Source organism: Sander vitreus, chromosome 2, assembly GCF_031162955.1.
Source record: "Sander vitreus isolate 19-12246 chromosome 2, sanVit1, whole genome shotgun sequence".
Taxonomy (NCBI): Eukaryota; Metazoa; Chordata; class Actinopteri; order Perciformes; family Percidae; genus Sander; species Sander vitreus.
This window is the reverse complement of record NC_135856.1, coordinates 28,521,433-28,593,231: the sequence shown is the minus strand read 5'-3', so window position 1 is coordinate 28,593,231 and position 71,799 is coordinate 28,521,433. Positions and strand designations below refer to the sequence as shown.

General features: G+C 41.4%; 4 protein-coding genes and 1 non-coding gene across 7 annotated transcripts in view; 3 read left to right on the top strand and 2 right to left on the bottom strand.

The window, feature by feature from the left end:
• LOC144526848 (protein Wiz-like) overlaps positions 1–6,535 on the top strand; it is a 7,886-nt gene extending 1,351 nt beyond the window's left edge. Inside the window, exons 3-9 of one of the 2 annotated variants that reach the window (XM_078264553.1) lie at positions 224–724; positions 945–1,679; positions 1,898–2,245; positions 2,980–3,194; positions 3,308–3,488; positions 3,592–3,751; positions 5,784–6,535. In XM_078264553.1, the coding sequence (XP_078120679.1) occupies positions 224–724; positions 945–1,679; positions 1,898–2,245; positions 2,980–3,194; positions 3,308–3,488; positions 3,592–3,751; positions 5,784–5,940 (2,297 nt within the window). In that variant the 3' untranslated portion in view covers positions 5,941–6,535. Of the gene's footprint in view, positions 1–155; positions 725–944; positions 1,680–1,897; positions 2,246–2,979; positions 3,195–3,307; positions 3,489–3,591; positions 3,752–5,783 lie in introns of both variants that reach the window. The other variant, XM_078264545.1, reaches the window with a different exon arrangement.
• A 40,490-nt stretch (positions 6,536–47,025) lies between these two features.
• On the top strand, positions 47,026–49,743 carry LOC144530444 (prostaglandin E2 receptor EP1 subtype-like). Its single transcript, XM_078270029.1, has 2 exons — positions 47,026–47,886; positions 49,474–49,743. Exons 1-2 carry the CDS (start codon positions 47,026–47,028, stop codon positions 49,741–49,743), a joined length of 1,131 nt encoding a protein of 376 aa, XP_078126155.1.
• A 3,802-nt stretch (positions 49,744–53,545) lies between these two features.
• Positions 53,546–54,995, bottom strand: LOC144528856 (uncharacterized). The gene is made up of 5 exons (XM_078267711.1): positions 54,983–54,995; positions 54,463–54,599; positions 54,129–54,352; positions 53,669–54,038; positions 53,546–53,552 (listed from the first exon to the last, which is right to left on the bottom strand). The coding sequence occupies exons 2-5, from the start codon at positions 54,510–54,512 to the stop codon at positions 53,546–53,548; spliced, it is 651 nt and encodes a 216-aa protein (XP_078123837.1). The 5' UTR covers positions 54,513–54,599; positions 54,983–54,995.
• A 485-nt stretch (positions 54,996–55,480) lies between these two features.
• LOC144526766 (interleukin enhancer-binding factor 3-like) lies at positions 55,481–71,550 on the top strand. Of its 2 annotated transcripts, none has more exons than XM_078264427.1 (20): positions 55,481–55,588; positions 56,106–56,219; positions 56,725–56,836; positions 57,307–57,500; positions 57,639–57,813; positions 57,947–58,094; positions 61,067–61,158; positions 61,677–61,772; positions 61,916–62,027; positions 62,116–62,213; positions 62,648–62,756; positions 62,851–62,997; positions 65,007–65,197; positions 65,867–65,986; positions 66,196–66,327; positions 69,428–69,598; positions 69,910–70,036; positions 70,130–70,168; positions 70,390–70,731; positions 70,910–71,550. In XM_078264427.1, exons 2-20 carry the CDS (start codon positions 56,116–56,118, stop codon positions 71,083–71,085), a joined length of 2,685 nt encoding a protein of 894 aa, XP_078120553.1. In that variant the 5' UTR covers positions 55,481–55,588; positions 56,106–56,115; the 3' UTR covers positions 71,086–71,550. The 2 variants fall into 2 exon arrangements, with proteins under 2 accessions (XP_078120553.1, XP_078120544.1); XM_078264418.1 differs by having other exon boundaries at positions 57,289–57,500.
• LOC144512034 (U6 spliceosomal RNA) lies at positions 63,974–64,082 on the bottom strand. Its single transcript, XR_013500951.1, has one exon. It is a non-coding gene; the product is annotated as a U6 spliceosomal RNA (small nuclear RNA).
• Positions 71,551–71,799: the final 249 nt, after the last annotated feature.

Below are 71,799 nucleotides of genomic sequence, written 5' to 3'. Positions count from 1 at the left end.
TGTATTGGTGCATTGCTATTAATTTGTGTTCATTGCAACTCACATTGTTATCAAATCTTGACATAAGTAAAGGTTGTCGAGTCTGTCGCTAAGTGGCAATATCTTAATCCGTTCATAACAAAACAAGCTTCAGGTTTGTTCTTTTTCTTGGTTAGAGACACTGACTGAAGATATATCATATTTACTTCTGTGATGACCAACTGCCATCTGGACTTCCCCACAGCAACCCCGCAGCCAGTCATATGTGAGGTCTGTGGTACGTACTTCGAGACACGACGAGGGCTCTCCAGCCACGCACGCCTCCATCTACGTCAGCTCGGTGTGACGTCGTCAGAAAGCAGCGGTGCTCCCATTGAACTCCTCTACCAGCTCGTCCAGGAGAGAGGTGACTCTCTCCCTGATTTCAAAGCAGATACCTCTGCACCTGGGACGGCCACTCTCAAAAAGACATCAAAGCAGGAGTCCAGGATACCTTCAGCACCAGAGGACAGGAGTGACTTCTTAAAAGCAGGGAGTAGAGTCATGACAACTCCGCAAAAGCTGCATCAACAGGAATCTCCAGCCAGACTGAAAGAGTCACCAGTTGCTCTCCTCCACTCGCCCCCCTCTGGTGTTAGGCTGGGTGAGTCTAGAACAAGTGAAGGCAGCAGCTCATCATCAAAGCACAAAACCACAGCCAAGCCAAAGTGGGCGCCGCTAGCGACTGACGCCCCCATCACCTTAGGTACGGCTGAATTCTGAATCAATGTTTTAAAGAAATGTTGGCAGTAGTGAGGGGAGTAGCTGTGTGTGCAAGACGGAGCTAAAACACCCAGGTACCTTATGTGATTATATGACCACTGATAGCAGGTAGTTAGTCATGTAACAGTTGTTTTTAATAAAATTAGCATGACATCATTGTCTCATTGAGACTGAAATCCTCATCATTTTCTTCATTCTTGCAGCTTCAGACACTAACAATGAGGTCCATGTGTGCCAACTTTGTGGCTGCTGGTACGGCACACGCAAAGGCCTGTCCGGTCATGCTCGGGACCATCTGCGCCAGATTGGAATCCCTGACAGCGACATTAAGGGCAGCCCGATTGATTTGCTTTACAAGATTATGGAGGAGGAGGACCTCAAGCCCATCAGCAGCGCGAAACGGGAGCAGCTCACCTCAAACAATCCCCCTAGATCCTCCTCTAAACGACCCTCCAATCAATCCTCTCCACCTGTGTCTCCACCCAGCAAGCAGCCTAAATCGTCAGAGGACTTTACCTGTATTCTGTGCGGGGAGGAGTTTGAGAATCGTAAAGGCCTGGCCATCCATGCACGTGCTCACCTGCGTCAGATCGGAGTGGTTGACCTGCAGGGGAAAATCTCTGCAATTGACACCGTCCAGGAACTGGTCAGCAGTGGCATGCTAGAAGCCACACACTCTCCCAAAACATCTGCAGCGCTATCTCCAGCCCCGTTTGCCTCCACATCGCTCTCCTCAAGCCCTGCAAAATACACCCGGTCTCCTGTTAACAGGGCCCCAAAGGCTAAGAAAGGCTTTCGGCTAGCAGTGGACCCCCTTCATAGGAAGCCCAAGCCTGAGCCTTTGGAGATTGAGGTGTCTGTTGAGCCGAAGGGATCCAGCACTAACAGCAACTCTCCCACACAGAAGTCCGCTGCTGTTTCAAAGCCTGTCAATGCAGGTTAAACAGAGAGTCATTATTCAGAATTAGTTGTTGGCAAATGCTAGTTTTTTTGGTACCATATCATGTTATGACAATTGAATTTTTGATTCATACTCTCAGCAGCTGTGATATACCCCAGATTTTTGTATTAATGTTATGTATTAATTTGTTTGTTTGTATATGTACACCAGATATTGTGTATTAATCCTCTTTATTTCACTTCCACCATTTCCCAGTGTCCTTCACAGATGTACAGTCCCCGCCAACAGTTCTTTGTGATTTCTGTGGCCAGCTGTTTGAGACTCGCAAAGCCCTGTCATGCCACGCCCGTGCCCATCTGCGCCAGCTCGGCCTCAGCTGGTCGATCAAAACATCGCCGATTGATCTCCTCAAAGAGGTCATGATTCATGGTGAAGAAGGCAAGAAAGGGTCATCAGGCAAAGCCACGTGGACCCCTCAAGGCTCCAGAAGGTCCCTGGACAGCCTCCGGTCAGGGGAACCAGCCACCAACCCTTCCACCTCACCTCTTGATTATTCCATGAAAGAGAAATCCCCCCCTGGCAAGAGTGGTGCCGCCCACCCCGGTAAGACATTAACACCACAGGCTAATTACGTCAGTTTAACAACCATGTTGTTTTATGATAGTGAGCCACGTTGTTGTACTCTGTGACATGTTTCTCATTAACTAAGATGAACAAGGACACTGAGTCAATCCTACATAAACTGCCCTGGTGCCATAAATACTCACTAGAACACCAAATGTTTTACACAACTTTTACCTCAACAGGAAAACGGCAGTATTGGCATTGCTCTGCTGATACTCTAACTGATTCTACCTGCATGCACAAACGTTCTGTTAGGTGAGATATAGTCTCACATTGCCGGACCTACTGTATCTCTATAGCGATGTGGAGTAAGGTCTGGCTACACCACAGATACATTCTAAGATAGAAGAGAAAACAGTATCTGGGTTGTTTGCATTTCTTTTAAACCAATCACAACGCCTTGGACAGCGCTAAATTCCGGACGCAGCGACGGTAGCTCTGCAAAACAGTCACAGGGAGAAACTTGTTCTGGTGGAACATTTGCACCCCGCAAAAGAAAACGCCACATACAATATTTAATAAAGTTAACTAATTACACAATACAGTAACGTGAGCTATTTAAATTAGCTGGATATACGTGGTTAAATGTGATTTGCTCTTACCAGTGCACAAAACTATTCCTGGAACTCACTTGAACTGGTAATGCATGTCTAATCTGTCATTGGTAATGTAGATTCTGATCCTTGTTCCAAAATCTCTCATCTTTGTGTCAGACGCGTCCTGTGAGCTTTGTGGGTTTGAGTTTGAAAACCGCAAGGCGCTGGCCAGTCACGCGCGGGCCCACCTCCGACAGCTGGGAATTATTGAATGGAAGGCAGATGGAGCTAGTTCGCCAATTGAACTCCTCAGTGATTTGATGCGGAGGGACCCAGCCAAGGTAGCAGCAATAACCAGACGCTATCGTATGGGAGACCTTTACATCAAGAAGGTGGGCTGTGCTCTAAAATATGCTTAAAATACTTCTTATTCAGATTTGGATACACGCAAACAATGTATTAAGCAATGCCAATTTTAATTTACTGTATATTCATTTTCTTTCAGTCCCAGAGAGGTGCTGCGTCGCCCTCTCGGTCCACAGACTCTGACTCTGTCTCCGGCAGCAGCCTGAAGCCTTCAGTGGGCAGAGAGAACTTAGGTGTAACTGCTGGCTCATCCAGACACTCTCACAGCCACGTACGGACTATTGCAGCCCACGGCCCCCCCAGTGTGCGCTTCCCAAGGGGTGAGAGATGAAACTAGCTGGAAACAGATTTACTGTAATTGATGAAAACACATTTAGATTGGTTTCTGTTCCGTCACTCTATTTCCTTTCTGTGTGGTTTCAGGGGTCCATCCACCAAAACATGTTGTGCCTTCAGGGGAAGAAAATCAGGACACCAATCCCCAGCAGCCATCACGGTCTGGCAGCATCCCCGCTATGCTGCCAAAGCCTCCGCTAACACCGCTGGTCAAACTGGTGGGCAAAGTCTACTCCCTTCAGTGCAGGTCAGTCTATGAAGTACAAAATATAAATAATCACATTCCCCTTGGATTCAGTGAAGAATAGTGTTTAGAGTAATAGACCAATTTTCAGCAGCTTGCATTGTCAAGTATTAAAAATAAATCTTTATTTTTTTCAACATTTTTGCCATTATTAGGTAGAACTCAGTAGAGAAGTGACAGAAAATGAGGGGGGGGGGGGAGGAGACGGGGATGACGTTAGAGTTCTGCAAGTCCGTCGGGACCTGACAAGACCTGACGGGCTGAGTCCATTTGAGCCGGGTTCTAGCCTTTTTTTTTATTTTTTATTTATAGACTGGGCTTGGGTCAAACTCGGGCTCATATAACTTCTCTCCTTTCATTGTGCCCATATGTGCTGCAGAGCACACAGTGAGGAAACATGACAGAGAGCTAAAAGCAAAAAGGATAAGTCTGTCTCCCCATTAAAAAACGCTGTGCGCAATTCATTGATTATTCAAATCTCCAGACATGCTTATTATAAATGTATCTCTTAGTATTGTGTTTGTATGTATCAGAGAGAGAGAGCACGCTTTAAGCCCCTGACACACCAACCAGACGGCTGACCCCCGACAGAAAAGCCAGTTGGACTGATCAGTCTCCCCGAGTTGGTCAAAAAAGTGCCTCAGAACACACCAAAGTGACGAGACGTAATACGTCTCCATAACAGCAGGCGGCGCTAATATGTATTGTCGCCCAAAAATGAAAACCGGCAGCTGATTGGACGAACGCGTCACTGGGTCTGGTTTCTCCGGAAATTCAAAGACAGACTGTCATGGCGGCTTGTTCATAATATGATCTCATATTGTACTAAAATAGTTAACATACTAACATACCCACTGCATCAATTTGACGCAAAAGCATACATTGGCCTTATAGGACAATTCCGGCGCAAAATGAACCTAGGGGTTAATAACATATGTGTACCGAGTCGACCGTTCTCTGGGATCTGTTTTCATGCTAATCGAATGCGTCTCTAGCTTGACACAAGCTAGCGCAAACCGGTGATTAGCTTCTAACGCTAGCGTTCGGGGCACAGGGTAAATCGCTATTTCTACACCACTAACAAGGCTCAAAATAGCACCACACTTCAACGGAAGCATAATTCGGGTCCCTACACATAAACCGTAGCATTGAGAACTTTGTAAGTGTACAGACAGTTTATTAAAAAGATAGTTTATAAAGACAGTAGCGTTCATGTATACATGCGCGCACCATCTTGGAAAACAGTCATGACCAGTCGAACCACGAACCAGCCGTGTAACCAATAACGTAGCTCAAACACGGCGTTCGTGGTTCGACTGGTGAGCTATTTTGAGCCTTGTTAGTGGTGTAGAAATAGCGATTTACCCTCTGCCCCAAAGGCTAGCGTTACAAGCTAATCACCGGTTTACGGTAGCTTGTTTCAAACTAGAGACACATTTGATTAGAATGAAAACAGATCCCACGGAACGGTCGACTCGGTACACATATGTTATTAACCCCTAGGTTCATTTTGCGCCGGAATTGTCCTTTAAGTGATTGGTATCGGTCTCTGGCTAAAAAAATGCTTTGTTGACCTGGGGCTGGGTTAGTGCTTGGAATTTTTTTTATAAACAAGCTCTATTTTCAATGCTTGTTTATGCACTCTGACACCTTATTTACTTTCAAGGTACATGTCTTTATCTTGAAAAATTATAATTTGTACCTCAAAAACAGTTTTCTAGATTAATTATGTATGAAGAACAGTTAAATGTATTCATGTTAACATTAGTTTATTGAAAGATTAAAACGGTTTTCTCTTTCACTGTCACACACACACACACACACACACAATTACACAGAGCCACTGTTGATGAGGTGATGACGTTCACATACATTACGTTTCTTTGTTGAGCTTCACATAGGCTTACATTTAAAAATATATTTGGGGATACACTAGCAACATTACAACTCTGTTGTTAAATTACATTGTCAAGAAATTGGTGTACCTCATTTAATGCAGTTAAGATCATATCCCCCTCTCTGTGCTGCTGTTCAGGTTCTGTGAAGAAGTTTTTCATGGACCTCAGTCTGTTCAAGAGCGGTGGATCATACACCTGCAGAAACACATCCTGTCGCTGGGCTACAAAGGCAAAGCATCTCCTCCTGCTGCACCAGTGGCAGCTCCAGCACTTGTCCATCCAGTAGCTGTCTAGTCCACAAAGTCTTTCTGTAAAGCACACTAAACATCATTTTATTTCAAACTTCATCATTTTCAAATGTCACAACAAAGTCGAGAAGAAGCCTTTATGTCTATTTTGAGGCAACAGATCAGTCAGAAATGTGCAAATTAGATGTTCCTTTTTTGTCCTAAAGAGGGCAAGCTTGAGCCATATGAGGGAGCAGCAGCAGCAGAAGGTAATCCACTCAGGTAAAATCCACCCGAAACAATAGATCACAATTCTGATCACTGGACGTTTTTAGAAAATATCCAAAGATAGTTCAGTCCTCATTTTGATGGTCAGTGTGTTCTTCCTGCTCATAAATCCTACCATTTGTATAGATGTTGTAAATGTGTTGGAATGCCATTCAATATTTGTCATCAGCACGTTTCATGTCCCATACAGATAGAACGATCCTGGTCAATGATTTTCTTTTTGTTTTTTGTCCTACTGAGTAGACTGGTGTGGTCGCCATTTCACTGTGATATAGTATATCTCCTTTATATGCTTTTGAATTGTATGTATTTTAAAGATTTTTTTCTATAAATCTGGATGGATTAAACTGTTTTTCAAACACTGATAGAAGAAAGTTACATAATTTTTACCCAACTCGTGACAACTTTATTGGAAAAAAAAGGTAATCAGTACTTTAATGTCCTGAAAATCAAAGCCTCAGCCGTCTTGACCATAGAGACACTGTGTTTCCGTTATTGCCATTTTCTTCAGGTATATCTGCAAGTTATAGTAGTTTTTGTATTAATTATTTTCTATTGTCAATGTCTGTGAAAGGATTGTAACTTAACTTTAAAACTGATACCTCCCTGACTTTCTCGGTTGCCTATAACAGCATGTGGACTGATTTCTATGTAGAGGACCCAGGACAGGTTTTTCAAAGGCAGTGCCCGCTACCCCCCCTCTCCCCCCCAATACTTCCGGTGCCTTTGCTCGGGGTGTTATCTACTGGACTAAATGGCAACGCAGATTTTGGTGCCACTTAAATGTCTGCGCTGCCCCTCTGGTGCTCCGAAACGGACGTAACAGACAAAGAAGCATTTCTGCATGTCATGCTAGTTAACATTACACCTGGCAGCAGGTAAGGCTAGCCTACCGTTAGTTACTAGCTGGCTTAAACACAGCTTAAATGCTTAAAGCTAAACTGTCTAAAGTGTGGCTGTATTTTACTGCAAAGGATTCCAACAGCAGGACGTGCAGCTGTCTGCAGCTAAAGACACAGTGGAGCCTAGCTGTACTTTTTGAGACACCATGGCCACTGCCGGAGTCGGAGAATCAACAAAGACTGGGCTTAATGATGCATTCAATTGCACCTTGTAAAATCATGGTGCATTCATGTGCACCTCCAGAAACTTAACCTATTGTTGTAAATTACCTTTTTGCCATCTAGTGTTGTTTACCAGCAATTGACTTGTGAAATAAGTTATAATATTTCAAATAAATTATTTAAATGAATGTTTAATTTAAATCAATGGACAAATAATGACAACAAACAACAAACACCCTGCACTTCACTAGCAGCCACAGTGCTCTGTGTAAGACTCCGATAATACAGATAGTTTCTCCATATAGCGGTTTCCAAAACAAGCCAATATAAAACAATGTAGTTCAAGTTGCTTGTTTAGACATAAAACTCTGCCTGTGTCAGATAGATGCTACATAACTGACCACTTGTGAAAAAACTCTTGTCCATAATTCCATTTTCACTTTTCTTCTCATGTAAAAACACTATCATTGTTGTGTCTCAGACTTGGTTAACATTTCAAACTTCACACCAGAATCTAATTCCCCCTCATGGAAGAACGTGTGAACAGCACTGTTTTGAATAACTGTCAATTTCTCCACAGTCTTCAATGCAGATTTCTGCTTTTCTGATGGTGCCTGTAGTCCCTAAAAATCCTTTGTTTACACATTCCTTGAAACATGAAGGCTTAATATTCCTTCTCTGCCACGTTGCATTATAACCGCATCTCCCCTTTGTATAAACAACCTCATGCTCACAGTCCGATAAGAGTTCAGCTTTCAAACGGCATCATTGTCTTGAAAATGTGGAAGTCATGAAAATAAAAAGAAGTACATTCAGCATCAGATTTATCACCGTGACCTCACCACACAAGTATGTGTTTCTGTACTCCTCAGTCCTGAAAGGGTTTCCATTTCATAGACATATTGTTGATAAATACAGTATATAGCCATAACTGTGTTGACAAAGGGTCATTAATCTTACTACCTGTCTGGCTTCTGCACTAGGTCCTCCATCCTTTATTGCTCTTGGGTGGAGCTTGAATCCCTCAGCTCACAAAGAACGGCTTAAATTGGTAAACTCTGCACACAACCATAAAGAATAATCTGCCCCGTGTCTGCTTAGATTCTCTCAAAACGTGTGTGTGTATGTAGTTTTTTTTACATCCTGAATAGCTGTAAAATACATTTCAAAAAGCATTATTTAAATTGATGTATTACTATACATTTCATTTTTCATTCATTTTTCATTTTAATATTTATCTCGAACAATCAACAATGTTGCAAGAAAACAAAACAAAACAAAAATGAAAACCACAAAATAAAACACAAGCAATCAGAATTTACCAAAAACTCCAAAAAAATAATAAAGGATAAGTCCGAGAAGGAGCAGGCGGAAGCAAATAGCTTATTTGGTCCTGCCCCTACTTCACAATATATTATTACAAAACAAATAGATATGCAAATACAGCATACAATCTTTCAGGTCTTACAATAACTTACAACAATATACAACAATACCTTTACATTACAATTCCATTCCTGTGTTTCGGTCTATTCTTTTCTGTATTGTTCAAGTAATGATTTTTTTAACCTATTTTTGAACGGAATGATATTATGGCTCTGTTTGATGTCATTGTTCAGTCCATTCCATAAGGTCACCCCACAATCTGAAACACACATGCTGTTAACAGCAGTTCGCATAAGAGTTTGTTTGAACTTACAATGTCCTCTTAGATGATATCCCCCGTCTCTTTCATTAAACATGCGCGTATGTTACATGGTAAATTATTTTCTTTAACTTTAAACATAAATTGTGCAGTTTTAAATGTAACAATGTCTATACATTTCAGCAAATGTGAATTAAAAAACAGATGATTAGTGTGCTCATAATACCCGGCGTGATTTATTATCCTGATTGCTCTTTTTTGCAATGTGCATATATTTTGTAAGTTGCTTTTGTAGGTATTTCCCCAAACTTCCACACAATATAACATATATGGTAAAATAAGCGTGCAGTACAGAGTATGTAATGTATTTTGGTATGTATCTAGTTTTGCTCAATATACCAATACTCCTGGTTGTCTTTGTGCACAGATATTTAATGTGGGGCTTCCAGCACAGTTTGTGGTCAAGTACAACACCCAGAAATGTACTTTCATAGACTCTTTCAATTGTTTCATTATCAATTACTATTTTAACATCTGTATTTATAGTACGATTTCCAAATATCATGAATTTAGTTTTGTTCAAGTTTAAAGATAACTTATTTGAATCAAACCAAAGTTTCAGATACATAAATACTGCAGGTGAGATCAGATTTAAATCTATATGACAGCTGAAGTGTCTCATACAACTTGTTCAGATATGAAAAAAATGTGTTTTATTCTAAAGAGGGACAGCTTTGTCCATGTGTGGTGCAAAGTATATTGAACAGCTGCTGAATGGACCCTCTGTTCTGCTGTGAAGTAGAGAAAACACCTCACAGAAATGCTGAGAAGATGATCTGTAATAACTCTCTATGCAGCATAACACAATTTCTGTCTCCACCATAGACCGTACATGGTCTCCACTCTCCTCTGTCTCTGCTATATATTCATGTCACAGTGATGATCTCTGGAGTCTCATTCTTTGTAATTTACTACCAAGGGGAGCAGGCAGCGTTTCTGTCTGCCTTCAGTCACTGATGGCTAAATCTGATGTCTACTCCTCTGCTGGTACACCAATCTCAAGGAATTTAGTGAGCGAGTGATGCCACCTAACAGGGTCTGAACAGGTTGTAGCTCACAGCTATCAACGCCCGATGGTTTAATCACAGACTCAGGGGACTCAAAGCAGCTATTTCCAAGCACTCATTGAAGTGAGAGCCCAAATTAGGAGCACATCTGTCTTCCAGGGCTGTGGGATTTGTAAGATCTGGTAAAATAACTGGGTTTCTGACTGTGGTCCATGGGATTTAAAACTGGAAGCTGGACAGTCTAGCACAACCATTCAATCCTTATTAGCTTATTCTTGACAAGACTGCATTCATCATTGTGGACTTTAGGAAGAATAGGAGTTCTAAAGTCTAAGTCACCAGGAAATTGAATAACTTGCAAATGCCATTAACTTTCCAATTAATTGTGATTTATTAACATGACATGTATGAGGTTTTAGGGGACACTTAATGGATTATAATTCCCTACGATGTTTCAATGTGGTTTTCCACATGGTTTAAATGTTTTAAAGCGCCCATATTATGCTCATTTTCAGGTTCATAATTGTATTTTAAGGTTGTACTAGAATAGGTTTACATGGTTTAATTTTCAAAAAACACCATATTTTTGTTGTACTGCACAGCTCTCTCTCACTGCTGCAGAGCCTCTTTTCAACTGGTCTCTGTTTTAGCTACAGAGTGAGACCTCTTTTCTTCTTCTTCTTCTGTACTATCCTTGATTGCACTCGCACATGCGCAGTAGCTCAGATGTAGATCATGTCAGCCAGCTAGCTCCATAGACAGTAAAAGAAAGGCTGTTTCTCCAGCTTCGGTCAGTTACAAGGCAGGATTAGCTGGGAGACTTCTAAATGAGGGCGCACATGTAAGTAGTTCTTTTGTAGATTATGGTGAACTTGTGTGTGTTGTAGCAGTGCTTTGCTATTGAGAACGAGGTAGCATGCTAGCGTTAGTATTAGCTAACAGATTTAAACATGAGTTAAACATGAAGCATAAAACACACATAGAAAACAGACACAGTTAAAGAAAAAAGCTGCAGCTGTAAAAAAAAATCTTTGTGTAGAGGTGTTAAAATGTGTAGGTATTACTTTTTTTGTCTGTATGTGGCAACATCAGCATATCCACATTTTTCATAAGGGTCATATCTAATGTTAGCAAAATAAAATATTACTAACCTAAATATGACTTTTCATCCATCCACACGACGTTCGCTACACTTTCAAACGAGGCCACGCCTATTTAGGAGACAGGAAGTGTGTACCGTTTCCAACTGTTGGCGCAGCTTGTTATTTGGTTATGGAGAATCTTTGCGTGTGTTGACGTTTACGAAGTATTCAAGTTTTGTTCGGTAAGTAGGGTCGTAGAAATGCGGCCCTGAAATACAGTGTTGTAGTTGAGACCACCTAAACTGAGACCAAGTCATCACCAAGGACCAGAGTGTGTGGAGACCGAGACAAGACCAAGACTTTGAGGGATTGAGACAGAGACAAGACCAAGACCAGGACAGGGCGAAACCGAGTCAAGCCCAAGACCAGACCAGTGAGTCCCACACTACATGACACGATCAAATGTGGAAAATGCTAACCATAGGCACTGCTCAAATTGATCTCAAGGGATCCACATTCCCATAAAAAACACCTGCAGAAAACAAATTAAAGGTCCCATGACATGGTGCTCTTTGGATGCTTTTATATAGACCTTAGTGGTCCCCTAATACTGTATCTGAAGTCTCTTGTATATAGACCTTAGTGGTCCCCTAATACTGTATCTGAAGTCTCTTTCCCGAAATTCAGCCTTGGTGCAGAATTACAGCCACTAGAGCCAGTCCCACAATGAGCTTTACTTAGGATGTGCCATTTCTGTGTCTGTAGCTATTGAGGAGGAGAGAGGGGGGGCAAGGTGGAGGGTGGGGGTGTGGCCTTGACCAACTGCCATGCTTCGCTTGTTTTCAAGCCATGATGTCTCTCTCTTTCTCATGGGTGGGCCAAATTCTCTCGGCGGGCAAAGCAGAGAAAGGGGAGGTAACCTTGCTCCTTATGACCTCATAAAGAGGAGACTCCAGATCGGCCCATCTGAGCTTTCATTTTCTCAAATCGGGGACCATAGGCAGGCTGGGGGAATGCATATTAATGTTAAAAAACCTCATAAAGTGAAGTTTTCATGCCATGGGACCTTTAAGATTCTTCTTCATTCACAGGACATTAGGGCGGGGCAGGTGATCACACAAAGACCGGAAGGAAAGTTACCTGCAACAGAAACAAACGGTGAGTTTCCAATATAAAAATGTAAAAAGAAAACCAAAACATGACCTAGGAGCGAGAGCTGGGCGTGCCACGCAATATGTGGAAACACCTGGTATCACTCAGCTATTTTAAGCAAACATATTAAGCATAAATTTCCTCCTAATATCCAGTCATCAAGTGTAACAACGGTGTATTAAATTGTGTTTTTTTTCTTTTAGTTACTTCCTTGAAAGGAAGGTAAAGGTAGAAGTTTGTAACTGTTGATTTGTTATTTGGGCAAAAGCAAAGCAGCGGATCAAAAGGGAATAAGGCTTTCTCTCCCTTCGCGAGTTTGTCTATGACTCATGTCTGAAAGGAGATTCTTCCAGCATCTCCAGTATGATTTATAGCATGTTTTAGGGGCTTGGCAGAAGATGGAGTTTTATCACAGAACTTGTGGCTTTGCAATCATCCCTCAGGGAGGACCGATTCCCCAAGACTGTGCAGTGTTTGCACTTTTGTACTTTTCCCACTTTTCTGTTTAGGGTTGAGTTTGAGTTTTCTTTTTTCTTTTTCTAAATAGCTGGTGTTGGTATACTGCATGTAACGGCATTTGTGAAACAAACAAGCTCCTTGTATTTTTGCACCAGGAGTAAAGCCATCAGTCCCTTGGATCACACAGTATGATACAGCATTTTACTGCACTGTCATTTTTCAGGCAGGGAGGTTATGATTATGTCATCAAAGTGCACCTGGCTGCTCAGGTTGCCAGCTTTGCAGCATTCAGACTCACGCTGGACACACGAGCGCAGAGCCTTTCCCAGGGGGGCCGTGCTGCTGCTGGTGTCATCATGCCGCTGTTTTTGAGACTGCTCAGATGACCTCGCATAACTCCTGCGTTTACAGATTCTGGATCAGTCAAACATAATCTGAAACCTATTTGCCACAAGCAATTTATCACTCCAGTGAATTACAGTGGAACAAACACATGATTTACTGCCAAGGGCCTTTTTGGAAATCCAGCCCAGACCCATATTTGTGTATCACATCTCAGCTGTACAAGATGTTAACAAGCGAAAGTTGTGCAAGGCTGGAAAACAAAACAAGACACCAACTGCTGGAGAAGATGCAGCAGATGTTTGACAGACAGGCTGCAACTCTACCTCTGACCCCCTGAACAGAGCAGAGCATTAAGTGTGTGTTTGGAATTACTGCATCTGCAAACATAACAGAGATGTTGGGCATTACTATGTTTTATACCTCATCGATAAAACTGACAATCTTTTACATTTATTCTAAAAAAAGGAAACAATGTTTTCATTTTGTTTCAGCATGTTTTTTTATCAGATGGAATAATCATATTCCAAAGTCACAAATTAGATACAGAGCTCTTTTTTTTTATTTATTTTTTTTTAACCCTGCTTTTAATCTTCTAGAGATTTTTGTGTGATGATTGTTTCACTACTTTACATAAATATTCCTTCCCCAGACAGATGTGATCATGAAAATATGGCCGCTGTAGAGATTTAGAACATCCTGCCATCACACTATATTCTGATAACTAGCTGTGGCTTGGAGCCCTGTTTTTGCCTGGGTTGATGCAGAACGACACTCACATCTGGTCAGGGTTTGGATGTGTGGCAGTAGCCTATGTTTGTGTGGATGTATATGCGTCTGACAGCAGGTCAGAATCAAGTTTTTATTTTTGTTTTATTTATTTATTTCTTGTTATTATTTAGTGTTTTTTTTATTTATATAATTTTTTTTCCAACACACCCACTATATTTTCTCCTCCCAGGAAACTAAACAAACACTCACATCTGGCATCATGTGAGAACGCCAGCAACGGTCATTCAGACTTGGCCTCGGGTGTCTCCAACGACCATAATGTCTGTTGTTACAACAGCCAGGAGCACTAACAAACAAAGTGGTATCACTCATCTTGACAACAACCCCACCGAGGTTAAATAGCTGGGTTTCCCTACTGTTCAGTCAGAACCGAAGAAGTCTCTCAGATGAGAGACAAAACGTCTTCCAGCAGCTTTAACCAGGTCCAGTTGCCGTTGATTTTTAACCTTCCTTGGAGAACACATCACCCACTTACATACAATCATAACAAGCATTATATGTGACAACAAACATTACATAAATGATATACAGTCTAGCACAAAAGCATTGGGCGATACAACAACAGAACAGCATACACAAGCAGTAAGACAAAGAGGCAAAGCAAAACAGCAGCAGCAAACATATGCAATTGACAACAGTAAGCAACAGACAGATACAGGGCATATTAGTGGGTCGGGAAATAGCAGCATTTCAGTGAAATAAATATCCATAATAGAGTTCTTAAAAGCTGACTTGGAGATAAAATTCTCCAACTTTAGTGTTTTTTTTGCACGTGGTTCCAGTCTTTGGCTGCAGCAGACCGGAATGACGACAGACTATACGGTACTAATACGGTATTTGTTTTGGGAACTTTCAAACAGAATACGGTTATAAAAACAGGTGTTAGAGTACAGCTAAAGGAGATATAAACAGGAAAAAAATGTCTGTGTTTGGAGCTATCGGAGCGTTTCAGTGAACACACACAAATATATGTCTCCACAACACAATAACAAGACATTTGAAATACGACAACATGTATGGGACCCCAGAGAGCAGACACCAGAAAAAAAACATTAAAGAAATTCTCATTTCATTTTCTCTAGAGTTCCATTAATCTATCAATCTGATGTCTTTGGTTTCGCTCCAGAGTTCTATCAATTTAGTTTGTGATGATGTGGTTTGACTTGCTAATTTTATTTAGACAGACAATTAATAATGACACACTTAATGTGTCAGTAATGAATAGCAATTAGGATGTGAAGCTCTAATATGCCACTGAACATAAAACCTGCAGTTGCTGATTTGTTTGTCTTTTTTGGCCATGTGAGAGCAGCAGAAACAAGCTTAAGTCTTAATACATCCATGGTGGAAATTTGTTACCAAACAGTTATCTATTTACACGTCCAGCAGACATGGAGCAACAATAGCATTCATTTAGAGTTATGCCTCTGACTGCAAGGAAGATTTATATATATGTATTCATTTTTTAGCTCTGATTCCAGAGTAAAATATGTGGCTCTACGGTGCCTTAAGCCAGAAGGAGAATGTCCTCTGTGATAAGATTAATATGGGATCAGGAGTAGGGCTGCACAATATATCATTTTTTTTATTGACATGACATATCAACCGGCGCAATATACACATCGCGAAAGGCTGCGACATATCGCGAAAGACACATTTTTAGTTGAAAGAAATTATTAGTAGAAAAATGCACTTTAAAATGTAACTGTCATTTTTTAGTGGTGCCTTTTATAATCAATTCAATTCAATGTTCAGTTTGTTTTTTCTGCAATTTGTTGTATTTAACCAGAATGCTGAAAGCAGCAGAAATGCAGAACTGAGTACGCTTTAATAGCTCTTTATTTATCGCAAGTAATATCGTTATTGCGATATTCAACAATGTTATCGATATCGCATATTTTCCTCATATGGTGCAGCCCTAATCAGGAGATTCTTTCTACAGCCAACAGAGAAGAAAAGACAGCAGCTCATACACAACACAACAATGACATCAAGGTATTAATGAGAAATATGGGAACAGGGACAAAAGAGCTCTTGAATGTCTTGGTCTTACACCTAGGTACAACGTACCTGCGACCAGACGGCAGCCGCCTGTATTCCTAAGACAAGGGGCGACTAGGGTCAGCAAGTTGGCCTTCCTCATGGCTCTGAGCCTGTAGTAGTGTTTTCACAATGCTGTTTAGTCTATGCTTATTTTTCAAAGTGAGAGACCCAAACCAGCAGATAAAAGAGAAAGTTAAAACAGACTCGATAAAACAAGAACACAACATATTCATAAAAGATGTATCAACATCAAAATATCTCAACTTCCGATAAAAGTACTTTCACTGGTGGACCTTAGCACAAAGCGCATCTGTGTTAGCATCAAATGTCAGATTATGGTCTATAATTCTACCCAGATGTTTGTACTGCACAACAGCCTGGCCATGAATAAAAACACAGAACTTGGCGGAGGCTTCTTCTTTCTAAAATCAATAATCATTTCTTTGGTTTTCAAGACATTCATGTTTAGGAATGAGTGCTTACCCCAATCAATAAAGTCATTCACCACTACACCATGTTTAGTGTCCTTATCATTAAGTAGCGACAAAACAACTGAATCATCTGCAAACTTAACAATGTGTCTGTCTACATCTCGTCTCCTGTACTCATTGGTGTATAAGTTAAATAAAAGTGGTGAAAGGACACATCCCTGAGGGGAGCCGAAAGTATTAAAAGTATTTGATAAAACACCATTTTGCCTCACCCTCTGAGATCTGTCTGTTAAAAAGTCAACTAGTCAGCATACTAGATTCTTGTCAATATTGTGTATGTTGGTGAGACGATCAGCTGAAATGTGAGGCTGTATACAGTTTAAAGCAGAGGAAAAGTCAATAAAAACCAAGCGAGCACCCAGTAACAAGTTAAGTAAGGCGTTCCGTGTTTTGGTCTTGGGCACGGGAAACAATTACAGAGGCTTTCCAAAGACGGGGGAACCTGTGGAGCTGAAGAGACTTTGTGAAGATAAAAGAGAAGGTGCCAGCCAGCTGCTCTCTGCACAATGCTTCAGAAGTCTAACCCCAGTGTTGTCTGGTACCAGACTTTTTTTTCGCCTTCACTCCCCTGAAGAGTTTTAAAACCGTGACGCAATTGATATTCACTGAAATGTCCATCTCAGGGGGTGAATTTCTGTGTCAGTTCATTACTAAAATCATGGCTGCTAAATAGATCGATAGAGATAGAGATCGATTGTCCAATTTTCACTTGGAGCAAAAAATTTCTAAATATTTTTTACTGTAACTAGAATCTTGTACGAATTGACTCCGTTGGAATGAAGGAATACTAGTCAGTGTGTATTTCCTGGAGGTAAGAAGAGAAGGGGGAAGGCAGGGCTATACGTTTAATTATCTTGTCACATAATACTCCTAATAACACCACATTATTTATAAAACTATTTGGCATTAACGTGGTAGGACGTTTCCATCACTGGGCCATTTTAATCAATGCATATTTCTGTCAGGGAGTTCAAAAGTGCAGATCAAGCTTTTCTTTTGCTGCCTTTGATTTGTATTGACTGGCAACTTCAGAGAGGAATTTAACAAACAAAAACTAATCACACTGCCCATATTCATTGAAGAGGAAACCATGTAAGCAAATGTAGCTCAGCGTGAATTCTTTCAGGGAGACTTCAATAACTTTATCACTTCTCTCCTAAACTGATCAGCTGTTTTCGTGGGAGTCACTTTTCAGTCAAACCAATCAGAATCGGCCATGTATTTTACAAGCCAATCACAGCATGACATCCATGTTTTAAATCTGTTCTCTCATCTGCGGCTGTCAGTTGTCATTTCAGGAAAGAGTGCGACCCTCCTCCTCCTCCCCTTCCACCTCCAGGCATCTTTACCCACGGCACTCTCGATCTTCTTCCGGTTGACCGCTCCCTTCGACTGCTTCGATCCGGTCTTCGTGCCCCTTCATCGCCACCACCAGTGTCTAGACTCCATCGGGGGATATGTCTGGGTTTTTCTAACCCTTTAAAACATATATATATATTTTATACGATGGAGTCCAATCTCCAAAGACTATGTACAATTCATATTTTGCATATCCATCCATCCATCCATCCATCCATCCATCTTCATCCGCTTATCCGGGGTCGGGTCACGGGGGTTGCAGCTCCAGCAGGGGACCCCAAACTTCCCTTTCCCGGGCCACATTAACCAGCTCCGACTGGGGGATCCCGAGGCGTTCCCAGGCCAGCTTAGAGATATAATCCCTCCACCTAGTCCTGGGTCTCCCCCGAGGCCTCCTCCCAGCTGGACGTGCCTGGAACACCTCCCTAGGGAGGCGCCCAGGGGGCATCCTTACCAGATGCCCGAACCACCTCAACTGGCTCCTTTCGACGCAAAGGAGCAGCGGCTCTACTCCGAGCTCCTCACGGATAACTGAGCTTCTCACCCTATCTCTAAGGGAGACGCCAGCTACCCTCCTGAGGAAACCCATTTCGGCCGCTTGTACCCTGGATCTTGTTCTTTCGGTCATGACCCAGCCTTCGTGACCATAGGTGAGGGTAGGAACAAAAACTGACCGGTAGATTGAGAGCTTTGCCTTCTGGCTCAGCTCTCTTTTTCGTCACAACGGTGCGATAAATTGAATGTAATACCGCACCTGCTGTGCCGATTCTCCGACCAATCTCCCGCTCCATTGTCCCCTCACTCGCGAACAAGACCCCAAGGTACTTGAACTCCTTCACTTGGGGGTAAGGACTCATTCCCTACCTGGAGAAGGCACTCCATCGGTTTCCTGCTGAGAACCATGGCCTCCGATTTAGAGGTGCTGATCCTCATCCCAGCCGCTTCACACTCGGCTGCGAACCGATCCAGTGAGTGCTGAAGGTCACAGGCCGATGATGCCATCAGGACCACATCATCTGCAAAAAGCAGCGATGAGATCCCCAGCCCACCGAACTGCAACCCCTCTCCACCCCGACTACGCCTGATATCCTGTCCATAAATACTACAAACAGGATTGGTGACAAAGCGCAGCCCTGGCGGAGGCCAACTCTCACCTGAAACGAGTCCGACTTACTGCCGAGAACCCGGACACAGCTCTCGCTTTGGTCGTACAGAGATTGGATGGCCCTGAGAAGGGGACCCCCTCACCCCCGTACTCCCGCAGCATCTCCCACAGTATCTCCCGGGGCACCCGGTCATACGCCTTCTCCAGATCCACAAAACACATGTAGACTGGTTGGGCATACTCCCAGGCTCCCTCCAGGATCCTTGCGAGAGTAAAGATCTGGTACGTTGTTCCATGACCAGGACGGAATCCGCATTATTCCTCTTCAACCTGAGATTCGACTATCGACCGAACCCTCCTTTCCAGCACCTTGGAGTAGACTTTACCGGGGAGGCTGAGAAGTGTGATACCCCTGTAATTGGCACACACCCTCTGGTCCCCCTTTTTAAAAAGGGGAACCACCACCCCGGTCTGCCACTCCTTAGGCACGGTCCCAGACTTCCACGCAATGTTGAAGAGGCGTGTCAACCAAGACAACCCCTCCACACCCAGAGCTTTAAGCATTTCTGGACAGATCTCATCAATTCCTGGGGCTTTGCCACTGTGGAGTTGTTTAACTACCTCAGCAACCTCCACCAGGGAAATTGATGCCAATCCCCCCCTCATCCTCCAGCTCTGCCTCTACCATAGAGGGCGTATTAGTCGGATTTAGGAGTTCCTCAAAGTGCTCCTTCCACCGCCCTATTACCTCCTCAGTTGAGGTCAACAGTGTCCCATCCTTACTGTACACAGCTTGGATGGTTCCCGCTTCCCCTCCTGAGGTGGCGAACGGTTTTCCAGAAGTACCTTGGTGCCGACCGAAAGTCCTTCTCCATGTCTTCTTCGAACTTCTCCCACACACGCTGCTTTGCCTCTTTCACGGCAGAGGCTGCAGCCCTTCGGGCCCTTCGGTACCTTGCAACTGCCTCCGGAGTTGTCTGGGATAACATATCCCGGAAAGACTCCTTCTTCAGTCGGACGGCTTCCCTGACCACCGGTGTCCACCACGGTGTTCGTGGGTTACCGCCCCTTGAGGCACCTAAGACCCTAAGACCACAGCTCCTCACCGCAGCTTCAGCAATGGAAACTTTGAACATTGTCCACTCGGGTTCAATGCCCCCCAGCCTCCACAGGGATGCACGAAAAGCTCCGCCGGGAGGTGTGAGTTGAAAGTCTGTCGGACAGGGGCCTCCTTCAGACGTTCCCAATTTACCCGCACTACCCGTTTGGGCTTACCAGGTCTGTCCAGAGTCTTCCCCACCCCTGACCCAACTCACCACCAGATGGTGATCGGTTGACAGCTCCGCCCCTCTCTTCACCCGAGTGTCCAAAACATATGGCCTCAGATCAGATGAAACGATTATAAAATCGATCATTGACCTTTGGCCTAGGGTGCTCTGGTACCAAGTACACTTATGAGCATCCCTATGTTCGAACATGGTGTTCATTATAGACAATCCATGACTAGCACAGAAGTCCAACAACAAACAACCACTCTGGTTTAGATCAGGAGGCCGTTCCTCCCAATCACGCCTCTCCATGTGTCTCCATCATTACCCACGTGCGCGTTGAAGTCCCCCCAGCAGAACTATGGAGTCCCGACTGGAGCCCCATGCAGGACTCCACTCAAGGTCTCCAAGAAGGCCGAATACTCTGAACTCTTGTTTGGTGCATATGCACAAACAACAGTCAGAGTTTTCCCCCCCACAACCCGCAGGCGTAGGGAGGCGACCCTCTCGTCCACCGGGTTAAACTCCAACGTAGCGGCGCTCAGCCGGGGGCTTGTGAGTATCCCCACACCCGCCCGGCGCCTCACACCCTGGGCAACTCCGGAGAAGAAAAGAGTCCAACCCTATCCAGGAGTATGGTTCCAGAACCAAGACTGTGCGTAGAGGTAAGCCCCACCAGATCTAACCGGTAGCGCTCCACCTCCCGCACAAGTTCCGGCTCCTTCCCCCACAGAGAGGTGACATTCCACGTCCCCCAGAGCCAGCCTCTGCTGCCCGGGTCTGGTCCGTCGAGGCCCCTGACCTTCACTGCCACCCATGTGGCAGCGCACCCGACCCCAGCGGTTCCTCCCACAGGTGGTGGGCCCATGGGATGGAGGGATGTCCGTCACGTAGCTTTTTCGGACTGTGCCCGGCCGGGCTCCGTGGCAAACCCGGCCACCAGACGCTCGCTGACGAGCCCTCCATCTGGGCCTGGCTCCAGACGGGGGCCCCGGGCTTCCTCCGGGCAGGGTCACTTCATCCCTTCCTCGATTTTTCATAGGATTTTTGAACCATTCTTTGTCTGGCCCCTCACCTGAGACCACTTTGCCTTGGGAGACCCTACCAGGAGCACAAAGCTCCAGACAACACAGCCCTCAGGTTCATAGGGACACACAAACCTCTCCACCACGATAAGGTGATGGTTCCCGGAGAAGGGATGCATATGTAACTTACAAATAAATCTTGCATATCTGCAACGAAGTCTCTCCTGATTGAATTGCAGTTGTTGGAGGTTATTTCTCAGGAGCCCATGTGTGCAGTGAAGGCTTATTTCACAGAAAGGATGATTCTGAGCTAGCAACAGGATACCAAAACTGAAATTCTATTAGCTGCCATGCCTAAATAGCCTGTGGTTGCTTTTCTGCTTTGAATTTAGAACATGAACTCTTGTACCAGCACATAAAGTTACCAGTGACATTATTTGGCCTACAGCATGTTTCTTCTCTGTCAGAACTGGCCAGGGTTGATGTTGACATTTGTACTGTGCAAAGGTAAGAAAACATTGCGTGGAATTAAACTGGAGGCCCAGAGACAGAGCCAGGGCAGATTATCAGTCCTTCACAGTGCTGACACAGATGGTCAGATACAAAATGACTCACATTCATATTCATATAAAATATAGAGAAAATGGATGTGGCAGAGCACCAAATTGCTTCTTTCAGTAAATACTTTGTAGGTACTTGGCAAAAAACACTCCGTAGATGTCGCTGTCTTAATAACTATGTGTCCGAGTTGACCATACTAACAGGCATGTCGCCAGAAGCTTTGCCTCCCCTGACAAAAGGTCCCATCAGTTGGTCCCATTTTCCTGTCCCTCTGTCCAACTCTGACTCCTGATTTTTTTCATGGTCCAACAGCACCCGTCCACATTAACTACCTAGTGTTAATGGGCGCAGGGAGAATACTACATTTCAGATGAATGAGCGAAGACGTTTTAAATTCAAAGCAAATCATCAAAGTCCTTCAATTTCCACTCACTACCAATAGTTCAATGCAAAGCCGTTCCTCCCCTCCCAACACTGTATAACCTTACATGAACCATTTTTAACTTTATAAGATACTGTAACAGGACACACACAGGCAGACACAGTAGCTCTGCTCATTACAGAGTGCCTCGGCCAAACGAAAAATGCTCCAAACCAGTGTGGCTACCGGAATGTGGGAAACAGTGTGCTGTAAGGTGTAAGCCATGCAAAATGGATATTTCACTTACAGTCCAAAAAACTGGAACTCATTGGGTCAATTTAGTGAGAGCCCTAAAAACCCTTCCCTTTGTCACAAACTGGGTTTGTACATTCGATGAGGGGGACAAAATACATAAATGACTATAAAGCATCGATAAATACACCATGTAAGTAAATAATTCATGTTTTAAATTGTTACATTAACTATGCATGAACAAATATATTTCCCTCATTCACAGATAGGGTCGACATACAGTATGATGTCCTGCTATTTATACCTTGTAGATTAAAATCCACATGACTGTGTTGTTATGCACTGTGAAGTCTCAAGTCTTTCTTTTAGTCCACAGTAACAGTGAACTCTACACACTGACTCACTGACTTGAAGTAATTTCCAGGAAAGTCGTACAGTACAGTACAGCTTGGTGTTGTGACTGTTTGAGCCTCTGTCACTCATCAACACTTTGGTATGGTTCATCAGAGAAAGAGTCTGCAGATACAGCCAGTCAAGAAGGTCCAGGTGAATGAATACTGAGTCAGAGTCAGACCAGGAACACATGTGGGGTGTTTTGAGGTTAAGACCCAGCCTGAAATTTAATTGGTGTCTTAATGTTTAGCTTGGAAAATAAACACCTTATTATGTCTCATAATTATTCAAAACACTCCTAATTTATTTACAAGGCAAATATAGCTAAACTCAAAATAACATTGCACAGTGTTACAGTAATCCCATATTCAGTAAGTCAACAAACCGTATACACCAAAAATACATGCAGCAATATTTATAGTGCATCAGATAACAGTCATCTTATGCAAAACTAAGCATTAGGTGTACTTTCCGGAATAATAACAACCTTGTGTGACATATTTGCAAGTCTCACATCATTTGCTGCACAGAGCTGTGGAGTTCGTACATAACATTCAGTGACTCCTCATTGTGTCACATAAACACACGACTCCTCCATGGTGCTGTGATGCTCTGCAGGGCAGCACAAGCTCCAAATATGGAACCAAAAGTATTGGGGAGCGACCAAAATCTCTAAAAGCTCGCTGTATGATTTTGTTTCTGTGATGTTTACAGTGATGCCTCAATCAGCAGTGAGCACAGGCTAATGTGACTGCCCGTCTCGTCTCGATCCCGCTGAGGGAGCTTGGCTCCTGAACAGCGCTTGACTCATGTTGTTTCGTAACGGATTGTTCACTCTCCTCTTCGATTTGTCTCACCGTGTTCTACCTTCTGCTCTCTGTGGACCTCCTTAACCAATCAAAACATGTGAAAGTGGAAAAACAAGTTTGAACACCCTTATGTGAGATTTATTTGCAAGTAGTAGCTTTAAAAGCTTTATTTCACATACCGACCACTACATCACACACAACAAACCAATTTTGCACCATTGATAACTCACATGTTAGTAGAAACCAACACACAGAGACACGCTAATTCATACCGTAGATAACTCACTGCCACCCTGAGGTTGCAGACAGACACTAATGATCTTTTCATGATGAATGTTATTTATTCCTTTATATCTGCAGTATATTGGGTGAGTGTAATTTATGGCTGGTAAGAAACGGATCAATTTGACCAGTTCAAGGCAGGACTGCCTGCAGTCACACACAAACGAGGTGGCTTACAGGTCAATCAGTGCACTCCTCTGCCTGCATCTGTGTGTAATACATCTTTAGCTGCTACCCTTCAAATCTCTTCAGCTGTTTATAGACGGTCATGGAAGTCAGCCAGCAGGCTCCACCCGCTCCCTTTGTGACTGGATGACACCAGTCCAGTATTTCAGTGTCCTCTCCACCCCACGGTACACAGAGGTCAGTCAACACATTTTTTATCCTTTCCTCAAGCTGCAAAGTATAACCACCCCATTTCTGAACTGCACATAGACAATGATTTTGACAAATCCTAAATTGGCCAGTGAAACTTCCCATAAATTCAAGGATGACTTCAGGATAAGCTGCACCTCCCAAATGGCAAAGACTGAAAACATGGAAGTGTACTGATAAAAACAGACCCACCCAGATTAATTCCAGCAAGAATTTACAGGGAAAAAAAGAGAAAACATGATCTGAAATTGTGATAGTGCAGATCTCATGTGGATTGTTCAGAAAGAGAGTGCAGCCAATATGCTGGACAAAATGCCAAAATGAATGGACTATATCCTAACATGCATCAAACGTCCAGATTTTTAGCTTCACACCCATTGGATCAACCCTCCTTGTAGTTTCTTGATTTCCATCACCCCTTTCATCTCTCTGTTTCTTTTCCCCTCTCCTTCTCTCCACTGGGATCTGCATGTGATTCATTGGTTCATGCATTTCAGAAGCCCGTGGAGAGCCGAGGTCTAGGGTGTGAAAAGACTGAAAATTCCCAGTGAAACAGAAAGAAGAAACATTTTGTACATTCCATTCCTGGTGCACCTGCTGCACACTTTCATGTTAGCTTCACTGACTTGACAGTTCGTCCAGTTTCTGTTGCTTCACCTGTCAAGAAAGGCATATGGAGTTTACAATAAAAAAGTGGCATATTTTAACAATAATACCCATAGTATTTTTTAAAACAATGACTCATTTGTTTAAGACAGATGTAGACAAAAGCTGGCTTCTAATTTCGACCCAGTAACAGTCAATATCAGCCGTAGCTAACTAGCTAATTAAGTTAACGACTTATCATGTCTAGCTGACATAAAACTAACTCATTTTAAAACAAGAATCCTGTAAAATGGATCCTAAACATGCACGTAATGATACACGATATTGTGCTAAAAGACTGAGGTTAAAGCTGCATATGTCTCAGAAAAATTTTAGCATCCACACCAGTTATTGAGCCACATCAAAAACGTGAAAATAGAGAAACAGTATTCCTTTATCATTGCAGTGTAACATTAGAACTTGTTAGTCCTTTAAGTATGATAAGAAAAAATGGCAGGTATTTTGTTCTATTAACCTGTTTGGCTCCTTAACTTACGTAGCGTACTTGTCTGTATTAAACACTGTTTTAACATACTGCTATCTCGGCTTACGTTGGCTGAAGTGTAAACTTCCCCAAAATCTAGGGGAAGGACAGAGCTGCTAATCTAAACTCTTCCAGAACCAGCTTCCACACAGTGGGGAAAAACTACGGAGTGGATGTGGTTGTAGTGAACGTAACCATAACACCACAAACTAATGTAGATTTGATGATGTGCTCGTTGGCCTTGGTAGTAATACTGGGTCACTCCTAATTGGTAGTAAGCTAGTTAGCTGGACATACTATATGTGTATATGATATTAGAGCACATAAACATGTTAAAGCACAAATCTGGCGCAAAATGAACCTAGGGGTTAATAACACATGGGTACCGAGTCGACCGTTCTCTGGGATATGTTTTCATGCTAATCGAATGTGACCAGTTTTAGCGCAAACCGCTAATTAGCTTATAACGTTAGTCATCGGGGCATGCAAAAGTAAAAAGAAATTACTATTTCTATACCACTAACAAGGCCCAAAATAGCACCATGAAATAAATAGCATAATGAGGGTCCCTACATGTAAACCGAAACATTGAGAACTTTGTAAGTGTACAGACAGTTTATTAAAAAGATAGTTTATAAAGACAGTACCGTTCATGTATACATGTGGGCGCCATCTTGGGAAAACGTAGTGCAACCAGTAACCAGTAACATAGCTCAAGCACGGCGTTCATCGTTCGACTGATCGTGACTGTTTTCCCAAGATGGCACCTGCCTGTATACATGAGCAGTACAGTCTTTATACACTATCTTTGTAATAAACTGTCTTACAAAGTTCTCAATGCTTCGGTTCACATGTAGGGACCCTCATTATGCTACCATGGAAGTGTGGTGCTATTTAGAGCATTGTTAGTGGTATAGAAATAGCGATTTCTTTTTACTTTCGCGTGCCCCGACGACTAGCGTTATAAGCTAATTAGGGGTTTGGGCTAAAACTGGTCACATTCGATTAGCATGAAAACAAATCCCAGAGAATGGTCAACTCGGTACCCATGTGTTATTAACCCCTAGGTTAATAACAATAATTTTGCACCGGATTTGTCCTTTAAGGCCATTCTTTACCTTCATCCTCCAAGCTCTTTAAATTCATAGAATTGCTCTTACTACAGCCCCGTGGGCCCTGCTTCAACATGTGGAGAAATACAAAGCTTGACAGGTCTGCCATGCCTAGTAACAGTTTCTAAGTTAGGGTTGGACAATCACTGCTTGGGGACAGGGTGAACAGTGAACTGCATAACGAGGATGGCTTACTGAAGGACACATCAGTTATGGTCTTTAACTTCAAGTTCAGACTCAAAGGTTGTCAACACGGTCACATAAGTTGGGAAACAAGTGAGAATTACAGTATATCAGCAGGGATTTTGCATCTGATAGACTCATTATATAAATCTAATTATATGGGTCTTCAAATAATGGGTTTTCAAGGGTTGTTGCAATAGTGTGTATATCCAATAAAACAGAACAGGGACAGAACTACCTCTATTTCCTGATTTGTTATAACTGTAAAGTCCAAATAGTTGATTCATTCATTGCACAATATTAGCTTTATTTAGATTCCAGATTTTTAATAAAACCAGACAGGCCCAAGAACATACAAAAGTAGCGAACATTAGCTGTACCGGCCATTTCCTGCTCCTACAGTTACTGGTTAGCCATCCAACTTGTTTTTTTTTCACACTGCATCTTTCCAAAGCTTAACACCAGAGCACCAAGATGAACCTGAGTTCAAAGGAAAAAGATTCTGTCTGGCAGGAAAATATTATGTAATGGTGTACAGATGTCGATATTACACAGCTGAGTTCAAAAGTCTGCTAAATGTCACAGTCAAAATTCTTCAGTTCTCGTTCTTGAGAATAACATTTAGGGTTTGTTTGGTATTTCTTCTGACACTGTCTAACAGCAACCATACACATATTGAAGCCATTTGTTGTTAAATTGGATTTAAAAAAAAAAATACTGTAAAAGGGCAACATTGAGTGCAGTTTGGATGAAAGATGTCACCACTATCAACACTATTGTTGCATGGTGACCTCTACTACACTGGCCTCCAATCAGCCTTCAGCCATACTCTATTCAGCAGCATTTAATCAGCCACAGTGAATGACTTTCCATGCCAACACATTGTATATTTAACAGGAACTCAGACAGGACTGGCTCGCCTGTATCGAAAAGGAGTTTAAACCAGTTCTTGACCTACTTCGGACTGACTTGAACATCAAAGAGAATTGCAGACAGCTGGCACACATGAACTATTAAACGTCGCCCCACCAACATTCACCCAAGTGCTTTTACAAAAAACATGAGTATTTAATGTAATTACACTCAATATTTCCAAGTTTGTGTTTGATTGAAATGCTTTGTGCTGCATCTTTTTTCTATGACAATATTTTTGTTGCCAATATTTTCCTTCCAAAAACCATTTGGCCTTAAACCCATTTCAGCGTGGTCAGATTCATTACAAATTCTTATTCAATAGTAGAGCTGATAACAGGGTTTATCATAATCTGGCAGAGTCACTGGCTGTATCTGGTTTGGACTACAACATCTGAGTCAGCTGTACAGATCAGTTCTTTTCCTTTGTTCTTTTACACACTACACTAGATTTTAAACAAAAAGTTTTCCATTTTTTCTGAAGACAATTTAATTGACATATTTCCTTTGTCAAATTTTAATCATTATATTGCACATACATTTAATTTGCTATTTACATTAGCTGGGAGGAAAAAGTCCAGCTAATAACCTAGGATACCATGAGGCGAAGTATAGTAATGTAATTACAAACTTAAAAAAAGAAATTGCAATCTGCCAGTATGATTTAATACCACCATAAGCGACTATCTTAAAATTGTTTCCAAAATCAAAATGTAGAGGATACACATATATACAGAATAACTTGAAATAATGTGTAATGTGTAAGTGGAAGGACAAACAGGATTTTGGAATAAAGATTGTATTTCACATTATGAATGGAAGTAAGGAATGAGTAATGCGACTGTAGTGAAATCCTAAAAGAACATTCATAAGTCTATAGCTAAAAAAATGTCCCAGCTTTTAGTCAAAACAACCAGAACAACCTTTGAAATGCTGCCAAATGATACACAATGCACAGAGTACAATGTAAGGGCCATCTGATCATATTTAAAAGACAAACGGAGGCCAACCTCCGGTGGAGTGACACTCTCACAGTCATCTGATACATCATTTGTCTTCATCAGCCAAGTTCATTGTTCGACTTAAATTACGACCTTTCGGACTGTGTTTGAACTAATAACCATTATAATATGTATTTATCACTGACACCTGCTCATAGTACGAGTGAAATGTGAAAAATCTCAAATGTTGCCCAGATCTTGAACACAAAAGTATTATTTGTTCCAGATGTTTTGAAGTCTGGATCATCACTCTGTGCTTTGAACAACAGCCGGGCCTTTGTGCGCTTAAGAAAAAAAACCTGTCGTCCACTCACATACTGTATTTTCCTGACCTATGGGAAAAGATATGTGAGTAAGATTGATATTTTTCCTAATTGAAAGTACAGCGCAGAATTAAGTTTAGTTGAAGAAAGTCTTTAACCACATAAAATGTGTGTTGTACTACCCTTGTATAGACATTGCAGTGATTGGCTCAAAGTCTCATTGTGGTGAGCAGCATCATGCCAAACATGTGGTTTAGGTTTAGTGTGTGAGAATGCCAGGGCACACTGACATCCTGTAACTTAGTGGTAACACAGACATACATACATACATCCAGCAGCTGTGGAGTAATAAAATGCCCCACTGAAGCACTTCTTCACTGATCTATTTCTTGAGTTACTAAGTTGAGTTTGCTATTTTGAGTTTCCAATGTAATTGTTTTAGATGGATAATGTGGAAATTACAAAATAAAAAGTGCACAAAGACAAATCACTCTTCTGTGCTGACAACATTCTGTGGTCTGGCCAGTTTACAGCTGTTGAGTTTCCGTTTCAAATGTTGTAATAATCTTTTTATTTTGCAATGAATGCCATTTAAAATGTAATGGAGTACAAAATATAGGCTCCTTATTATTATTAAAAACATATTTAAAAGTACAATTATTGACTGGAAATGCTTTAAAAAAAATAGTTTGACAGTTTGGGAGATGAGAAGATTGAAACCACTCTAAAGAGGAGAGTGGTATCAATCTATTGCTTTTAAAAGTCTATAAGTATAGACCGCTAATTAAATCCATTCTTTAAAGCAACATTATGTAACTATTTTACCTTAAAATAACTTTATAACCAGCGGTGGTCAAAGCAGGTGACTAATATGTAATAATTTAAAAATGAATACTGTAGCAAAACTCGCCAGCACCGTGAGTTCTCACTGTACAAGCACAGACAGGACAATCCGCTCACAGACAATGGCACTTTTTATTCTCACATCTGCTCACACACATTGCCAACATAAATACACAGCTTCTTTTCTGCCGCACGTAGTACACAAACTGACAAAGTTCAGCAAACAGTTAAATAGTAAACAAAAAACAGTCTGTGTGTGTCTGTCTCTGGTGTGTGCTAGACATCCCAGGTTCCAGCACACTACTGCATTTGAATGCAGAGTATAACTAGTCAATGAGCACCAGCTGTGTCAATCAACTCACAGCAGTGCTGCAAACCATGCCCACATCCGCAAACGGCCTACCTCCGCTGAGGACTCCGAGTAACTGCAAAGCTGCATTCATAATCATTTAACCAGGGGTTTAAGTGGGCCAGAACGATCCAGAACTGCTCAGGCACCTTCGATTAATAAGTAAATAAATCAAAATAAATACATTAGTGTTTCATTCGCACAACCGTCCATAAACGAGGCAAATGTCTATGCCTAGTTCACGTCTTTAATTACAGTAAGACAGTCGAGTATCTATGCTTATTCCACATGTCTGTAATTACAGTAGGACAGCAGAGTGTCTATGCTTATTCCACATGTCTGTAATTACAGTAGGACAGCAGAGTGTCTATGCTTAGTCCACATCTCTTTAATTACGTCTGCTGCGTCCTGCTATGCCTGCTATGCCCTGCAGTGCCCTGCTACGCCATGAACTACTACAACTACTATTTCTAGTCATAGTTCCATTATCTTTATTGTGACTATTATTGCCATTGTTCATCACACCCCCAACCGGCACCGTCAGACACCACCTACCAAGAGCCTGGGTCTGTCCGAGGTTTCTTCCTAAAAGGGAGTTTTTCCTCACCACTGTCGCACTAAATGCTTGCTCTTTTTACTGGAATTGTTGGGTCTTTGTAAATTATAGAGTGTGGTCTAGACCTACTCTATCTGTTAAGTTTAAGATAACTCTTGTTATCATTTGATACTATGAATAAAATTGAATTGAATTGAATTGAAAAGTCAGGAAGAAAACCTTTTTACTCAAAGTAAAGACTAAAACTAGACTAAGATGTAATAACTTTTCATCATCTAAACTGGACTAAAACGTTTTGAGTTGTCAATGTTGGTATTGGCAGTGGTAGAAGAATTACTCAAAACATTTTTCTGAAGTGAACTGCACAGTACAAGTCCTGCATTCAAATGAGAGAGGCATTATCATTACAATGTACTTAAATTGACTTAATGTCTGTTCAAGGCGGAGCTTTCAACTCTGATATAATGCTGGATAGTCTATTGAATAATAATGCATTCAATTTTATTTTGATGTTTTGTGATTAATTGATCTGAATCTGCAACATAACCAGTAACATCTCTCTGTCAGGTAAATGTAGTAGTACAATGTTTTCCTCTGAAGTAGAAGTACACAGTAAGTCAGTAGTATAGAGTTGGGTTGCTTGGAGGGCCTTCCTGAGTTATTTCGGGGTACAATGGTTCTCAAGGAAGCTGCAAGCAGCAATACCAGAGGCCAAGCAATTGGCCCGTTCTAAACAGGCCCGTTTTGAACGGGCATTGTATTAGTTGTAGTAATTTGGCAGAAGCTGCTTCAGGCCAACTACATAGAACTGGCCGCACTTTGCCAAAGCGAACATTACACACTGCAGCAAATTTACATCATTGTCTCCATCAGACAAAGGAATGCAACAAATGTTCTTTGAGCCACGGCAAGGATCAATTAAATGTGTCCTCGTATGTTTTTTGATGCTTCATAAAGTACACAGGACTATAAAAGAGGATTATGTGAAAACAATGAGATGTATATTGGCATTTAGAGTCAACAGTTTTAATGACCCTCAGATATATTTACAGGTTAAATATTAGTGTTATGTCTCATCATTCCTAATTCTCTACATGACATAATGTTCCTGCTGTAAAACCTTTTATAGAAATGTCTAACCACATTGTTTATCGTCAGTTAAAGTGTCTCTTGTTGGCTCTTAAAACCTAATTTTCAAACAGATCTTCAGTTTTTGACAAACTAAACTGAGAAATAAATCAGTTTGAATAAGGTGTCTCACTGCGAGCATATGTGCATATGAAACTAGAACCTAAATGTTGGAAATCTAACGTAGACACCATTTAAAAGCAGAAGGAAAAACATCCCCAAAACTGCCACTTTTTTCTTTTACTGTATTTATTTTTCCCCAAACAAACAGACAATGGCCCTACATTACAATAAACATAACAAACGTTAATGTACAAATACAACACGGGGCAATAAATAAGTATATAATTAAAAAAAAACAATAGCATTAGAGTTTAATCACATTGTACCACATGTAATGAATCATCAGGTAATGAGACCAAAGAAATCAAAGTGATGACAGCAACAGCAAACAAGAAAAAAAAAATCAATCATAAAATACAGGGAACACGGAGCACTAACCAGTCCAGTAAGTGAGGGTGATGTGGTAAGTTTTGCTACAAACATGACGGAATGTAAGACAGCAATCTGTTTCTGGAAATAGATACTTCGCAGTTCAGCTGTGTTCCCACTTCAAACCATGTTTATCTTTATTACATTTACTTGACAGTGAACTGAGATGCCATCACGTCAGCTCAACAAGAAATCCGGTAATTGAACCTTGCCTTAAACATTTTCTGTTATTTAGACCGTTTCCCAGGTCAATAAAAACTTTGAAGCTCAATATTTTTTCATGATTTCGAGCCCATTTATAAACCTGCCTGTGATTGATTTGTACATGTGTGTAGACAAATATTATTTATCATGATTACAGCTATGTTATACTGCGATATATCAATCTTTCATCAGCTGTTAATGCACAGATGCCTCACAGAAGTTATAATTGATGACAATATATAAATACCTATCTGCTTACAACTGTGTTAGAGTGTGTTATAAACAATGTTCATTGATTATAAACTGCTTATAAATGCTAAATAGGGGTGTTAACGACTTTATGCTATTAAGAATGATATTGTGTTACTTTTTGGGTTGATTTAACTGATGATCTACTTTCACAAATTAAATATATGCCACAATTTAGAGGGATTTTGATTCTAGACATTATTGTTTCAAACCCCTCTGACATACAGTACTACGCGGTATAGGAGGGAAAAAAATCTGTTAGTAGAGAAGGGAGGGCCAGACTGGATGTAAACACATGATTATCAGCTTTGTTAACGAAATCAGTGAGCTGGCATGTTACTTTCTCTGTGTCACCACAGTACAGTATGTACCTTTAAAATCACTATGCTGAGCAAGTTCAGTGTGGTGAACGTGAGTTATCTGTCCGTCTGCCTACGCTTTCTCCAGTAGCGTCACAGCTGTGTGCGGCCTGCCTGCACTAAATCTGTCATACACTACTGTACACTCATCTCTGCATAACCGTTCAGACTGAAGATAAATGCAGGGGAATTATCGGGAGGCAAGCTCGATAAGACCTTTTCCCAATCAGGCAACTTCCTGGGCCATTTATCATGAAACATTTATAAAGATTTTACCTTAAGTGTTTGAGTTCAGTAATGTATGTGACAAAGGACATTTTATTCTATGATGAGAGCCACTTTGACAATACTTGAGTCCAGATGAATCCTATTAATTCCAGCCCTCAAGCTGCAGCGTATACAGCCACTGACGTTTCATCATGGCTATGAGACTGATGATGAAATGGAAATGAAATGGAGGGAGGGAGCTGGACTGAAAAGATGGATGGCTTCAAAAATCTCAACCAAGCCACCGCTCCTATTATTGTTGACACTGTAAATCTCTTTGTGTGCAGCAGAGCATCTGATTTTAAAGGAGTGACATCGACATATATTATAATTGTGGTCTTTGCTCCCTCAGTCTCAAAGGTTAATTGCTACCCGATCAATAACAATTTGCCTGACTCCAAACTGGTCACTTTTATCTAAATGTATGCATAAACAGTAACCTGCCATTAAAATCTAAAAAGGTTTATAAAAGTGGGTGTAGTAAATGGTAAAACGCAATGACAAGGCCTTATTTAATGCCATCCAGCATTTGGTTTCAAGGTTGATGGGAATTAAATGTTTCTCACTTGATTCAGTAGCAAGTCAGAAATAGTCAAAAAGAAGAAGAAAACAGAAACTAATGGGCCGTGGCTTGGCTCACTACCATATGGCTCTGTAGATCGGCTAATTTCATAGTTTCAGGCTAGATTCAGTTTGTTCTTATTAGATAGTGTTTTATGTCCTCTAAACTTCTCTTGCTGGTTATTCTGATAGAATACATTTGAGCCCTCAATACCAGTCTGTGATCAATTAACAACCTTCACTGAGCAAATTGCTTCTGAAAAACAATCTGGCATTTAAAGGAACAGTTCAACATTTTTCCATCCATCGTTATCCTCTTATCCCTTTCTCGAGCCACATTAGCCAGCTCTGACTGGGGGATCCCGATGCCAGGGTAGTCTGGTCCTGGATCTTCCCCGAGGCCTTCTCCCAGCTGGACGTGCCTGGGACAGCTGGCGGAGGCCAACCCTCACCTGAAACGAGTCCGACTTCCTCCTGAGAACCCAGACACAGCTCTCGCTTTGGACGTACAGGGATTGAATGGCCCTGAGACGGGACCCCCTCACCCCATACTCCTGCAGCACTTCCCACAGTATCTCCCTGGGGACCCGGTCATATGCCTTCTTTAGATCCACAAAACACATGTAGACCGGCTGGGCATACTCCCAGGCTCCCTCCAGGATCCTTGCGAGAGTGAAGAGCTGGTCCGTTGTTCCACGACCAGGACGGAATCCGCATTGTTCCTCTTCAACCTGAGATTTGACTATCGTGTCTCTCGTGTCTGTATGTTAACTATAAAGCTACATCCAGCAACCGGTTAGCTTAGCTTAGCATAAAGACTGAAAACAGGGGGGAACAGATGGCCTGGCTCTGTCTGAAGGTATCAAAATCCAACTACCACCAACTCTAAAGCTCACTAATTAACACTTTGATATTTAGTTTGGGTAATGTGCCAAAGTTACTGTTCCCAGCCATTGTAAAAGGAATAACTGCGCTTCGGATTTTGTACAGATTAAACAAACAGGATACTGTATAACGTGTTTATTAGTGAGCTTAAAAGGTGCTGGAAGGCAAATTGTGTTGCCTTTGAACTGAGCCACGCTAGCTATTTCCAGTCATTCATGCTAAGCTAAGCTATCAGTGTGTTAGCTGTAGCTTCATATTTACAGCGCTGATTTGAGAGTGGTATTAATGTTCTCATATAACTCTAAGCAACAAAGTGAATAAGTGAATTTCCAAAAATGTCCAAGTAGTATTTTAACTGTTTTAAGAAATAAAAATGACACAACTCTGAGAAATAAAGCACATAACTAATTCATCCAAATGCAATTACACTCGCAGCATTCTCTTTGTAAATACCATATAAAAGTGCTATGTAAATAATGCAATTGCAAATAGTATTAAATGGAATTAAAATCCCAAATTTGATCAGAATGAACAGATTAACACATTGTTTCTTGAAGGACTTGCTGGTGGTTCCAGCTAAGAGGTTAATGCCTGACTGAATATGTGACGGCATAACTGTTTGTTTGTGTGTGGGGAGTGGATAGGTGGTTGGGTGCTTGTGTCACCATACTGTAATATTATCTCTGCTGACTTGATTAGCATGCTGGGGTTCTTAAATCTCGCTCTGCTGCAAACCCACTTTAATTACCACTGCCCCTATTTTATTCACACTGACAGGACTTCTCATTTATCACCACAAAGAGGCGAGCCCTTCACTTTTATTTCCGTAGATGTTAGTAATGCAACAAAGCGCACAACCCGTGTGGTATGATTGATGGCGCTGTCAGGGATCACCGTGCTCAGATATGTAAAGTCTCCCTGCAAAGTTTCTGAATATTCATCTGCTAAATCGCATTGAAAAAGTGATTCTTTTTTTACTCTTCTTTGATCTAAAAGGTCCTGGAATAGGAATGTGGATCACATTTATGGAGCAGCACAAGAAAATAATGTCAACTCAGGATTTATGTTTTTCCATTGCCCTTCATGTATTTTGTATTTAAATTCTATGTCTGGGCAAATACCCATCCAATTTTAACCATACCAAAAGCCAAACACGTCAGCCAACTCAGCTGGAGACAGCCACAGTCCCCTTATAGATATATTCAAATATTGACTAAACATGGGTTTAGTTTGGCCGAGGCAGTGTAGGGAGAATCTGAACTGATGTCGACCATTAAACACTGATATGGTCACTAGTTTCCCCTATGAAAAAAAAAATGAGGAGAAAAGAAGCCACAGAAATGTTACGGTTTTGCAAAGACAACAGGAAGGAAGTTTCGGGAATTTCACTTCTCAGAACTACATTTGGTTGAGATCCTGTACTGGATGTGTTGCCTGGCACCTGCAGACTTTCAAGCTGCTGAATTACATAACGGTTAATTGTAAAAGGAAATATATTAATGTCTTTTCTTTTCTTTTTAAGGTCACAGGGTTCTTTCTGTTATCTTAGAAAATATTCTGCAAGAACACTTCCCAAAGTTAGAAACCATAGAGCGCAGACTGTTATGTGCATAAACTTATCTTGAGGCTGATGTTTGATTTTTGCGAGGAGACACATTTTTAAAGTCGTGAACTAAAGCATTTAGCACACTTTTACTGATGTAATGCAAATGGAGCAGTTGTTGGAATAAGTGATGTTTGAGGGCATTTTAGAAGATGGTTCATGACAGGAGAAAGGGAATGGAAAAAAAAAATTGCATGAGAAAATGAATGCCTGAAGCAAGCTAAACAGTAGAAACAATGCCTGTACTTGGCATGACAGACTACTCAGTGCTAAAACAGCATGCCTGTGTGTGAATGGACAGCCACAGAGGCTGGCGTCCCAATCACTGCGGTGTTTTCTTCTCCTTCTTACTTTGTACATGTCATGACACCACTTTGTTCTGCTGTCCTAAGTGTTCCTCTCCCTCCAAATCCCCAAACCCCAACAATTAAATCCTGACAAAGATCATAAATTTATACAAAACAGGCAAATCGTGTTGGCTTTGCTAGCCTCCAGATACTGCGACGCGCTGCTCCATTTTCTGAAACCCTTTTATCAGTGTCATCCACTCTGTACAATGCTGATGCCTTGTGTTCAGTCATTGTCTTTGCTGTCTTTGCTGTCCAGTTTTACTTTACTTACCAAACCGTGTATAAAGATAAAGAGCGGAATTCATAATCACAAACGCCACCACACACTAACATATTTCACTGAGCACATAGTGTCAGCTACTCGACCAGTTACTGTCATTGTAAAAACTGTCAAGGACATGCGGTAGACCCAACACGGTGATAGATTTATAACAGAGGGAGAATGTTGTCCTCCAGAACAGATGTCATTCAGTCAGACATTTCCCTCAGTTTGGACGGAGTATGGGCTTATCTGCTAATGTAAGCTACCGACCGTTACCTTGAAATCATCCAGAAAATAGACGGTACCGTAGGGTGATTTAACGTCACCGCTCATTTTACACACAGTTTAACAGCAAAACAAAACGCTGAGTGAACATTACTTGCTAAATTTTTCATGTTGGTTTTGAGCGGTATGCACCCCCACTAACCTGGAAAACGGTTTTAAATCAACAACGTTACTACAGCGTGTCGGAGGAATACACACAGACTCCTGCAGCGGCGAGTCAAAGGCAGAGGGGCCATCACAGCAGCGTGGCTAACATTAGCTTCTTGTCTCATCTGGGGTCTGATAAACAGTAAATTCCGCCACCGTCTGTCTATTGGGTTCTAAGACAGCCGTGCCGTGATTGGATTTCATAAAGGCAACTTGTTAAATTGTTACAATGTAATTTAAAATCTGCTTTAAAAATAAACATATATGTTTTGGATAATGTTTTGGATAATGTTCAGCTTCGGTAGCTTTACCTATATAGCTAAAATATACAATGACTGAGGAAGCCTAGTGACGAGTCCATAGCAACCAGTTTGTGCGTTGAATTAATTACCCAGTGTGCTTTGCTGAATGGTCTCAATGTTTTATTGTTTTATTTCATGTGAATACTAGTTAATTAGAGGAGTAACTTAGTATTTGAAGTAATGCAGGAAGTGTGCATTTATTTTCCATGCTTATTGTGTTTTCACAACAATGTTAGTGAGTAAATCTACTGAAATGGCCACCACACCATAACAGAGGAGTGTGATGTATAAGATCAGAAGGCAGAGGTTAATTCATGTATGTCATGGTTGTAAAAAATAAAGAGCATCTGCACTTATTTGTCAAGTGCTTACTAGTGCAGAAGGTATCCATAAGTTGATGGGGTGGGTTGTACCTCTTTTCACAACCTTTTTGGAGGGTCACTTTTACTAAAGATTCCCAAACTTCTCTGGTGGCACTTTATATAAATAATGAACAGTCCCTTATCCATGTATGTAAGGTATGACTGTAACAGTATCTTAGCATGACTAAATAAACAAAAATATGTAAATAATCTGAGAATAATGTATTTCAATTCTATTTTTAATTTAATGTTGCTGGTAGTGATCAATAGAAACAGATATCACAAAGTGATAGCTATCTGTGTATGCCTGATACAGTGGCAGAGCAGAGTGGACACAGTAATATGCTGGAGAAAAGAAGAACATTTCTATGTGATGGTAACATAATACGTCTACAGCCACACTAGCAGCTAGAGAGGGCACTTAAGCACAGTGGTGCTTTGAGCTAACAATGATATAATAATAACAATGCTAACATGCAGATGTTAGCATGCTTACATTTGCTAATTAGCACTAAACACAAAGTACGGCTGAGGCTGATGGGATTGGGATTAGTTTTGCTGGTATTTGGTCATAAACCTAAGTATTAGACAAGCTTACATTTTGACCTTATGGTGGCGCAAGAGAAAAGGTCAGGGGACTTAAAGTCATTAGAAATCACCCTGAGGGTATTCTTGCATTGCCAGACCTTCCTCCAAAGCGCTGCGGAGGAGGGTCTGGCTAGTCCACACAGAATTTCGGAATGGGAGAAAAACATGCTCTGGTTTATTGGCATTTCTTTAAACCAATCACAATCGTCTTGGGTGGTGCTAATCGCCGGAAGGAGCAACGGTGACGCTGCCCTGCTACACCCTGCTACACTCTACAGTGCCCTGCTATGTCCTGCAGTGCCCTGCTACGCCCTGCCACGTCCTGCTATGCCCTGCAGTGCCCTGCTACGCCCTGCCACGTCCTGCTATGCCCTGCAGTGCCCTGCTACATCCAGCTACGTCCTGCTAAGCCCTGCTATACCCTGCAGTGCCCTGCTACGTCCTGCTAAGCCCTGCTATACCCTGCAGTGCCCTGCTATGCCATGAATTACTACAACTATTTCTAGTCACTGTTCCATTATCTTTATTGTAACTACAATTGCCACTGTTCATCACACCCCCAATGATGCCTACCAAGAGCATGGGTCTGTCCGAGGTTTCTCCCTTAAAAGGAAGTTTTCCTCACCAGCCGAGGTTTCTCCCTAAAAGGAAGTTTTTCCTCGCCACTGTCGCACTAAATGCTTGCTCTTGGGGGAATTACTGGAGTTGTTGAGTCTTTGTAAATTATAGAGTGTGGTCTAGACCTACTCTATCTGTAAAGTGTCTTGAGATAACTCGTGTTATGATTTGATACTATAAATACAATTGAACTGAATTGAATTGAATTGAAAATAGCCTTGGGAAGGAACATGTTTTGGTGGAACATGTTTACGTTCAAAAGTTGTTTTAGTCATGCAACAGAAAACTCAGATTGGACAGATAGTCTAGCTAGCTGTCTGGATTTACCCTGCAGAGATCTGAGGAGCAGTTAACCATAGTCCTCATAAAAAGAGTTTAGAATTCCAACACAAAGAAAGCGGAGGGTAACGGACATCCGGCCAAAAAGAGTGACATCCGGCGAAATGTCCGGCGGCACCTGAACAATCCCAGAAGTGGAACGTCGTGGATATAGACTCTCCTGAGGGGAACATGAGCGTGTGAACCAAATGTTATTGCAATCCATACAAATGTAGCTCAGCGTAAATTCTGTCAGGGAGACTTCTATTACGTTGTCTCTCTTCTCTTTAACTGATCAGCTGGGCAGTGGGTGTTACGGTTCTGTATACCAATTAAAATCGGGCACTTATGTTCTAACCAATCACAGCATACTACCATGTTTTAAATCTGTTCTCTCTCCTGCTTCTGTCAGTTGTATTTTCAGACGAGAGTGTGACCTGCCTCCTCCCCTTCTACCTCCAGGCATTTTCGACGGTGTTCTCGGTCTTCTCCCGGCTGACGGCTCGTTTTTACGTCTTCGGATTTTTCTCACCACCACCAGTGTCTAGATTCCATTGGGGGATGTGTTTGATTTTCCTAAACATTAGATTTGTATAGATACCCCTTTACAATAGAGTCTAAACTCCAAATAATTATGTTTGTACTTACTTGGTTATATCTTATTAATAAATGTTTGCATATCTGCAACGGAGTCTCTCCTGATTGAATAGTGGTTAAGACATTTCACGCAAAACCAAAAATGTCAAACTCTTGGTGTCGCTAGAAATCTCAGGGCTGGTTAGCTATGCTAGTTTGTATGATGTTCTAGTTCCAACCCAACCCTGTCTCCTTAAAAAAATATGCTCCCAAACAACGAAACTGCATTCTCAATTACATTTTCAAGGGCAATGTACTTTCCAGTGACCTGCGCACGTTGTGAAACATTTGTTCCAATCCATCAATCACATGTTGTGATATTTCACTGCATGAGTGCAAAAGGTCAGTGGGCTTCATCCTCTATGGACCATAAATGTCTATACAAAATTCCATGGAAATCCATCCAATGGTTTTATTACATACATATTTCTGTCTGGACCAAAGTGGTGGACCGACTGACCGATGTTGCCTTGCCATACCTGGTCATTGGTAAGAGCTTGTTCTGTAGTATTTAGGGATGCACTGTATCTTGTTGGTCGGTGAGTCACTAGAGGCAGCAGGAATGTGTTGAATGTTTCGAGAACAAATGCTCTTCATCAGACTAAGACAACTGCTCGAAATGTCACCTAGGTGTAATAAATAAGTGGACATTGGATCCCTGCAGTGTGCGAGCTATTTATTTGTTTATTTCATGATCTATACACTAATGCAGCCTGATTACTTTCACATCATGTCACATCATGATCAGGGGTTCTGTGCTGCTGTGGAAATGGAAGACTGAAGTTCTTCTGTCTAAACACTTCTGTTCTGTTCTTAATATTGAGGAAATATTTCTGCTCATTTATCTCTGTTTTGTTCTCTCCAAAAATAAAGTGCTGGTACTTTTGGTGTTATTATATGTATCAAACATCTTTAAGTTTATTGTAGAAAGCACTGACAGGGCGCTCCATCCTGAACAACCAATCTTGTTTTAAGTCTTGTTTAACCTTTAACTTGAAATCTGCATTGCATCACTGGATAGACTTCATCTTACTACTGTATCTGAAGAACACTGATTAACGTGAGTACTTTTTAATGAAAACAGGAAAATTAGCTGTGATAAACCTCGAGTTTGGCATCGCCCAAAATGGATGACAACTGTGAGCATGGATGTCACCATATTTTTCTATTTCTCTCAGCACAGTGAGCTCTCCCTCCCATCTTTGCAGAATTTGAGACACACAGCAGGCAAAACAGTAACCAAATATTAGAAATTTCTGGGTTCCAGCCAGACAGCAGTTTTTAAACAATTTGCACTATGAGGAGTGTGGGTTTCATCAGAGAAAAGTAGCTGAACTTATTTCTGTCTTTGACAGCATGTTTGTCTCCTCTTCTCTAGGCTGAATATTCTCATGCAAACATTCCACTGTTTCATTTCTGGCCAGTAGATTGTGAGGCGCCCAGACAGATAGTGTGTGGCTTTCCACTCATAATAGCTAGCATCTCCTTAAAATGTCAGTGTGGAATGCACAAGCACACAACCACCTGTGTACATTTACATGATGTCACATTGCTAGATAGAAACTAGCACCTTGCAGTTGTAAAAAATAAATAAATGTCATAGGCCTAAATTTCCTTGCTGTAGAAACAAAATATTTCAAATATTAGAAAGCAAACCAGACTCCTGTCGAATGGTGAAAATAATCTCTCTGACGTACATGCATATGCACTGCAGAAAGTTTTGGCAAAATGGGCGAATGAGAGGAACCGTTCAACAGTTGTGGCGGGGGAGTTTGAGTCTGTAAGCCAAGATGGAATACTTGGGTGCACATGCAACAATAAAAGGGTTTTCTTCTATATAACATTTCAGACTTCCAGAAAAGATAGAGATGTTACTCTTTTCTAACTTTTCCAATCTGAAGAGCTCCTCCATCTCAGAGTGCTTCAAAGATCATCAGGTATGCCCTTTGTGGTTAGCAGAAGCAGAGCGGGTGTAGAAGCCGCCTCAAACCCCAAAAACCCAGACTTAGTATTGGAAGAGCCAGTGGACTGGAGAGGCCAAATGGCACCATTTGTAAGAGCAATTGATGAGGAAAATGGGGGCAACAGGGTCTCCTTTCAGAGCCGGAGGAAAAACACACATGGCGGCCAAACGCTTGATTGTTGCACTTAGAGTCAAAATGGGCACCAGGAAAGGAAGACAATCAGACATAAATAATTGGCTCTTTAGTCCAAGAGCAGCACATGCTGACACATGCCTATTCTGATGTGCTAATAAGATATATGAAGCCAATAAGAAAAAGCAATCTAGTTCAGCATTGACTTCCCAATAAGCCCTGTCTATTCTATCTGAATTCCTTCTGTGGGATTTGAAATCAACAACAGTCTGGTCAGAACTGCATGAGTATAAAATTGCAGTCAGCCTTTTTATTGTGATATGTCTATAGAAAAATAGAAGCTAAATTACAGTAATTTCGAAACAGTTTTCTTTCAATATTTCTTTAGCCACGTTTGGTATAAACATTTGTGTTCCTCAGGATGAGTTGTAATGACTTTAATGATCCCCTGAAGTGGCTGTACTCAACATACTGAAAAAAAATTGCTTTGCTGCTATAATAATGTTCTGAATGTTGAGTACAGCCCCTTTAACTTGACCTTTAACCATGATCAGATCTGCAACGTTGCCATCAGCCTCAGCTGTAGCCTACTTTGTGTTTAGTGCTAATTAGCAATAGTTAGCAAGCCAACAAGTGAAATGATGGTAAATATGGTAAACATTATATCTGCTAAATATCACCACATTAGCATGGTCATCGCAAGTATGGCAGCATGCTTACGCTAGCATGTAGCTCAAATACAAAGTAAAGATCAGAAAAGTGGTTCTATGTCTAAACCAAATGTGTTATTTTTCACTCCTTAAAACGTAACTCTCGCCAAAATGCAACCTAGGGTCTTTTTGTGAATGTACCCGAGTCAAACTTTCGTTTAAAAGCATAATTAGGACGGAAACACCACTTTTAAGATTTACCGTATTCTCGTTTTCGGTCAAATGGCCTTTTGAATGGGAGTGCTTAGGGGCACTACTATGATAGCATCAAAATCACTATTTTTAAAACACTAAGAAGGCTCGACACAACATGAAACTTTGCTCGAAGTATCACCAGGGGCTCTACACATGAACTCGAGCATTGAGAACATTGTTTGTGTACACAGAGTTTACTAAAAAGAAAGGTTTTGAACAACTCACTTTAGCAGTTGTTGTTTACGCTATCCGCCATCTTGCCATTCAAAAAGAGTCGATCTCCATGCAACGTAACAGGGAGGAGAGTAAAGATGGAAAGCTCTTAAAGCTTAGTTCCATATAAATGCACGGATAATTTGTTGTTTTGTCGTTAGTGAAAAACAATATTGACCTTGTAGTTGAAAAAGGAGCCTCATATAAGATTGACATTTCTTGACACTTTTTGACTGGCAAGATGGCGGATAGCGTAAACAACAACTAAAGTGAGTTGTTCAAAATCTTTCTTTTTAGTAAACTCTGTGTACACAAACAATGTTCTCAATGCTGGAGTTCATGTGTAGAGCCCCTGGTGATACTTCAAGCAAAGTTTCATGTAGCCTTCTTAGTGTTTTAAAAAATAGCGATTTTGATGCTATCATATTAGTGCCGCTAGTACTCCCATTCAAAAGGCCATTTGACCGAAAACGACAATACGGTAAATCTTAAAAGTGGCGCTTCCGTCCTAATTATGCTTTTAAACAAAAGTTTGACTCGGGTACATTCACAAAAAGACCCTATAGGTTGCATTTTGGCGAGAGTTACGCTTTAAAGCTTTAGTGCGTAATTTTTTAATATTAATAAACGTTTGTTACATTCAATCCATTGCCAAATGAGTTGCTACAAAGTTAATTAAGACTATCAGCTCCACACAACTCTCACTGTATTTCTCAGTATGACTATGTTCAGAAGATTGTGTCATCCGGTGACTTTCCCACGCAGAAACTCGGGTGAAGATAATTACCTCTTCTGAAGAGTCCATCATGTTTTTTAATTCTCCGTGTCCTACTTTGCTACTAGCAACTGTGTTGTGGAGGCGGTGTGGGAGCGTGCGCGATCACGTAAGGCTTGTATCATGTGGACACGCCAACAGTTTTGTTGTCATTATTTTGAATTCCTCATGGGGGTGACAGAAACTACGCACTATAGCTTTAAACCTCTTTTTCAACCAACGCACTCTCACATTTAATATGAACAATGTTTCTCTTACATACATTTTCTACATAACACTCTTCAAAGGACAGCTGTCAGTTCACAGACTCATTATGCTGTTGCCAATCAGTAGAATCTCTTCACACAGGTGCCTCTCTTTAAAAAAAAAAAAAAAAAAGAAAGAAAAGAAGAAGAAAAAACAATGTATATGACTGTGCCCACCTCTGCCCTTTTTCCTGTGAACCAGCAGGCAATTTGTATGTTTCTTTTTACCCTGTTTCCAAACCTCAACTTGTGCAAGAATGTATCCAGCTGGCTGCCAGGTCCCTGTAAAATTAAAACAAACATGACCACCTGTCCCCAGTATGCAGTGAGAGGACCAAAATCAGAAATACATTATGCCTCCTCGTGGTTTCCCCTTTCAGAGTGTCAATCAAACAGAAGAAAAATTGACGTGTTTTCCTTAATGCAGCTGCAAAAACCTCGAGGACTACAATCACAGTCCTTAAGGAACATCTGGAGCTTCCATGAGGGTAAATATGACTTCTCCATTTGAGTTTCCATATCAAAGTCATTTGGATCAAAAATACAAATGCAAAACAAACAACATACCTCATAATTCGACCACAACTAATCGTTTTTACTGTACTCTAAATAATAGACCTGCCTCCTTTTCACTGAGGCCATTTATTCAGAGAAGTGAAATAGAAAACCCTCCTACCAGCAGACGGATGAACAGCCTGCTCTGGATAACTGATATCTCAGAGGTTATTCTGAGCGCAGTATTGCGCATCATACAGCCAAAGCAATTAATGTAGTGTATGAAATCTATTTACATCGATCCAGGCTCCAGAAAACAAAAAGCTCAACAACATCTTCACCACGAGACAACTGGTCACAAACTAATCCTAACCTTGTGAACTGTTTCCAAGTCTGCACATTGAAACATTTTGGTGACGTTTAAAAGGTTACAAAGTTATAGCTTTGGTGTGCACAATGTAGTCTACTGCCTAAAGATTAAATAAATAAATAACCAGGCCAATCTTAGATAATTTCTTAGAAATGTATGTGACAAACATAACGTGAGTAACGACATTAAAGTTGATGTAAACAGAGAAACGCGATCCAGAGCCATGCAGCAGAGGGGGAGACGTGGGCTGACTCAGGGGCTCACAGCAGCAGAGACGCCCACACATAGGCTACTGAAGGCACCAAGACGCGCTATAAAAACGTGACTCGGTATTTGAGTGTCAGTGGGGATCCTTCACTATCTTTAAGCCACCATGAAACAACCACACGGATTCAGCCATGGGAAAAACTCCACAAAGGACACTTTCACCAAAGGGAAACTTGATTTCTGATCTTAAGCAAAAGACATCTTTTTCCTCTGTTTGTGGACTCTGCTGAAATTGTTTCATTGACCCTGTCTGTGGAGTTTCTCTGGATATCTGATTATCAAGGAAAACTATCTTCTGGCTGTTCAGCTGGACTGATAAGATTATCTGAACTATGTAGTGGTGAGTCAAGTTTTCATTTTAAAGCTAATAGTAAAAAAGAACAAAGTAGACTTTTTTTTTATAAGGGAACGTTAGCCTAAGAAATACAGTAAATGTAAGATTGGATTCTTTAACTAAATATCAAACGATTTGATAAATAACATTTATATTGTTTATTACTGTGATCATAATTTTCCTTCTTTTCTTTCACACTGCCAACGTGTCTATTCTAACTGGTGCAACATATTGCAAATCTTCCATCTAATTTTTGTTCTAACATTTGTTTCACAACTGACAAACTGCTCAGTGAGAAATTGTATACAGTAGGTCAATTATAATGTTGTTAGTTTTTTTTTATCAGGATGAGCTTATTATGAAAATCAGCTAGATTTCTTTACATCACTGGACTAGGATAAGATAGCCTACTTTATTTATCCCCCTTTATTGATGAAATAATAAGATCTATCCCTGATCTAATCCCAGTAATTACCTTATAAGAGATTAAAAAAATGCTCAGTTGTGTGTTTTAATACAGGCCTGTTGCTTTTTGTTGGCTTGTTGCTGGAAGGACTGTCCTAGTTATGACCTATGGTTTGATCTCCAGCCGAACTAAACCTGAGCCATCAGAGTTTGCACCACCTTGTACTTTGTCGGGATATGCAGGCTGGACACCATACACACGGTGAACAGCTGTCTAGTCATGTTAAAAAAGGATTTAGAAGAAGATTTGTGAGGGGACAGTCAGGTCTAGTCAGATCTTCAGTCATATATGAAGAGTTTGTAGAAGTATGTGTTTAACTCTTTTACTTATTAAAAGTCCCCAAATGCACAAAATATACATATGAAAAGACAAAAAGCTAGGTTTTTCAGTCTGGGCCACCATGAGCTGTCAGAACAGCTTCAGCGCTCCTTGTTATAGATTCTCCAAGTGTCTCTTCTACTGAAGGGATTGGATCATAAATACAGAATAAAATCCCTCATTTGGTGTTTTGATGATGGAGAGCGCTGTCTAACATGCTCATTTAGGTTGAGATGTCACGACTGTGGCCATGGCCTATGAGTCATATCATTTTCATTTCCATCAAACCGCTCAGTGATGGAAACGTGTATTCATTAGGTTTTTACTCATTTATTCAGCTTCTCCCTTTGTTTTCACCTATATGTTTGTGTAATATATAATTATAATAACATCAAATCATCAGTATTTTCCCTATGTTGACACAAATGTGCCCTTCTTTCTCTTGCAGCCTCCCTTAACTATGGCCCTCATGAGCTTCAGCGTTCAGTGATGTTAGCTCTGAGCCACTACAACTCCTCCGCCTCCCCGCTCTTCCCTCGTTTCTCTAATGACAGCGGAGGGAAGGTGGAGGCCATGGTGGCTGTTGAAGGGCTGTCGCAGCAGGGAAACCTCACCTTGGTGCAACCCACCACCAGTGGTGTCATTGTCGTCATACTGTCCATGACACTGGGCATCATCTCCAACATTGTGGCCCTCTTCATCCTGGCCAATGCCTACTCCCTCCAGCGCCGGCGCACCAAAGCCACATTCCTTCTGTTTGCCACTTCACTGGTGGTCACAGACTTCTTTGGCCACGTGATCCCTGGTGCCCTGGTTCTCCGACTCTACCTCTACGGAGGTGTGCACCCCAACTCCTCGGATAGGATGTGTCAGTTCCTGGGTGGCAGCATGGTGTTCTTTGGCCTGTGCCCACTCTTCATGGGCTCTGCCATGGCTGCTGAGCGCTGCCTGGGTGTCACGAAGCCTCTGCTGCACTCATCCCTGGTCACCAAAACCCGCACAAAGATCTGCCTGTCTGTCATCTGGCTGGCAGCTCTGTGTGTGGCCATGCTGCCCTGCTTTCAGCTGGGCTCTTATACCTATCAGGACCCAGGGACCTGGTGTTTCATCCAAGTGCTCAGTGACACTCAGGAGGTGGATGTGGCGTTTGTGGTGCTGTTCTCTGGACTAGGTCTGACCTCGCTAGCTGTGGCGCTGGTGTGTAACACCATCAGTGGACTGACGCTGGTGCTCGCTCGGTTCAGGAGGCGGCTGGGCTCCCATCACTCAGCAAAGTCCCATGATATAGAGATGGTGGTGCAGCTGGTCGGCATCATGGTCACCTCGTGTATCTGCTGGAGCCCTCTGCTGGTGAGTATCAGGAAGTACAATGGGAGGGAATCATGATAGGTCATGAGATCGCGTCCCCTCTGAGAGAACTCATTCGGTTTGCATGAGTAAAAGTACCCTATACTATAAAAAGAATTAGCATAGCGAGCTATACTGAAAGTTGGTAAAGGCCAATAAAGCAGTATCAATATAACATCAATAGTTCTCTCACACAGAGTTTTCACCTGCATTGTCTGATTAGAGCTCGCCTCAGGACTGTGAGTGTATAGACTGTGCTTGATTGACAGCTCCATCGCTGTCTTGTCAGTTTTGTTGCAGCTGTTAGGGCGGGACAACTTACACCTTTCTTGTTGGTGCCTAAAGTTTGACAGCATGTAATTCCCAGCATAACAGCCAACTTCAACCTGGCTACAGTTTTACTCAAACAGGGTAATTGAAAGACAATTAGTGGATGTGCAGGGACTTAAAGTATTTTTATACTGCCCATATTTATGGAAAAGATTCCCTCCCAGGATTATGTCAGTTTATACAAGTGCAAAATTAGCAACAGGTTAAAATTATTGTTGTCTTTTGAAGAAAAAAAAGACTCCAGCTCTAGTACTATTATTAGAAAGGACCAGAGAGATAGTCTGCTTCTTCATTTTCTTTTGCAAGGATTTTCACTTTAGGCAAGGCAGACAAGGCAGCTTTATTTGTATAGCACATTTCAGCAGCAAGGCAATTCAAAGTGCTTTACGTAAAACATTAAGGTGCAGTTAAAAACAATTAAAAAAACGTTCATTTAAAGAGATTTTAAAAACAGCTAAAATAGGAAAAGACAGGTATGAAATACAAGAATAAAAGTTACAGTGCAGTGTAAGAAATAAGGCGGCACCAAACAGAAAAGTCTTCAGCCTTGATTTAAAAGAACTGAGAGTTGCAGTGGACCTGCAGTTTTCTTTCTTCCAGAGAGATATTCCGTTTTCTTTCTCAAGGATTTTCACTTTACACTTGACTTTGTTGTGGAAACAATAACCGTCAAAGAAGGAGACTCCACTAGACCTGAAATAAAAATTTAAAAATATCTGTTCTAATCAATGGAAATTCAATAGGAAAACAGTTACAATAACGATTATAACTAACAAATAACTTGACAAATAATACATCAACATGGAGAGGGTCTATGTAACAAACACTGCTGGCAGATTCTGCTGCATGCTGCTCAAATAGGGATGGGCAGATCAATACCTCCAGTATTAATACAACCACAGTCTTCTTCGGAGTATCAGCTCTAGTGTCACTAGGCTCAATAAAAAAAACAAAATTGATCCATCTTACATTTATAACGATCTTGCGTGTGATTGAAGTAATCCCGACCCATCGTTCTCCCACATCTTAAAACATATCAGTCCTTGCTGATATGGATGCACCAACACTGTTTAAAAACAATATTAGTGTATCCTTGTCACAATCCGTTTATTGTGTTTAACAAAATAAACCAGATCACTGTAAGAACTTGTTTGTTGTTCTTTATACTGCAAAACAGAGTCATTTTAGTTTGTCTACCAATGCAGTGTGTTTGCTCCTTCATTGGGTAATAATTACAAGCACATGTTTTCATGCCTGCAGATCTTTGGCCTGATGTCGGTGATCCGCTCCTACACAGGATCTATTGGAGAGGACTTGTCCAGCTATAAAACTCTGATGGTGATGGGCGTGAGGCTGGCCACATGGAACCAGATCCTCGACCCCTGGGTGTACATCCTGCTGCGCCGCACCGTTCTCCGCAAAATCTACCTCATCGCCAAGTGCCAGGCAGGACTGAGGGGAAATATATTAGGCCGCTGGGAGCCAACCTCTTTTCACAGCTCAGAGAAGAAGCAAGTCAACCAAGTATGAGCTGAGAGAAAGACTGATAAAGTACTTTGCGGATTTACTTTACTGAACATACAAAGAACTGTGCAAATAAAAAGCTTTAGAAGGAGAGACCCACAGGACCATGTGAAAGGAACAATCTTCGTGGCTGTGATGGAGGAGCCCATTAGTTTAGAAATAGGGTTGGGTATCGTTTGGATTTTTACAATTCCAATGCTGAACCGGTACTTTTAAAACGATTCCTAAACCGATTCTTGAAAAACTGAAAAATGACATCACAGAGTATAGAGGTTTTTTTTTTTAATTGAAAATGATTTCAATTTAACAATATATTAACGTTTTAAAGTACTTAAATATATAAGTAAACCTAAGTCACCTAACACACAACTACAATAATTTAACAATAAATAACAGTTACACTATTAACAAGTAACAACACAATAAATGTTGAGTTGGCATGCTAACTAAACCAGCTTCAAACTTTAGCGGTTCTTTTGCAGAAAAATGACCATATTTGGAAAATATGGCCTTTTAAAAGTAGCCTACATTTACGGTAGCTAACTAACGGTAGACTATAGAGAAAGTGTGATATTTTTACATCCGTTTCGGAGCGACGGAGGGAAAATATTTCGGTCGACACATTAAGTGCAACCGAAATGAGGAACCGAAATTTGCGTTCTAATCCGGTCCGATTTCTACCGTTTGCGTAGGAACCGGTTCCATAGTGGAACCGGGTTTCGGTACCCAACCCTTTTTAGAAGTGCAGTTTGCAATTTCTCAGTTGGTCCACTTCACAAATGCTTAACGGATTCAATCGAAATATCTCTTTCATACTCCTTAAAAGTTTGAGTTCATTGTCTGACCTTACAAATGGAAGCTAGCTAATGCTATGATTTTGCACATAAACTTTCTACTGTTTACTTATAATAAGTGGACATTCCTGATTATGATTGTATTCTCATTCGGAAACTCATAGTATTGAAGGCCACAGATGTAGGCCACATTTATGAACGCAGTACTAACCACGCTCTTTCCTAAAAGACTCTAACCGGCAATTTCCACTGGATGCGGAGTCATTAGGTTTCCATTAAAGTCAATGTGTGTATTTCCACTGACTGCGGAACGTCTGCGTCCCTACTCCGTCCCAGCTCCGGCGGTCCGCAGCCCTCCGGAGCAGATACGCAGAGCTTCTATTTTTGACGGACGCCGGAGAGAGAGCTCCGCAGCAATTCAGCACACTGCAGATAGTGCGGGACAGGAAGTCGAGCACAGAAACAAAATAAAAATCCGGTTATTTTTCAAAGTAAAATACACAGTGCTCAAGGCGGATCATATTTCCCTGCACTACACCTTGAAAACACAGCACAGAGTTGTTTGCCCTCTACTCCTCTGGATGGAAACAAACTGTTGTTGGTTTTGTGGTTCTATTCTACGTGAATTCGCGAGATACTGCGGGTCCTCGTGACTACAGCTGTCAGTCATGGCCGCAGCCGTGCCGCAACAAATCCGGACCTGGTGGGTATTGACGGACGGCGGAGCACGCAGCCGTTCCGCAGCGGAGCCGGTCCGCAGACGTTCCGCATTCAGTGGAAATTGCCGGTAAGGTTTGCAGGAGTGATAGAGGTTTATACCGAGTTTCATTTGGTTTTATTTCTCAAATTCAGTTTCACCAGCTTTGGAAGTAAAAAAAAACAATATGTTGCACATTGACTTGCTAACATTAGATAAATGTGGAGGAATTGAGCTGTAGCAGTATAACCTGAGAGGAAAACCAGAAGACTGCACTCAGTCACGGTAATTATTCTGCTGAATGTATTTCATGAAGGACTGTTAATATTCAAATACTATGGAGTGTATGTATGTTTAAGTTTAAATATGCTTTCCATATGTTTATACAGTGCTCTTTGTGAAACAATGTAAGATTTTATAAGTTAATACTTGAATTGTACCCTCAATTTACTGAGGATGTATTAAGAACTTTAAATTGAATGTAAATAAAATAATGCAATGTGTCCTTACTCTGAATTTATTTTTGACTAATTTGTCGTTGTGTTGAGAAGGGGGATATTTGGGTGGTTAATAAATATGTTACACTTTTTAATGTAAAGGTGTTATACAAATAAAATTGACATTGACTGCACACAGTGGGGTAGTTTCTTTATCAAACTGTTGTATTATAATTATTCTGGTAGCTATATGGTGCATTACGTGTAAATTCCATCCATCCATCCATCTTCATCCGCTTATCCGGGGTCGGGTCGCGGGGGTAGCAGCTCCAGCAGGGGACCCCAAACTTCCCTTTCCCGGGCCACATTAACCAGCTCCGACTGGGGGATCCCGAGGCGTTCCCAGGCCAGGTTAGAGATATAATCCCTCCACCTAGTCCTGGGTCTCCCCCGAGGCCTCCTCCCAGCTGGACGTGCCTGGAACACCTCCCTGGCTCCTTTCGACGCAAAGGAGCAGCGGCTCTACTCAGCTCTCGGGATAGCTGATCTCACCCTATCTCTAAGGGAGACGCCAGCTACCCTCCTGAGGAAACCCATTTCGGCCGCTTGTACCCTGGATCTTGTTCTTTCGGTCATGACTACGTGTAAATTGAACTCCTATAAACACAGGCAGTATTTGATCAGATTCTGAGTCAAATTACAACAGAGAAGTATCGCTGTACTTGTTCTCTCAGCTTTCCTGAATATTCATGATAAAAATCTGCAACTTGGGTTGTGCAAGAGTTTGTTTAACTCTGAGGACGATGTGATCTGCAACAGGCATTTCCTGCTGATTCATTCTGGCCTTCACTTTCCATAGATGACAAACCAAAAAGGATTATCCACAAAGGTCAACATAATAAATCAAGAAGATTGTTAAGCAAATCTTTTTGATCCAGGCTTGATTCCGTTTCCTTGCTAGAGTACGTGTGTCTAGGCAGGTAGTCTGGCTCTAATGTGACGGACTTTAGACGAGGTGCAGTGCTTTAATGAAATACATTATTACCAGTTTCATTTATCCATTTCCTCCCCTGTAGCATTTCTTTCCAACCACATTTGCGTTGTCTGCGACTAAAACATTTGTTCCTTATTCCACATGCCTGCCCAAAAAGCCTTTCTGTCAGTTGCAACTAGTTGAAAACAGCCAGTGATATCTAGATGACTCACTTTGAAGTGCTCAAATAGCACTGTGCTGGTGTGTAACTGACACATAAACATCGATTTATGATATATTGTTTTTGTTCTGAAATGCAAAAAATGCAAAATAGATATATATATATATATAGTTATACAGATAACTATAATAAATATAAATACAGATAAGTTATCAAACACAGGAATCTTTACTTATCGAGGAAAGTACACATTTTAACTCTCAAAACCCAGTTACTGCAATTAACACTCAAGAATTCAAAAACATTACAGCTTTAGTTGTACTAATCTGTGCAATCAACTCAAACGTAGCTAGCATCATTCTTAGCCTCTGTGGTCTTCCACTCATGTGTGCTCTCTCCCCAGACCAGTCTGCTAAGGGAGAGAAGTACACCAATGTAACTGTACCTTTGAGTAAGATAGCAGCTAACTGTTCCCTTGTTTTCTTGCTTGCTTTTAGCTCAAGAAAAGAAAAACAGTTCAAATTGGACAGCAGTACAGTAGCTTCTTAAATAGGTTCCCAGGCAAAAGCCTACCAACAACCAATTCATAAACCATAAAAACATTGTTGGATACATCATTGTCCCCACTCTCCACACTGTTTTCTGGATGTGAGAGGTGTATTTGTTTGCCATTGCGCAGCATCGCTTACTGCACCTTTAATCTGGGTGAGAAGAAACAATTGAGACTTAGACACTAAAAGTGTTTAACAAAGAAGCCAAATACAGAAGACAGCTAAACTGTGTGTGTGTGTGTGTGTGAGGAAGATGACAGATTGGCAAATCATTTTTTCATTTTGGTGGCTTTTGTGCCAGAGTGTGCCGGATAATGGGGAGCTTGTGTTCGGACCCTCTTGACTGGCTGACTGGCTGTAAACATGGTCAGGTCCTGTTGTTACCTTGGCAGGACATCTCGCCACTGCTGTTGACTGTGCATGAATAGCAGGGCCAGCATGCCTGGCTGCCCTACGGATAGCTCCAGATCTTACAGATGCCAAGCTGGTGTTTTTTGAGCGGCCAAACATATGTAAGGCTGTCATGATCTTAGACGAATTGTCTTTTATTGTTTTAAAGGCCTTTACTGCAGCTATTGAGGAGGCTGTAAATGATGCGTCGCTGTTGACCATGGCTGACAGCTCCCGGCACATTTCAGTAAATCCTGCTGCAGCAGCTTGATGTGACACTGGAAAACAATACCAATAATAATTTAGGCAACAATAATAGCTTGACAAAAAAAAAAAAAAGCAGAGTAGTTGTTATCACTGCAACCTACAAGACGGGGATTGGCAAGATAGGGTCTGCGGGGATAGATCGTACTTCAGCACATCTAAGGCTGAACTTGGGCAGTGTCCTGCTTCAAAAAGCTTGTTCAGTTTAGCTTTTGTGTCCTCACCAACATCACGGTGGCTCGGTGCATCAGCCACATAGATGTTGTGGTTGTGGTCACTGCAAATGGACACGATTGTGGGGAAGGTAGGCACGTGAGGGTCCTTGCTTCTGAGGAGACATAGACAAAAATGCTATGTTCTTTACTGTTTAAGACAGGACAACAGTGCTAAACCTTGGGTACATTAAAAGGCATAATATTAAGAGTAGGCCTTACTTACAGACTCTGCCTGCCTCTGCTCACTTGAGTGCGTAGGAGTGTTACAGTCATCTTAGCAGAGCAGTTTGTAATCTGGCTTCTTCTGCCTGCCCCGTTTTCATTGTGAGGTCTCGTATTGCGTTGGCATCTGAAGTCCACCTTAAGAGGACAATATACAGGCATTATTTTAGGTCTGTCTTGATTAATCCTCTCTTTCACATGATTCATTGTGATGTCTGCGATGGTCATTGTAGTTGTACATATTGGTTTCTTCTCCTGCAAACTCTGGGAGAACTCATTCATACTTGCAGTTACGATAAGAATTACAACTACCAGTCTACCGCAAATGTTAAGATACCTTGAAAAGAACTTTCTAGCCCTTTCTTGGATATGTTCGGTCCACCCTCCAGGTGACTGTGTGACTTTTCAGCCACAGCTTTATATCATACTCTGTGCACAAGGCCATCCGAAGAATGGCCCTATAGTTAATATGATCACCTGTCTCACTTAATGTTTTATAATCACATACATGGTAATCATACCTGCCTGGCAGACAGTCCTGTGAAAAACAACAGAATCACATAACGTTATCAATATTACAATCGTACACTCTTTATTTTTAACAGGTTAAAAATACTTTGGGTTCTTATCATAGATATGAATGTAAATGGACCTTCAAAGCAGGAAAGTCAGAAATGTTCTGCTTGGGGTTAATGCAGGCAAATCTGAGGAGAAAGATTATATATTTTAAACTTGTTTTTTAAAATATCGTTGGCCTATGGAGAAAGAGAAAGTTATCTATAGTCAAATTAACATTTCTAAGGACAGAAACTGGTTAGTAAAGTTAACAGTTAAATTAGCAACATTTTTGTTAACTATGATGACTTTAGGGCTTCATTTTCGCTAACTAATGCTAACGAAAACATCATAGTGAAATTAAAATTATTGTCATTTACCGTTTTCCTTTACTGAGAGACATGACGCTAGGACCTAACGACATCGATGCCGTCTAGCATCTACCATTTTAAAAAGGTCGCGTAGTGACGTCATATTCAGGCGACCCTTTGATGGTCAATAGCCATTAACGCGATAGCTACGTTACCGCGAAAAGCTCTTGTCTACACCGTTTTATTCGCTCGTTGTAAAAGGTAAGCCCTAACTGCACAAACTAAAGTTAAACAGAAATCAGTGGTATTGTGCGAAATCGACATCGAATGGCAAATTGACAAAAATAGCATTGGCATGCTGGCCAACGTTATCTAGCTCGCTAGCATTAGCTAAGTGGGCGGTCAGTGCTAAACATTAGCTAGCTAACTATGGTAGCTGTGTGTTTGTCGCAGTAACGTTACCTTCGTTCACCATAGGATGTGAGGACAAATTACGGGACTGCTGTATTAACGTTAGGCAATTTGTGTTTAATTGTAGACGAACTAAACTACTAATGCACACGTTGCTTATTTGTATCCGGAAGAGTTTCTTGTGTGACTTGAGCGTTAACGTTAGCTTGTTAACGTTAGTTAGTTGGCTAGCTAGCTGTCAGCAGAACATGCATGTCGATTAACGTTGCTAATATCATTCATTACACTTAATTTGATTGTATAATGCCAGTTATCTACCAGTTGTGCACAGACTAAACAAGTTTTTTATTTTTTACCTATCTGAAAGTCGTGACAGGATGGCTGCAGCGCATTGGGATGAGCGCCAGGCGTATGAGGAGCTGCTGTACTGGGACAGCCTGATACAAGAGGGCCACCGCCTCCACCCGCAAGATTTTGATAGGTAAACACTCACATTAAATCAAATATAAAATGACCCTGAGGTAAAAGCAAGGCCATTTAATTTCTATAGCACAATGGATTTTAAGTTCTTTACATCAAAATGCATACAACAAGTAACATGTACAGGAGAATACAACAATACCTTTTTTTTTTTATAATTTTAGTTCAATCACAACAATAATATAAAGGAGAAAACGCTACTACACACACAGAAATGTATCATAAATCGGAGAAAATAAGAATTTGCTGTTTGCATTTAAATGTGAGTACCAGTGAAGTGGCAGGTAAGGTTAGTTTGACACTGAGCTGATCAGTAAACGGTATATACAATTTTATTAAATGCAGAATTATATAATGAAGCACTGTGAGTAGATCAAGCCTTATATGGTTCTGCTAACCGTTGAAAAATGCTGATTGTCGTGTTACTACGTTGTTGTAGCACCTGCTTCTGACTTGAAAACTGGAGTTGTTTTCAGAGCTGTCGTCATTTTATTTCCTTCCTCCAGGTACGAGGATCTGCGTTACTGGTATGACTGTCTGTGCTATGAGGAGGAGCTGAGACAATACCATGATTACATCACTGCTATCGAGGAGATAGAGGGTGAACGGCACCATGAGGTTGTTGTTGTTTTACTTGCTAAGTTGTCCCCCAATGACTTGATAATCCATAGGCTTTTTTATTTGAGTCATTTAACCCACTTCTTCAATCCTCCACATTAAGACTGAACATCTAATGTTTTCCAGTTTCTTTTGTACTTTAAAAAGATTGCTTTTCCTCTTGCATGGAAGCTCTATCTGGTGCATGTTTCTTTTTCCAAGTTTTTTTTTTTAAATCATGTACTTCCTTACTATTTCTATTATACTTCTCAATTCTATTTTTGCTTTACATGTTCTATGATATCTTAGTAGCAATAACCTGAATTAAGACTGCCGTTACTGCTTTTAATGACTACTTGTAATAATCTATTTATTACAAAAAATGTCTTAATAAATGATTACAGTGTATAAACTAAAGGTACATTTGCTCACCTCTATACTGTGTTCTTTTCTCCAAAATAAACCTCACTTAGTCTGATTTCCATATTAAGGAACCTGTGGCCCCACGGGTGCACATGGGGCCATATGAGCGGCACACGATGGCCAAACACTCTGAAGTTTATCCTTCACCAGAGGAGCTGGATGCAGTACAGACAATCATCTCCAGTGTGGAGTGTGCCCTCAAGATTGTGTCTGACCAGATGGATACTCCGCAAGATAACCAGGGAAATACAGAGACGGGGAGGTGAGCGAGGTGTCTAAATGGCGTTTGTCCCAATGATTTAAAAAGTATACAGAGTGGCGTTTAAAATTTGTCTTTTAACTCAACACTTTTTCCTCTTTTATAAAAAATAATGAAATTGTTGTGATTTCCTCTTCACAGTGCAAGCAGTGATTCACAAGAGCGCGTCCTGCGTGGGGTTATGAGGGTCGGTCTGGTGGCCAAGGGACTCCTGCTGACGGGAGACAAGGACCTGGAGCTAGTGCTGCTTTGCTCCAAAAAGCCTACCATCACCCTGCTTAATCAAGTGGCTGAAAAGTTAACTGAACAATTAGAGGTAGAATTGAGTACCTACAGTTGTTTTGTGTCATTCTCCATTAAAATGTCGCAGAATTAGGAAAGCAAAAAAGGAATCTTAATATCCAAGAAACAACAACAAAAACCTAACATTTTCTTTCCCTTTTTAATAGGCAAGTTCAGCGGGGATTTATACAGTAAGCCAGTGTCCAGGGGATGCAGCCCTTGTTGTGAATAGCACTGAGTCGGCCCTGACTCTCACTATCCACCTGACATCGCCTCTTGTCAGGACGGTGCAAGAGAGTAAAACAGCAGAAGAAGGTACGTATGTTGGTCCAGTCTCCAACATCAGCTACCACAGGCCTGATCTGTGTGTTCTCAGTATGCAGACACTGTACTGCTCCACTGATCTGTAGCTCTGCACTGACAACTGAAACGCCACACACGTCCATCTTCTTCTCATTAACCTTCAGTGGAGCTTGTACAGTGACTGTCTCAGACCGATGCCTGTGAACAACCAATGAATGTTGGCTCTTCACTGCCTCGAGAGTCCTGGCGTCGATTTGGGACAAACTGGCGCTTGCCAGCACTATATTCGCTCTGTAGTCGCTGATACACTCTGCACATGTTGTTAACAATGCCACAGTCATAAAAAAAAAAAAAATGTTTTACTCATGTTGAATTGTTTTCATGTTTTAAAGTGAAGGCTTTTCAAGAATAACAAGCTAAAGCGCGTATTGCATGTACTTGATGCTGAACATGTACATTTGGCACCAGCTGCAGCAAAACTGATAATAATTTATAAAACAGAGAATGGGGACATTTCTATGGCTTCTCATGGAATCATTTAAATTCAACCAGACAGGACAAAAGTAGTAAAAACTAAATCACGGTTGTTGGTTTATAGATGAATGTGTTTGGTTAGTGGAGTTTTTTTTGAGCTTCTGTGTTGATCAGCATGAGCTGTATTTACATGGGAGTCTAAAGTTTTAATGATGGGAGTGCTTAAGCCCCACATACAGAACCATACCGCTCTCAGTGCAGTTTTAGTGCATTTACTACAGTGCACACTGGGGCTGCACTTAAAATAGTGTAATAATTGTGATACTGATTTTAGCATCCACAATCATTCAGACTTGATCATTTGCAGCCCTGACTCTGAGTTTGAAGGGCTTACACTGGTGCATCACATTAGGTGCTCCCTATTCACAGGTCAACTTTATCAGGAGTAGTGTTCCACAAAAGAACAATGGTTAGCATAATGTTAAGAGCTGTTGATACAAATATGTTTTTTAAATTAACTGTAAACTATAGCTGTTTATTTTTTTATATTCGAATAATATTCAAATATTAAATATTTTCCACAGCGACAAACACAAATCAGCAGAAAACTGTAGTGAAACATTATCTAACAAGTGTAGTGAAGCGGCTCTGTTGTAAAGGCTAACGGTGCTCGGTTAGCACAATGACATTGTGTTAGAAAGCACAGCCAACGATTTGAAAACGATCGAAACTAAGCAACAATAGTGTTAGCCACGATGCTAACAGCATTGATAACTAAGCCAAATGTTGCTGCCACTACTATTTGTAGGTAAGGTAATATATGAAGTTGAAGCCAACTCTGAAAGCTGTAGGGAAGCTAACATTAACTTTAGCTGTCTCCATGAAGCTCCCAGCTAAGTTCCTGTAACTCGCGACGCAGTTAGGAAACCAGAACGAGCTAACCATTGATAACAAGCATTTTGGCTTGGTGGATGTCGATTTTTAAAGTCATGTTAAAGCCTGTCACGCCCCCTGTAGTAACGTTAGTTGGTACGTAATGTTAGCTCACAATGCCTTGTTTCTCACTCCAGTAACTTATTGTTCATCAGACATGAGATGAGGGAGATTAGCTTACGTTAGCCAACCTATTAATTAACAAAAATCACATTTGAATAGTAATTTCAGCATTTGACTAGTATAGATTTTTTTATTATTCAAATTATATTCGACTTTCGGAATTCTTTCCAACAGCCCTAGTGTAAACTTATTGTCCCATTAGCGACCGAGCTAACTATTTGCCAACTGACCCTTAGCAAACCCATTACCTCAGACAGCTTTATTTTCTCTTTTCAACACCTTAATTTCAATAACTTTGTTATTGAATGGGAGGATGTGCAGTGGTGATGAACACAATGCTGGTAAACGAAACCGTGGCGAGAAATGGAGAGAAGCTGCAGGAGTTATTGTGACTGAGCTAATGATAAGATTTGGTAGGCTACAGCTGTTCTTTCAGTGTGTCAGATACACATTGAATTAAAATATAAGTAAATATAAGTATTGGATCTGACCCGATATAACGGATACCCAATAAAAAAGGACATTACTTTGGTGACATTATTAGTATTATGGAATCTTATTATATTTACTGGTGTGTTGAGCTTTAAGAACAATCTGTCAATCGTACTTTTACTTAAAAGATTTGACCATTTTTAATATGCAACTCAATAGTTCAGATTTCCTAGGTAAGGATGCGCTGTGTCGATAATTATCAGTTCAGTATATATGCCATTATAATTTTGGCTTTTATCGTGCAGCCCTGTTGCAAGCATACGTTACTGTTGGCTATTTGTTTTTCAGTTTTTAATCTGTCCTGTAACTCATTCAGCCGTTCGTTTTGGTGCAGGATGGAAATCAACTTGCAGAAGCTTAAAAACTGCTGAGGTTAGATTAGTTGAATTGGATCTGTAGTGTAGAAAATGAGCTAAAACTTGCACAAAGCTGGTATGGCCCATTTGTTTTTGATTTTTCACAAGGCCAGTTAAAGCCACTTTTAGATCAGGGACTCCCATCAGTTTTGCTGCAGTGTGGGGCTGACGTGAAGATTCTCTAAATGCTTGTGATTTTCAATTGATTGCCTTTTAGTTTGTCAAGTTTTTTAGGGACGCTGGACCTTTGACCAACTGGACATACTGTCTCAGGAGGGGGGGAAGCAGCAAACCCAAGCCGAGGGATAGGGGGTATTTATTGTAGTTTACACAGTGCACACATTAACAACATGCTATGTCATTTTGTAAGTACTACTGTGTCTTTATGACATTCTTCCACTTTCACACACTGTGGAAAGGTTAACTGGCGTCTGTGACAGATGACTGTTATGCTTGTTGGGACCATAGATTTATACATTAGGTACCTGGGACCCCCTTTCCCTGCTGCTGCTGGTTTGGGGAACGCTGCTACTCCCTGAGCTGCAAGACAGATCCGACCCCCTTGGTCAAACTGTACCTTTTCTTCTTACCCCACCTCGTCAATAGAAACGCAAACAGTCAACGATCCGCCGGACGTTCTGGACAGGCAGAAATGCCTAACTGCCTTGGCGTCTCTCCGCCACGCCAAGTGGTTCCAGGTTTGCATTCACGTCCTTATTTGTACATAAGGTTGAACTGTTTCTTTGAATGGTCTCTCTTTATTATCCATTTAGAGATAGTAACAGTTTTAAAATGTGCTCTCAGTTGTTGTTGTAGTTTTCTATAATCTTATCAAAGGGGAAAGTCTCTTCAACTCCAGAGTTTTACTTGGTAACTCATAAAGAGTGATCTGCTGATCCATACCAATGTCACATTTGGATGATTGGTATTAACACCAGTATATACTTTGATTTATCCAAATGTCCTCTGTCAGGCTGGGCTCTCTCAATATCAACTGTTGTGCAGTTTCTCCTATTGACCACAACAAACAGCATTTGGACAAAAATGTGTGATAATATGTATTAATATGTATCAGTTGTTGATTTGAAGATGGCTCAGTTCTGACCTGCCTGTGCTTTGTTTTCTGGGTCATTTGTGGAACCTCAAGGCACAGGGTTGAGCTGACATCCGAGGCGGCAACACCTCACACTGAACTGCCTTTTGTTTGTGTCTCCAGGCCAAAGTCATAGACCTGAGTTCTGCCGTTGTCGTGATCCGGATCATGAGAGACTTGTGTAACCGTGTTCCTACCTGGACGCCACTCTCAGGATGGGTGAGGAATCTCTGGTTGCACATGTTGCAGCTAAGAGGAAGTTGTGTACAAACCAGCCTCATTTTTGGCAGCTTCTCTTTAGCTCTTTGATTGTTGGCGCTTGATAGGTAGTGTCGTTACTTTGTGCTTTCATCTCCACATAGCCTCTTGAACTGCTGGTAGAGAAGGCTCTTGTTACATCTGAGAGACCAATGGGAGCAGGCGAGTCATTGCGCCGGGTTTTGGAGTGTGTTGCATCTGGAATGCTCTTGGAAGGTAAACTTTTTATTGAGTTGTCAAACCAGCATGCATGTTCATACACTGACAATAACATTAATGCACTACTTTAACTTACTGTGCAAAGATGGCCCCGGATTAAAAGATCCATGTGAGAAGGAAGCAGTCGACGCCACTGAATGTCTGACTCCGCAGCAGCGTGAAGACATCACGCAGAGTGCTCAGGTAAGATGAGTATGCTAATACATGTAGGCCAAATACCGGTCTCAAAGTATACCGCGGTTTGAAAAAGTCAAGGTTTCAAAACCCCTAACATTTTCCGTTAAACCGTTGCTAAGGTATGAGCTGTTTTTTTTTAATTTATTTATTTTTAATGAGTGGTCAAGGAGAGAAACTGCAGTTTAGTAATCCATCTCCCTGCCAGTGTGCAGTGTGTTTTTAAAAATAAAATACATTGTGTAAAATGGAAAAAAAAAAAAAAAGTTTTTTACTCAGACATTTAAAAAAAAAAAAACTAACATTTTAGAGCTGTAATTGCAATACCGTGATATTTCTGCTGAAGGTTATCATACCGTCAGAATCGTATACCGACCCATGCCTAAATACATGCACCTAAGCACACTCAGGATTTTGACCTAACTTTTACATTTTCCATTTAGTTTGCCCTAAGGCTGTGTGCATTTGGACAAATGCACAAGGTGTTGGGGATGGACTTAAAACCTCTAAAGCCACGGAAATCAATGGGTGCAGGCAGCAAAGGTGGCTCAGGTATCTAATGATCCTTTCCTCTTTTCTGTGCAGTTCAGTAAAAATCTTTCATGAAGCGATGTGTTCTCAGACTTGTTTCTGCTGTTTCATGCAGCCCAGATACCACCTGCAGGGCAGTTCAACCTGCCTGCTAAGAGATCGTACACAGAGGTAGAGAAAGAAGAAGATGAGGAGGAGCCCCAGCTCAACAGCAAACAGAGGAAGTTTCTCAAGTTCCAGAAGCGCTTTCAGAGAAAATCATGTTAGTAAAGACTATCCAAGGCCCCGGTATAGGCTGAGCCTTTTTACTGTTAAATGAACTGTAGATATTTTATAAAGACTGTATATAAAGAAAGTGGCTTGACAGCTCCCCAAAAGTAAAGCCAAAACATCTCGATCATCCCCTGATAGCTGGCTGCAGTAAAGGGTGTAAACCCTGCCCCCTCCAGGACATTGGCCACACTAAAAAAACAAAGTGCATGTCAAATAAATGTTTCCCAAAGATGGTTTCTGTTAATTTAGGTAGTTCTTATCGCACTGATGATTGTTATGATCATTTTTCTGATGACCTTGGTTTTTATTAATAATTTAATGCTATAAAAACGGGGTATAACATGAGTCATGATTTCTAGCTATGATTGACTCGCAATTGGCGGGGTGGGTGTATTGGTGGCTCCATCGCCCGATCACTACCGCGCAGATTCGTGCTCCAAAATAGAACATGGCAGCGCCTGCATCCAGGATATTTTGGCTTTACTTTTGTACAGTGGGAGGGAGTGGAGACGAGTCATCCATCTTTAGATACAGTCTTTACCTTGAACTTCATGACACAACTTGACCCTGTCCATTGTACAGGTGTTATAATACACAGCTGTATGTTGTCAATTCAACGGGGCTTATTTAAAGAAACACTGAGTTCAGTTGGAGTCCTGGCTCTTTCTATTTTCCATCTAATTTAATGTTAATTGTGACAGTACAATACATTTTTTTTTACATGCATCCTCATGCCCTGATATGACAGTTTATTATGTACACTTAGCTAAATCTAATGCAACCTTATATCTGTACCTAATAAATTGCCAACACAATCTAACTATAAAGTGTGTGTGTGTGTGTGTGTGTGTGTGTGTGTGTGTGTGTGTGTGTCCGTCTCCTTCGCATAGCTCGAGAACCGTTCATCCAAACTATTTCACACCCAAGGAAGTGCAGTGTAGCATCTGCATGCATTATATTTTAATGAAAAGCGTGAGTGCTTTTTGATAGTGCGTGTCATCCTTGCACCAGGGTCCATACTAATCTCTATATTGTTTCCAGTTAATGTGAGGTGACATGAAGCTTTTAAGAGACAACCAGGTGACTGCCTGAGTACTGATTAACTCTGTTGTGCGGAGCCAGCGCGTATGTGTGGTCGGAATGGTTTTGGATGCAGGCTGGAGTAGAACACACTGCGGGAGCAGGCTGTAATGGTCTGAAATCCAGCTTGTTTTTATTTCTTTAAACCAATCACAATTGTCCTGTGCAGCACTAAGCCCTGGATGTAGGGGAAGGGGAGGGACATGTCAGGCATTATCCCATTACATCTGGTGAGGTAGACTACATTGCAGCAAACTCTTCGCTTCAGCGATGTAACTCAGAATAAATGCTTTTGTTCCTGGGAATAGGCTGTTCCAAAATAGGTCAGCGTATAGGCCTACTCTAGCATTGCTAGGGGACGCAACTATGTCATAGCAGGTGTATTGCTGAGGATCCAAGGGAGTGCAGTGTAAAGTTTGAATGAGCGGTTCTCGAGAAAGCTGCAAACGGCAATACCTGAGGCCAAGCAATTGTACTCTTCAAATATTAAAGGATAGATTTGCATTTTTACAGCAACCTATAACAGTAACCCAATAGCATATTGCATCAATCACATAGTGTATTAGAACACAGCCTTAGTGTCAACAGTGCATATTTAGAGGTTAATGACAACATTGGACCCCTTGTGACACTGGACCCTAAACCTCAGGACAATTAGCCTTGACTGCTAATAGAAACTTGGTGTATTAATTAAAAAAAGGATCTTCTGTTAAAAAGACATGAAATGAGAAGAAGACATGTAATGAAATGAGAAAATTCTGCCGAATACCCACTTATTTTTGTTGGGTAAAGCACCACATTTGATTGCTCATATTTCTCTTTCTGCCTTTTCTCTACCCGTTCCTTTTCTCTGTAGTCACAGATGATTGCTCATATTTCTCTTTCTGCCTTTTCTCTACCCGTTCCTTTTCTCTGTAGTCACAGATGATTTCAGCATGAATGCCGTAATGCGTCTGAACCAGTACAGACCTGGCCTGGAATACCGACTTACATCTCAGACTGGTCCCGTTCATGAGCCGGTCTTCACAATGGCTGTGGACGTAAATGGGAAGACCTACGAGTCAACGGGGCCCTCCAAACGAGCTGCCAAGCTTAATGTAGCAACCAAGGCAAGATTCTTGTCTACATAAGTTGCTTTAGTAGTGTAGCGCAATAGTAGCAATTATTAATGATCAATAATCAATTTATACCCAAAATATATAACGGTAACTAATACCTCAAAATGATGCATCATAAACACATACATTTGTACCACAGATGGAGAGTGATGGCTCTCAACTTCAGCTATCAGAATGAGTTTATCTTCAATAACGGCATTTAAACTTAATTTGAGTCTTTGTAAAGATTGGATATAAGGACTCTAAGCTGTAGTCCTATATCACTAAACGTCTAAAGGTAATCAAAGTGGTCATCACGCTTTTGTCCTGCAGGCCCAAAGAGATGTAAAAACAAGCAAGACAGCATCCTTTGTCCTTACACCACAATGTATGCTATTCTATATTCAGAAGTGTGGTGCTTCCCATGTGATCACATTTCATTAGGTCAACCTGCCTTAAGACATCAGATGCTGTTCTATAACTATACACAATGCATTCTGTGTCTCTCTGGTCTGTAAACAACTTTGGTATTTCTTTCCCAGATTTAATGCATTGACATTATTTAACACCTAGAACATATGCCTGTCTTCATTGTTGACCGTTTGTCTTCACCGTTACAGCCCACACTAAGCATGTGAATGAAGGAAGAGTTGTTAATGTTTTGACTTTTGTAATCAACAGGCCCTGCAGGATCTCGGTCTTCCGACAGGCTCAGAATCTAAAGCAGAGACCATTAGTGATGTTGAAGGTACCCAGGAATTAGTAAAAGCTGCTAGCACGGCCTCTACTACATCAGACGACGTATGTACCTCAGGTTCCTCCCTTTCATAGTGGTGTATTTAGAAGCCTCTTTAAAAAAACAAAAAAGCCCATGCAATAAAGCCGTCTCAGCATTTGCTTTCCTCCAGTGAGAAAACAAAAACTGAGATGTTCTAAAAAAAAAAAAAAAAAATAAGCGTTTGTAGTCAGGTGCGTTTAACGGCCATTGTTTGTCTATTTGCTATGAACAGAGCGGTCAGGGTCCTATCTTAACCAAACATGGCAAGAACCCTGTGATGGAGCTGAATGAGAAGCGCCGCAGTCTGAAGTATGCGTTGTCTGCAGAGACGGGGGGCTCCCATGAAAAGTGCTTTGTCATGGAGGTGAGTCAGCAGTATCGTATGCACAGGCTACCCGCGAGGTCTTGAAAGTCTTAAATTCAATATTCTAAAAATAAGGCCTTAAAAGTCTTAAATTTCGTTCACAAAGTATAACATTTCATTAAACGTCCAGTGTGTAACATGTTTAGTTCATTATCAATATCTGTGTTGCCCGTTCACAAACTTGTCCTTTTTTATGAATATTTACCACCACCGTCAATTCCAAATATTCCTTTTGGCTTGAAATTTGACATTTGCATTTGCGTGAACTGGGGTAGACGTTCCATATTCATGCGCCATCTTGAAATACGTTAGCCGGTAAGGGGCATACAGGACATACTGTATCGTAGCTTCCCGGCCCCGGCAAGTTTGAAGAAGGAAACCTGGAGGACCACACGTATTCAAAATCCAAATTTCAGGAACAGGAGTGTTCTTCACCCAGAAAAAGAAAAAGGATATTGGAAAGAGCAAGAGACCGGCTTTTTGAAGCGTGAAGGCTACCGTAGCTGTAATACGTACTTTGAGCTGCGTGGTGCGAGAGAGCTGATTGCGATATATGATCTCAACGCTAGATGGGAGAACTTTCTACACATTGGACCTTTAACAAAGGTCTTAAATTAATTCTTGTCCTTTCGTAGGATTAAATAAATACCCTAACATCATAAATAAATGCTTTGTGTGTGACTTTACAATTTACCCCGTGTGACTTGGATGTTAAATACGACAGTACAGGTACTGTTGACGTCAGTGTTTTACTTTACGCTCTTGACTGTGGATTGTGCGCGACGGTCCACATCCACGACGTTCCACTTCCGGGATTGCTCGAGTGCCGCAGGAAATTCCGCCGGATGCATGTATTTTAGCTGATGTCAGTTTTCTTCCGCTTCCTTTGTGTTGTAATTTTAAACTCCAGTGGATTTCTGAGGACTATGGTTAACTGCTCCTCAGATCTCTGCAGGGTAAATCCAGACAGCTAGCTAGACTATCTGTCCAATCTGAGTTTTCTCTCGCACGACTAAACTTTACAACTTACACATGTTCCACCAAAACAAGTTCCTTCCCGAGGCTATTTTGCAGCGGTTCCATGCGAGCGCTTAGCGCCACCCATGACGATTGTGACTGGTTTAAAGAAATGCCAATGAACCAGAGCACGTTTTTCTCCCATCTTGGAATTCTGTGTGGACTTCCCAAACCTTCCTCCGCAGCACCTTGGAGGATGGTCTGGCAAAGCGAGACTACTAACAAGCTAACGTTAGCTCGTCGGTTAGAATGGGCATGTGTCTGAAGGTCTGGCCACAGATGCGGACCAGTTGGCGGACGAGGCGGAGGGCCACGGGACTGAGGTTAGCACAACAAGCGGATCGGTGGGTGAGTCAGTCTAGCGCTAATGAAACGGCGGAGCTGGAAGACCCGCCTGCAGGTTCCTGATCAGCTAGCAACGGAGAGAGGGCTGTGTATGACGAGGACGGTGTCGGCGGGGCTCCACCTTTTGTAGGGTACGTTGGAAACAGGCACGCACATTTGCCATCACCCAGGGTGAGAAAACGAAACAAACCGGAGCCCAACTCTCTATCCACCGCTGCTTTCAAGCAGCCTTTTGATGCAAAAGCAGAACGGGATGAAACAATCACTGAAGCAATAGGCATTTGCATATTATATTATATTGTTTGATAGCATAAGAGCTCTTCATGCAACAAATACTTTATCTTATGTTATTAGAGTACACACCTTACAAAGCTATTAATTATGAGTGTTATAATATGTTTTATTCAATTCAGGTTACGTTACATAGTAAATAATTCTTTTCTCAGGCCTAAAATCCACACTGATTTCCCATTATATGGCCGTGAAGTTGGCTTTAAATTTCATCCTAGGTGGTATTAAAAAGGTCTTAAAAAGACTTAATTTAACTTGAAGAATCCTGGGGGTACCCTGTATGCAAGAAACAAGACTAAAAAGATAGTCAAAAGGTTTCTGTTGTCTGTTTTTGCTTTCCTAGTGTCTAGTGAACACAAGTCCACTAGATGTTCAGAAGTGTTACAGCGTCTAACTTTGCTGACTCTTATACCTCTTTCACACCAATGACCTGGGTTCAACCCTTCTTTTGGGAATTCAAACCAAGCCAGTCAACATGGGTATATCCCTGGTCATGACAATTCAGAAATGACCTGGGTCACAACCCTGGAGCAATGCATAACAATTTACACGTCATATTCAGTGAACAGCTAACTTGTTACATACTCCAGTCCAGCTACGTACAGTACACCACCAGAAATAATGTTTTGTAGGTACTTGAATTTGTCATTGTGCTGTAGAGAGACAGCGAAATAAAGCATATTTTATGATTGATATCAATAAAAGTAAAGTTGGGCTTTGCTGTCAGCTTCACAACTTCAATTTTTTTTTTAAAAGACAGAGGGCAGAAAAGGAGAGATTTGCGCGACCCAGCAGCCGCACTGGACTGCAGGCTAGAGAAGTGTCTAGAGTCTCGTGAGTGAGAGGGGCGGTGATGAGAGAATTAAAATCAACTTTTTTTCTTTTCTTTTTTTTTTTAATACCTTTTAGGTTCTACTCCTGTGATTTTACAGGTAGTTTTGCCTGTAAAACTCTGTTACCATTCTGCAAAAGTTGACTTGCGGAGTCAACTTTGGAGACGGACATCCGGGCACGCTGTCAGCCATCTGAGACCGCTCCACTCTGCTGTAGTTGAAACTGCCTGCGAAAACCCAGCGTAGAGCACAGTGAGGCGAAAACCCAGCGTAGAGCACAGTGAGACAAAAACGATGTTGTTGTTTTTGTTTTTTCAAAGTATGCGGCGATCAATTTGAATCATGCGAATCATTTCAATCCACATTGAAATCAACCCAAGTCCTACCCTGATCCAACCCACCTCGGGACCTGGGTTGCGAGGCCGAGACGATCGATGAGAGTTAACTCATTCAAACACACAGTCGACCTTGGTTCAACCCTGGAGCCCTGGGTGTGAAATTGCTATTTGTAGAAGAATCATATAAGAATAAACACTGATAGAAAGCAATGCATGTCTGTTTTAAAAGGGTACAAATGTTGATGCGTTACCTTTTTTTTTTTTTTTCCTGTGTAGGTGGAGGTTGATGGGCAGAAGTTTAAAGGGAGAGGCTCTAATAAGAAGGAAGCAAAGGCCTACGCTGCCCTCGCTGCTCTGGAGAAGCTGTTTCCGGAAGACGGAGATGAAGAGTCAAACACCAACAGAAATTCTAGTTTTCCAAAGAAGAAGGTCACCTACACCGACATGGTAAGTTATCTAGTTAAGGATGTGATCTATGGTTTATCTAGGTAATATTGCTGACCAGTCAGGTTGCATTTTCATTAGAGTGTACATGATACAAGGTTTTATATAATTGTATATATGTTAATAAAACATTTTAGTTCCTCAGTTAACCTTAAGAAATTCATGCTCACTTAGGGAGTTACTTCTTTTTATCTTCATATATAAATACATCTCTGACACATTAGGCACTGCATGCACATCTGCACAAAAGCATACTCTCTTGCCTAAAAGCATTTGCCCTAACATCAAATCTTCTGCCATTTCCTGCTCAACAGCACATCCCAGGGTTCGGCACTATCCGTGGCATTCCTTCAGACTCTGGGCCTCGTGGTTGGGGTCCCAACAGAGGTCGAGGCAGGGGCCGAGGCAAACCGTATTCTTCAGGACCCAGCTATAACAAAAGTAAATACTTTTACACTCACGAGGTGTCAGACTTACAAAGAAAATATAAGATTCTTTTAAATACACTTAACATTCTTTTCTTTATTTTAAAAGCCAACTATAGTTATGAGGGCGGCACTGGCACAGGCTATCGTAAGTAAACCCTTTTCACTAAAATACACTATAGATTCCTCTGTAGTCGCCTTAATGTTAGTAGTAAAAGTCAACATTTTTATGCTGTTCATATATAGCTTGACTCGAGTTATACTGCTGTAGGTTTCTCTTGAGATTGGTCCGTTTTTAGTTTGTTCCAAGCATGCACAGAACTGATTTTACATAGCAGTGAGGTTGCTCTCGTTTTATCTGTCTTTTAGATAAGCTGTATGATAATAATGCAGCCAGCACCACAGCCCAAGCCCCTGACACCACTGGATCCGGCAGCAACATTGGCTACGGCACCTTTTATCCGGAGGGCAGCGGCTCCACCTACGCCTCCCCACCCGTCTCCAGCGCCGACTTCAGCACCACAAAGGGAGAAAGCTACCAGTCAATGCCGCCTCCCACCGACCAGGAGAGCCCCTACAGCTACGGGTATGGAGACGAGAAGAAGAAGATGCTCACCCAAAGTCAGGCTGAGGGCCAGGGAGGAGACTACTCTATGTACAGCACGGCTTACCCTAGCTCGGTGACGGGTGGCCAAATGTATAATAATTATGGTGAGTAAAATTCCCCCCTGCAATCATATACATCTACTTGTCTCTTCCTGCTAGTGCTTTTTAAATACTGACATAAAAAAAAATTCCTTGCTGCATTTATGTCCTGTTTCAAAATCCTGTTTCAGAAAATGCATCCGATACAATAAATAATGCCTTCTGTTTTGATCTCACTCCACAGACTGGGGGAACCAGCAAGGGTATGACACGAACCAAGGCTACACAGGGCAAAGCCAGAGCTTCGGAGGACAAAGCCAGAGCTTCGGAGGACAAAACCAGAGCTTCGGAGGACAAAACCAGAGCTTCGGAGCTCCAAACCAGGGCTCATACTCTGGATACAGCAACATGAATTACTAACCATCACATTGTGTGCGACCATTCTCACCTCACTATCTTTTGAATCTGTCTCTGTCTACTCTTGATGATGATCCTGGGTTAGTACTTCTGCTTGTGTTGTCTCTGAAACTGGATTTTGTTTTTTGTGTTTTCACCTAACTTGTTAGTTCTTGGACATATGGTAACAGTTGTAGGTGACAGATGCAGACTTATCTTTTGATTTATCTGTTTACGTTTTTTCTGCAGCATCCTTCATCATGCCTGTGTTGACATGAGTGTAAAAAAAAAAAACATACATGGTTTATCATTATGTTTTGTTTCTAGGGTCGTGTTTTTTTAATCTAGTGTACTGGTTCTGTATCAGTATGTTGTGGTCTTTATTTGAAGCCGCTTGTAGGTTTGAACTGAAGAATTATTCCTGTCACATAAACTGCTCTAATCTTTCTTGTAAAATAAACAACTCTTATTTTGGAGCAAAGATTCTTACCATCAGTTTGCTAATTCATAGACAAATACAAAGTTTCTAACGTTGAGTATTTAGAGCTTTTTTGTCTTTTCAGTTACTGTGATGGATGGAGCTCTGATATTGAATGTCACAGTTCAGGTCAGAGTTGGGCTACTGTTTGTTGGATTATGAATTATGTCTTCAAAGCAATGAAGGTGGGTCGATTTGAGCTTCCCTTAAAAATGACAAAGATATTCCTCACATCAGTGTTACTGGGAATGTTTTGCAAC

Coding starts and splice junctions, on each gene's coding strand:
- LOC144528856 (XM_078267711.1), bottom strand. CDS start 54,512: ATGACTGTAACACTCCTACGCACTCAAGTGAGCAGAGGCAGGCAGAGT. Junction 54,353..54,462: donor AGCAGAGGCAGGCAGAGTCT/GTAAGTAAGGCC, acceptor ATGTCTCCTCAG/AAGCAAGGACCCTCACGTGC. Junction 54,039..54,128: donor ATCTTGCCAATCCCCGTCTT/GTAGGTTGCAGT, acceptor ATTGTTTTCCAG/TGTCACATCAAGCTGCTGCA.
- LOC144526766 (XM_078264418.1), top strand. CDS start 56,116: ATGGCTGCAGCGCATTGGGATGAGCGCCAGGCGTATGAGGAGCTGCTG. Junction 69,599..69,909: donor AGGTCACCTACACCGACATG/GTAAGTTATCTA, acceptor CCTGCTCAACAG/CACATCCCAGGGTTCGGCAC. Junction 70,732..70,909: donor CCAAATGTATAATAATTATG/GTGAGTAAAATT, acceptor CTCACTCCACAG/ACTGGGGGAACCAGCAAGGG.
- LOC144530444 (XM_078270029.1), top strand. CDS start 47,026: ATGTTAGCTCTGAGCCACTACAACTCCTCCGCCTCCCCGCTCTTCCCT. Junction 47,887..49,473: donor TCTGCTGGAGCCCTCTGCTG/GTGAGTATCAGG, acceptor TCATGCCTGCAG/ATCTTTGGCCTGATGTCGGT.